Genomic DNA, 72089 nt, shown 5'->3' with positions numbered 1-72089 from the left:
TTTAGTCAATGTAGTTTTAGGATCGATGCCAACTTATTGGATGTCATCAAGAATACTACCAGCATAGGTCGTTAAAAAAATAGATTTAATAAGAAGAAGATCTTTGTGGAGAGGTCACAACAAATACAGTGCTGGTCATAGTTTAGTTAAATGAAAAAAGATATGTAGATCAAGAAAACATGGAGAATTGGGAGTAATAAATCTGGACATGATGAACAAGTGCTTAATATTAAAATGATGGTGGAGATACTTTTCAGATAGACAGAGAGCTATGGAGGAAAATAATACAAGAGCTATATTACAAAATAAATCCACCTAACACTAAAAAGGCAGCTAGTCAAGCTTCTCCATTCTAGAGAGATGTAATGAAAATACAAAGATAGTTCTTTCAGAGCGTACGATTCTGAATTAGTAATAAAAATCATATTAGCTTTTGGAATGATTACTAGCATGAACTAAGCCCACTATATTCAAATCTCTCTCTGAAATTTGTATTGAGCAATAAACTAGATGTATCTGTGGTAGAAGCGATCAATGAACCCAATAGAAATTTGAAAAGTATTGTAAGAATAAGCAAAAATCTGCAATCTTTGCTTGAAATACAACTAAATAGGAAAGATGACAAAGTAGACTGAAAGTGGTCATTAGACAGAACCTTCACTGTTAAAAAGGCATACCTGTTCTTCTCGAATGGGAGAATCAATTCACATTTGGCAAAGATAAACTGGAGGTTACCACTACCACTAAAAATCAAAATTTTCAATTGGTTGGCATATCAAGATAAAATACTAATGGTAGATAATCTAAACAAAAGAAAATGACTAGCTCCAACAGAGTGTATTTTGTGTGGATGTATAGAGGAAAATAGTGATGCACATTTTCCTCGAATGTATTTTCGCTAGGATGGATTGGGGATAGTTTAGCAATGTTGCTATTTCTCCATTGACAATGAACACATGGAAGAACTATGGACATACGAAAGACAGAGAATATAGAGTGCGGAAGGATGAATGGCATGGTATTGTTTTATATCTGCAGTAATATGGTCTATGGAATGAACAAAATAGAAGAGTTTTTTGAAAAAAAGCTAAAGTACCTATTAAACTAGGGGAAGATGTTACCACCTTACTGCAAACTTGGATATCACACGAGATATTAAAAGGCATGGAAGAAATTAGAAATGTCATCAATACAACGATAAGACAATGAACCAAATAATCAAGATAGAGTAGCATAATTGGCTAAACATATAAGTAAATAATTCATTGAAGAGTTGCACAACCAAAGAGATAGCTACAATGTTACACCGGTGAATGATAGAAGAAAGCAAGGAAAATTTAAAGTTCCAGACTCTCTACCAGAACCTCCAGTAGCTCTCATACTCTGTTTTGGATGCCCCTCCAGACTCAGTCAAGCATTGATAATAGATGCTTTACAGACTCCTTGTTGTCCTGTCTATGGCTAAAAGGTGTTCAGAGCTATCCACTGCTGAAAGGAGCTGTTCTATCTATCGCTTTACAGACTCCCTGTTGTCGTGTCCACCGCTGAAAGGTGTTTATGGTGTATCTTACTAACAATGCTCTAAAATTTGTATAAACTTAACTGAACTTTCTTACCTAAGCCAACTCAGCTACAAACAATTGTTGGATTTACAGGCAAACTCTGTAAACTACTTTCCTGTACGATTTCTTTATATATATTAATATATATCCTAGATGGTCCTTCTCTCTTTACATCAAAAAAATCACTTCTACAGAAAATAGTGAGATACCTTTAAGAAGGATATAATTAAAAAATCTCTTCTCCCTCCTCAATTATCTGGTGATGAGTTGTTGCAAAGAGTATAAAGTCTTCTTGATATCATATTGGCATCCAAAATTGTAAAATACAAACATAAATGTTTGTCTTACATAATATAGATTATTACTATTCATTAATTTATAATTTTTTATTAACATGATAATAGGCCACATATATATAGGCTCCAGAAATGCATGCATAGATTTTTGGAGCATGTCGTATGGCAACATCTGAAAAATTTAGAAGCATTCTCAATGAAGAATGAAAAAGGGTAAAAAATAAGATAAAGGAAGAGAAAGGCCAAGATTGCAAGGTTTTTATAGATGCGTGCAAAAGATTAGATCCTAAATGGATGAAACCTGACACATGAGAGAAGCTTAGTGATAATTATTGGGCCAAGAAAAAATAGCTAGAGAAGTCTGAAGTCGGCCATGCTAATCAAATGATGAAGAAGGAGGGATCTATTACCAAACATTCATACGATTTGATATTCTTCATGATGCATAAGAAAAGAATGGTAAGTTAATAAGTCATAAACATAATTTCAATTATTTTAGGTACTTGGTCTGAAATCTTTTTACTATTCAAGAATATCATGTATTGTTGAGTGTAGACACAAGAGTATAGTAGAGAATCAAAGCACATGGAGTTGTTCGGTCAAACTCATACTCTGAAGAAAAAGTTAGAATATGCCAATATCAAGTCAAACAAAGTCACTGTGAGTCATGAATTTATTTTATTTTAATATGCTACGTACTACTTAAAAATTATATTTAATTATACTTGTAGGAGTCTGATGCATTGACTATTTCGGTCAAGTATGGTGATGATATCTCATTGCAGTCTTTTTTTGATACTGATGCATGAGTGAAAGCAACTAGAGGCCCTAATAAGAATTGATTATATGACTTTGAGTCTATGGTGAAAGTAATATCTATACACTATTAGAAATAAGGACTTTACTGGTGAAATTTTTTGATGGACATGATCTATCACAAATTATTGACGGATCACTAATAGATTACTATCAAAAAAGAGTAATAAAACATAATTAATGTCTCAAAATCTTTGACAAATAATTATTTGTTAAAAACAACTTCGTTAGAAAATTCATTAGAAATTTTTTAAAAGTTATAAAAATATAAAAAATATTTGTGACCAATTTAGTAATAAATTATTTGTTCCATCAGAAATTAGCATTGAAAATAAAATCCAAAATATATTTTTTAATTTTTTATAAGATAAATCGATAATAGATGGATGGATTTGAATAAAATCTTTGGATAGCCTATCCAGTACCATAGCTATCAAGACCTAAGTAAGCCTTATTTATATCATGATTGATAAAATATTGATACCATTTAAACCCTTATATATAAATCCAACTTAAAACACTTACCCCATTAATTAAGCTTCCCTATTCGACCGCTCCAACTTCACCCGATTAAGGTGCCTGAGGATGGAAGAAATAGAGAAAAAATCAGTGAAAAACTCTATAAAAATTAGTGAAAATTTTTGAAAAAATCAGTGAAAGATAAGAAAAAGATAAAAAATTAAAAGGTAAGATCTTTTTGTAAAACTTTTTCTTTGCTTTTTTTTTTTAATGGGATTTTGATCCACTCAAAGTTCTCACGTTTGGGGGATTCGTCAATGGGAATCTCTGAAATTAGAGTTTGAATGCCCTTTTTTTGTGCTTTTTTTTGTCAAACCCTAAAGTAAAAAATCTTCAAATCCTATTAAAAATTTGGAAATGTTGTGAATCTCTAGGGTTTCCTTCTCTCCCATTCCCCCATCTTCAAACCCGCCATTTCAAGCTTTGAGTTTTGTATGAAAGCTCAGATTTTGATCCTCTTCATGCTTGTAGGGTTAGGATTTTGATCCAAATCTGATGGTCTTCTGAGAGTTAGGGTTTGGATTAACTGTGGTCTTTTGATAATTAAAAAATATTTTTTTGCTGACTTTCCTAAAAAATATGATCTCAAGAAAGGAAGGGAAGGAACCATGCTATTTCCCTCTTTCTCCTATTCCTTCCTCATCTTTGTATTAACTAGTGGTTCTTTTTCCTTCTAGTAGTTCTCTCCTCCAAAACATAATGATAACATATGCTTTTCTTCTTTTTATTCTCTATCCTTCTCCATGTAAATATTATAGAAAGGTGTACCTAAATTTATGTCAACCACTCTTTTCTTCATTTTTTCTTCAGATACCTTGCTATTCTACATCTCTCTCATCAATTATTATGTCAAAAAATTGTAAGAAAATAAAAGAAATTCTTACCCTTTTTTTGCTTTGTGATAGTGTGCTTTTATTAAGCAAAGCCTTATTTATTTATAATCTTTGGAAATTTGCATGCCAACTATATTACAAGTTTGTTTATTTAATCATCTATTATGAGCTTGATTCTCAAACCACTATCTCTATTTATCTTTTGGTATGTTCTTCTGATTGTTAGAACACCATTATGTGAAGAGAAAAACAGCTATCCTCAAGTATATTATTTCAACAATTGAATCAAGATTCATTTCAAGCTATCATACTTTTTCAAAAAAAATAGTATTGCAATTTTTCGACTATTTTCTTTTCTTATAATATTTAGTTTGTAATGAATATATTGTTGAAAAATATATCTCAAAAATCAATCGTCAACCTATTGACGGTTGAGCAACCTTGTATTGTAATTGATTTATTAATAAATAAAATATATTTTTGGTATTTTCATCATAAGTTTTCATCTTCTAATAAACTCCGTTGTTGCGATGAAGTCTTTAGAACTATTTAGGTTTGATAAAGAGAGAATTTATCGATTAGTCTTTAAAACTGTTCACGATCAAATGATAGGCTGTTAATAAAGACGACAGCTTCTATCGAGCATAGGTTGCTGTAGGCCATATGGATTGATTGTCTTCTTAACCAAGGAGTGTGAAAATACTGGTATGACATATAGGTGAGATGTAAGGGTACATCATCATTGAACGTGACCAACTCCAGAGCATTCTGCTGTCGAGAATATCTTTGATGAGATATAGGTATAAGTGTCCCTTAAACCTGAGATCGTCTCAGTGACTTGCAAGCAACTCACTGTACTTGGGTACTGGACAAACTAAATTTTTAATTCAGTAATGGAAGGCTTTTGGGCATAGTCAAGTACTTATGAAGTTGGAGTGTGATTAAGATGGGATTGAACCCTCCAAGAGTTGGAGAAGAATAAGTCGCTGTATTTCAATTTAGCAAAATCTTTGCCAGGATAATCCATCAAATGGATTTGATATTTTAAAATATAATGTGGACAACCAGATCAGAGTTGACAGTTGAATTTTGAGGTATCCTATGAGCATTTTGATCAAGGAGATGAATTATATGAAAACTATATCCGCATGGATTCTAAAGATGTTGTTCTACACATTCGACCTATCCGACCGTCGGGTATCATTACTAGATGATCACTTTGATTGGTACAAAAATTTATTTCTATACTACCGACTTAGGTTCGGACCTATGAGGTCACACACATTAGAGTTTATGATCCGATCGGATGGTTGATCAATGATTAAAAATCGTTCTAGGGTTAAACGGTCAATACGATTGACATTTAACCTAGTGCAAGTGTTGCAGAAGGATCGATTAGCAATTCGATTGCTAATTGATTTAATTTGATTAAGTAAATGGGCTGAGATTAAGTCTAATTAAATATAATTTAATTAAATTTAGTTTGGACTTGATTGCATCAAGTCTAATTGGTTTATTGGATAAGCCAAGTGCAAGAAAAAACTAGTCCTAGTTCAATTAGGACTTAGGTCAATCTAATTTTTAATTTGATTAAAAAATTAAATTAAATTTAAATTTAATTTAATTTGATTAAATTATATTCTTAATTAGGTTAAAATCTATTTTAATTGGGTTGATTTGGTTTTCGTTTAATTTGATTTGAGAAATCAAATTTGAATAAGTCATAGATTGAATCCTAGTAAAACTAGGATTCCACCTTGCGTCACCTTAGCCCCCCACGCCCACTCTCTCTTATTTTGTGTGACAAAACCTTCTCTCCCATGCCTTCATGTATGTCCAAATCTTTTCACTCTCTCTCTCTTACATGGAATGTGGTTGTGGACCAAGTCAAAGTAGGAATTAGTTTGGATTTCAAATTCTATGAGATAGAATTTTAGGAAATTAAAATTCTTTTCTTATGGTACTGATTTTATCCAAATTTTTTTTGAGATTTTTATGACTTTTATAGCACATATTATGCACCATTTTCGGGTAGTCTATGGCAAAAAAAGAAAGAGGGGGCACCCATGGGTTGGGCACCCCTTGTCTTGCCCTATTTGGATTTTCGTTGACTAGGTATGTGACCTAGATAAAGATTTTTCATATCTATTTATTTAATATAATTTTTTTTTTGAATTTTTTGTGGATTATAGAGCATTGAGAGACCTTTGAGGTGTATAAAAATCAGAAAGAAAGAGTGTTGGAGCGTGGAGATATAATAGACACAAAACTAAGTGTTTGTGTTAGAGCAAAGAGAAGAAGAAGAGGGTCTTCTTCTAGGGTTGCTGAGTTCACCTCTTTTCTTCCTCCATCTATGAGTTTTCTGAGAGTGTCTCACATCTAAAACTCCTTCTCCTACTTCTCATCTTTGAAAGAGTCCAAATCAAGAAGAAGGAGGCATCTGATTGACCATCGAAGAAGGATCAGCACAGTACTAGCATATTGTGTTGATTTTCTGGATCAGGACTTCTGATCGTGATTCGTGGGCTCGTGTGGATGACTCTTAGAGGTCGAACACATGTGCGGCTCACAACATCATTCTCAAGTCTGGATCAGCATAGTTAGAACGTCTAACTTGCAAGGTAATAGATCTGATCTATTATATTTTACATACATTAGATGTAGTGTAGAAACATGTTGATATGATCAACATATAGTTCTTGCTCTTTATATTTTAATTTTTAATTTAATACCACATAATAATCATGTAATAAGATCTTAGATCTAAAAATTTTCTAATTTTATAAAATAAATTTTGATTTATTTTAGTCTTTCACTGTCTGATCTTGAAAAGTTTCAAGATCTAACCCTGAAATCCTAGATCTGGTTCCTTCAATTGGTATCAGAGCCTAGGTTGTTTATTACATGATTATTTATATATGCTTAGATTATTTTTTAGATTAGATTTAATTTATAATCTGATTGTTAAATCTGAAATTAAAATTTTTAGATCAATCACGAACTGTAGGTTGTCCTGCTGTAAGGTTTATCCCTCACAGTACAAAGATTATCCTAGTTCGTGTAGATCTATCTTTAATCATAAATTTATTAGATATGATCTAAATTAAATTTATAATTTATTAAATTTAAAAGATATTTAAATCTAAAATAAAATCTCTTTATTAATAATTTTTGCATAAAGAACCATCATATATTTGTCTGAAAAATTTATGCAATTTAAAGTTAAAATTATTTCAATTACATGAAACTGTTTAGATTAGATCTAAAGTAGTTTCATGCTTATTTCACTTGTATTTTGATTATGAATCAAACATGCAACTTGGTTGGTAGAACTATGTTGTAAAAATATTTTACAAACATGAAAATTATTTTCAAAAAATCGAACCCCAATCCTCAGCCCAAAACTTAATTGAGAATTAAGAAGTTGTTTGATTAGGTTCTAGAATTGTGAATTGAAGAATCGAAGACACAAACCATAACACATTGGATTAATGGGTTAGTGAGAATTTGGTCCATTAATTGGGTTAGACCTAAGGTTAGATTAAAGATGGACTTAATTAGAGAATTAACTAAATCTAATCAATTATTGTCTTAGATTATGTTAAGAATTTTCTAGATCAATTACAATAATTGTAGTTGGTCAAGTCCATATCTTTAACGAGAACCAAATGGATTTGATTTTTGGCTAAGCGGTCTAGCATGAACTGTTAAGTTGATCTAATCAAAACTAATTAAATCAGTTGGTGACTAAGGTAAACCAGACCGATGGTTTTTAATTGGCAGTCCACTTACCAGGCCATTTCTGATGGTGTCTAAGGCAAGCTTTGGCAGACCCTCCCACCGATCGAACTTACCTGGCCTCTTGGTGAAATTATATTTTGATCGGATCACTTGACTATTCAAGCTGACTCATGTCAGCTAGGTAAATCAGTGTGACTGATTTAAGTGCTCCTAGACCAGCCCTTTTAATGGTCTCCCTTAAGCTGACTTGGTGAAGCCAGTGGGAGGATCATAATAAGCTGGTTCATTTGACCTCCTCCTCTAAATCAATTAAATCCTCTAAAATTATTAGGTTCTTAAAATAAAATAGTTATGATGATAACTAGATCATAGCCTCCCATTAAGTGGATGATAATGGGTCCATCAGTTGGATAATCATTGAAGGCCCAAAGACCTGGTGCTTATCAGCTGATGAAATTGTCATTCATAATATGATTTCTTGACTGCATCTTTCTAAATGGTTGTTAGGTTAGCCAACCAAAATTAGGCCTAATCATTCATTGACTAGATGGACCAAGTATGGTCATGTTAATGGTTAGATCTAACCAGACCTTTTCAGTGGAGGCCAAAGCCTACTGATTAGGGACTGGGGCAAAATTTAAATTACTAAAAATTATTTAGAGAAATAATTGGTTATGAATCTACCCTTAGATGTACATGGGCTGGCCAACAAAAGTTGGGCTTGTGTGCAGTCTAAGTAGATTCTAGTACCCACTAAAGAATTAGGGTAATTCCTCGAATTGGAGGTAGAGGCTACCAATTCGAATAAAATAATGGGAAAAACTTTTTGATTAAAGTCCAAATCTTTAGGTTTAATGAATCAATTACTAATTAGGTTATGATTTTTCTTTGTGCAGATATGGCCACTTTCTTATCGCTCCGATCATTGTTGGACAATAAAAATTTGGTGGGATCCAACTTCGGTAGCTAGTACCGAATGTTGAAGATTGTCCTGGAGTATGAACGGATCCTACACCTGAGGAGCCAGCTGTCAATGCACGTAGAATAGTCAGAGATACTTACCAAAAGTGACTCAGTGATCGGACCACGGTGCGCTGCATTATGCTGGCTGTCATGAGTAACGAGTTCAGTCGCAGATTTGAGACGGCTCAGCCAAAGGACATGCTTTAAGTGTTGGAGGATGTCTTTGGCATGCCCGATGATGTGGAGAGGTACAAGACTAGTTGTGCCATCTTCAACGCCAAAATATGGGATGGTGCCTCTATCACTGATCATGTATTGTACATGATCGAGCTGATGGAGCGTTTGAGCAAACTCGACTTTTCCTTGCATGAGCAGCTTGGAAAAGATGCAATACTGAACTCACTGCCCAAATCTTATCTTCCATTCCTCACTCATTATAGAATGACAAAACCTGAAGTAAACTACCATGGATTATTGGGGTTGCTTCAGGACTTTGAGAAGAATCACTAACTCCACAAGGAGTTGGTAAACTTAGTGGAAGGTTCGTCTTCTGGTTCTCGACCCTTTGAGAAAGGGAAGAAGAACAAGAAGAAGAAAGTGAAGAAGGTGCAAGTTCAGGCTGGGACATCAGTGGAGGGCCAGACTAGAAAGATCAAGCCCGATAAGAGTCAAGTTGAATGCTTCTTTTGTAAGAAATGGAGGCACTGGAAGAGAAACTGTCCTCAGTACATTGCCTCCCTGGATCCAAACAGGTAGAGAAAGAAGCAAGCTGTTGCTGGGAAAGATATTTATATGGTAACTCCTTGCAATTTTTCTATTTGTGATATAACTGACTGGGTATTGGATATCGGTAGCCCTTACATATTTGTAATTCATTGCAGGAGTTGCAGGTCAGTAGGAGATTCGAGCAAGATGAGAGGTTCCTAAATGTTGGAGATGGAAGATCAGTTTCAGTTCTAGCATTAGAAATCTTGAAACTTGTATTTGAGTCTCATACCGTTGTTCTTAATGATTGTCATTTCTATCCCAGTTTCTTTTTAAATATTATTTATGTAGGCCTTTTGGTCAAAAATAATTATGAAATTTTAATAAAGAAACAAGTTTGTAATATCATTATGAATGGTGTTACTGTTTTTTATGGATATTTGAATAATGCTGTGTATATGTTATCACAACCTGTTAACGTAGTCTATTCTACTAGCAAGCACCCTAGATTAGATAGTGTATCAGATATCTACTTATGGCATTGTAGGCTAGGTCATATAAACAAGAACAGGATAAACAGATTGACTCAAGAGAAAATCCTCGAAGTTAGTGATTGTGAATCACTTCCAACCTGTGAGTCCTGTCTTCTTGGTAAAATGATCAAGTCACCTTTTACTGAAAAAGGTGAGAGAGCTACTGAGCTCTTGGGCCTAGTACATACTGATGTATGCGGGCCCATGAGCACAAGTGCTAGAGATAGATATTTTTATTTTATCACTTTCATAGATGATCTATCCAGATATGGATATATCTATCTGATGAAACATAAGTCGGATTCATTTAAAATGTTCAAATGATTCTGACCGTCAAGTACCATTGCTAGATGGTCACTTCGATTGGTATAAAAATTTATTTCTGTACTACCGACTTAGGTTCGAACCTATGAGGTCATACACATTAGAGTTCATGATCTGATCGGATGGTTGATCAACGATTAAGAATCATTCTAGTGTTAAACGATCAATACGATTGATATTTGACCTAGTGCAAGTGTTGCAGGAGGATCGATTAGCAATTCGATTGCTAATTGACTTAATTTGATTAAACCAATGGGTTGAGATTAAGTCTAATTGAATATGATTTAATTAGATTTAATTTGGGCTTGATTGGATCAAGTTCAATTGGTTTATTGGATAAGCCAAGTGCAAGAAAAAACTAGTCCTAGTTCAATTAGGATTTGGATCAATCTAATTTCTAATTCGATTAAAAAATTAAATAGATTTAAATTTAATTTAATCTGATTAAATTAGGTTCTTAATTGGGTTAAGATCTATTTTAATTGGATTGATTTGGTTTTGGTTTGATTTGATTGGAGAAACCAAATTTGAACAAGTCATAGATTGAATCCTAGTAAGACTAGGATTTCACCTTGCGCCACCTTAGCCCCCACGTCCACTCTCTCTTATTTTGAGCGACAAAACCTTCTCTCCCAGGCCTTCACGCATGCCTAAAGCTTTCCACTCTCTCTCTTACATAGAATGTGGTTGTAGATCAAGTCAAAGTAGAAATTAGTTTTGATTTCAAATTCTATGAGATAGAATTTTAAGAAATCAAAACTCTTTCCTTATGGCATTGATTTTATCCAAATTTTTTTTAAAATTTTTATGAATTTTATGGCACATATTGTGTGCCCTTTGCTGGTGGTCCATGGTAGAAAAAGAAAGAGGGGGCGCCCATGAGTTGGGTACCCCTTGTCTTGCTCTGTTTGAATTTTTTTTGACTAGGTATTTGACCTAGACAAGGATTCTTTATATCTCTTTACTTAAGATAAATTTTTTTTTTGAAATTTTTTTAGATTACAGAGTATTGAGAGACCTTTGGGGCATATAAAAATCAAGAAGAAAGAGTGTTGGAGCATGGAGATATAATAGACACAAAACTAAGTGTCTGGGTTAGAGCAAAGAGAAGAAGAAGAGGGTCTTCTTCTAGGGTTGCTGAGTTTACCTCTTTTCTTCCTCCATCTGTGAGTTTTCTAAGAGTGTCTCACATCTAAAACTCTTTCTCCTACTTCTCATCTTTGGAAGAGTCTAAATCAAGAAGGAGGCATCTGATCAAGCATCGAAGAAGGATCAGCATAGTACTAGCATACTGTGCTGATTTTCTGAACCAGGACTTCTGATTGTGATTCATGGGCTTGGTGGATGACTCTTAGAGGCCGTACGCATGTGTGGCTCGCAACATCATCCTCAAGCCCAGATCAGCAAAGTTAGAATGTCTAACTTGCATGGTAATAGATCTGATCTATTATATTTTACATACATTAGATGTAGTATAGAAACATGTTGATATGATCAACATGTAGTTCTTGCTCTTTATATTTTAATTTTTGATTTAATGTCATGTAATAATCATGTAATAGAATCTTAGATCTAGAGATTCTCTAATTTTTTAAGATAAAATTTGATTTATTTTAGTCTTCCGCTGTCTGATCTTGAAAAAATTTCAAGATCTAACCCTGAAATTCTAGATCTGATTCCTTCATATATTTCACTCTTGAATATCACTAGATTCTCATTTCTTTTTCCATTGAAGAGAGAGATGCATAATAGATCATTTAGATATGTTCTTATTTAAGAAACTTTGGAATGTGTGAGTTTTGCTTTGCTTATAATCTATGAATTTTTCTTTTAGTTGGTTTTTAATATGATTATTCATTGGAAAATGGTTCATGCAGCATCTTGATGGAGTATATTATTAAATTGCTATCTCAATTTTCTTCTTTGCCTTTTAATCGAGTATGATGTAATATTTGTGAACAATATTATATAATCTTGCATTAGCTCTTACACGTACAAGATGTTGCTTTCAACTTTATCCTAAAGAGAAGAATTTAAAACACTCTGAGCCTCCTCTTTTCTGCCATGGGTGTTATTCAGTCCTCTTAGGTATCAGGGAATCCAAGCTCCTTGTGTATATTTAAAGCTAAGAAAATCTTGTCAAAGGCAAGCTAACTTACCAAAGTCATCCTATATGGATCTTCAGATTGGACTGTAATCTCTAAATATCTAGGTAATTAGGTTCACTTTTCTATTTTTCTATTGGAATGTTAGTGCCTATTGTTAATTATTGTATACGCAACATCTATAAGAACATGATATAATGAAACTCTTTGAAATATTTAATGATGTGTTAAGATTGTAACTTTATAAGGAATTGCGATTTAACAAGTTACATCATATTTTATTATTAATCATCTACTTATGGGACCTCTATATATATGTACTTTCATCTAAATGTTTGGTTAAAAAATGATCCTAGTTCACAATGATGAGTTCTAAATTATATTATAATTATAGTTTGATATGTTGATGTAGGTGCCAAATTAAAGGATCTTGATGTATGGATCCTTTGATGTGATATTTTGTTGATCTCATAAATCACTTGAGCACACAAGATTTGACCTTTGATGACAAAATGCACTTGGATATGTAGGAGCTATCCAAAAATACTTTATTGGTTCAGTTGATATACATGACTGTTTCTATAAGTGATCCATTGCTATCGCTTGATTACAGTGATAAAGGATCTTCAGAAATCATCATCATCATAACAGCTATGATTGATGATGTCTATCAAGAGGATAAGATGCCTATTCCAACTCCAATTGAAGCAATAGATGCATTTGATGGTGTTGAAATCCTTATAAATTTTAGTATGTATCAAGAATTTGATGGAGATGAGTTAAGACAGCTGCAACAACAGACAATAGAATTGGAATACGAGTATGATGAAGAAGATAGAGAGGAAGAAGAGGAAAAAAAATTTGTTGAAGAAAATAAGACTGAAGAGGAAGAAAATTAGTTTAAATTATCTGATAGTGATAATGATTAATTTATAAAAATGATGTGCGTAACTTTGGATATTCACAAAATATATTGATCTAAATTATTATCTTTGTTAGACGAATTTAACCTATGTCAAATATTGTAAAATTGTTTAGAAATATTTTTCAAATTTAGTCAAAATATTATCTTTGCCAGCTAATATATTCTATTATGATATTTATTGTCCTCATACAATTTCATCATATTTTAATTATATTTTATTAATAATTTTTTTTATCAAACAGTGTAGTAGTATGAGATGATGTAAGCAGGTTATTAAGAGATAGGAGTGGTGGCAGAGGATGGGTGTCGCACTATCATCATATTACTTATGCTGATGGGGTTGGCAGAAGGGCACCATTATACTCACAAGGCATTCAAGATACTTCTATATCCCATACATAAGATCTGTAGGGTACTTCTTCCCACCATTACTTACCCTACAAATACTTTAAATAGTGCTCCATCATTAGATCAAATACTAGAGATTAGTCTACCATCATTTGCATCATTCAGGATAAGAGGGCTAAATCAAGGGACTCTAAAGCCTGTGGATCCATCAATAAGGTAATGTAGCAGAGGATGGAAAGTATGCGATGGTTAAATTACTTTTAGTTGATAAAAATTATTAGTATTACATTTTGATGTTACATGAATACTTATGTAGATTTTTTGATCCTAAGGTTACCAGAGTGATCACAGCCACAATTAAGGAGTTGTACTCTGTTCCTTGGCTTGTATGAAGTTTGGTGCCAAAACGCACCAAACATGAGATTTGGCACCGATTTTAGAGGAGTTGTAAAATACAAACATAAATATTTGTATTACATAATACAGATGACTACTATTTATTAATATATAATTTTTTATTGACATGATAACCGACCACATATACATGGACTTTAGAAATGCATGCACAAATTCTTGGAGTGTATCATATGGCAATATCTAAAAAATTTATAAGCATTCTCAATGAAAAACAAAAACAACAAAAGATAAGGTAAAGAGAAGGGTCGGGCTTATAAGGTTTCTATAGAGGAGTGCAAAATAATAGATTCTAAATAGATGAAATTTGACATATGGGAGAAGCTCATTAACGATTATTAGGCCAAGAAAAAATAGCTAGAGAAGTCTGAAGTTGGCTATGCTAATCGGATGACGGAGAAGGAGGGATCTATTATCAAACATTCATATGGTTTGGTACCCATCGTGACACACAAGAAAAGAATGATAAGTTAATAAGTTATAAACATAATTTTAATTATTTTAGATACTTGGTTTTTAATCTTTTTACTATTCAACAATATTATGTGTTATTGAATATAGACACAAAAGTACGATAGAGAACCCAATCATATGGAGTGGTTCAGTTGCACTCATATACTGAAAAAAAAGTCAAAACATATCAATGTCAAGTTAAACAAAGTTACTATAAGTCGTTAATTTATTTTATTTTAATATGCTACTTACTACTTAAAAATTTATATATTATTATATTTATAGGAGTCTTATGCATCGATCAGTTTGGCTAAATGTGGTGATGAACTGATGATATCTTGTTGCAGTCTTTTTTTCATGCTAATGCATGGGTGGAAGCAACTGGAAGCCTCAATAAGGATTGATTATATGACTTTGGATTCACGACGAAAGCAATATCTATATTTGGAGGTTCTTCCGTATCCTACTTCTACATGCAGCTAAACAACTCCTCATTCTAGTCTAATTAGACACAGGAGTAATTTGGAAAAAATACTCAACAAATGGATGAGGAGCATTTGTAGACAGAGACTGTTAAGATTGAGGTACAAGTTGAGGCTCAAGTTGATGGCTTAGATTCCTCACTTATTTGAAGCTTGGGTATGTTCATGGAAATATCAGCTTTAGGCTAATTTTTGCCTCCCCCTTCTGATAGTAACGATCCTCTGACTGCTGATTGACTAGACATTTGATATTTTGGATTTATCATTTATATATATAATATACTTTTATAAGTATGTGGAGAGTATATTTGATATATTTTAATGCACTTAATGGTAAACTTTAGTTCTTAAATATGTAATTTATTGAATATTAACAGATGAATCTCAATATTTTATTTGTTAAATTTGATATTCATTTCAAGTTTGTAAATATTTAACAGATTTCTGAAGGATTTTTCATCTGTAAATTTTGTGATGGATTATCTATCGACGAATGGAAACAAATTCAAATACAATAATAACAGATTTCTAATAAATATTTTATCAGAAATTTTTTTGATGAAAAATTTGTGCGAAGTTGTAAAAAATTTTTTGATGGATAGTTTGTCAAAATAATTTTTGATGGACTATTTATCAAAAAATTCTATCATAATTATATTTTTAAATAAAAAATAATATTCATTAGCGAATGTGGAAAGCATATTTTTGATAGTTTATCCATCACAAATCTATTAGAAAATTTTTTGATGGATATGATCTGTCAGAAAAAGAATTATTAATATGATTTTTTTGATAGATAAGAATCCATCAAAAAATCTATCATAAACATATTTTTTAATGAATTTTATGGATTATTCTAATGAAATTATCTATCGGTGAAGTCTTTATTTTTAATAGTGAAATGTAGGGATATGCCCAAGCAGAGATACTTTTGGTTTGAATTTTTTGAACTAGATTTTAGTTTGAGTTTAATAACTAAGTTAATTAATTGGTCAGATATTTTGTTGGTTTGGTTATACTTGATTGACCTTGAACTTTTCCAAGTTGCATCCAAGTAAGAAGATGTACCCATTTGACTTTGAGAAATAATAGTTTCATCTTTTTTTGTTATTCATCAAGAATTTTGATGGCATGGTATACAGAAAGAATAAGTGAGGCTCAAGTCGAGAGAATTACCCTTTTTTTTGTTGGCTCATTTTTTAGCTTTTCTTTTAATTTTGAGAATGGTTCTCTTTCCTCTCTATTTAATGCATATAGAAAATGTGATAACCAATATATAGATCTTGGTTGATACAGTGGATCAAGCTTCTTGACCATGTTCTAAACTTGATTTTTAATGTTTATTGGGAAACTTATTTAAGATATCCAAAGAAATGTTTGCTTAATATTTTGATATCATGTCTCACAAAATTTCTAATTATAATAATTAAAGTCATTAGTAGTAAGAAGATGGAATTGCAGTGCATCCAATGTTAAATAAAGGTTTTCCTCAATTCAATCTAATTCTAGAGTTTACCATTATATCTGGCTTGGAACTAAGTAATCATTAGCGGGCAAATCCTTTTCAATCTATGTGTAGACTAAAAAAGACCCATTTTTGGTGCAAAGATCGGAGTTGTTTACTAATTACAGCCATATATATTTGGTAGGATGGCTAATATTGAATGAGCCCACTATAGAATATAAGTTGTGCCTGTTTGACCAATGTTTGGTACAAAGATAGGAGTTATTTACTAATTACAGCCATATATATCTAGTACGATGGCTAACACTGAATGAGCCCACTACAGGATATAAGTTGTGCCTGTTTAGACCTATTTCAATCATAGTCTTCGAGTCAAAGCAATTGTGATTGGCAGATGGGCCCTCTCAAGCCCAAGCACATATTGGAGAAGATCTGAATTCATGATTAATAGCCTACCATAAACTTTATGATCTAGCCATAATCAACTATTGTTATATTGCAAACTTAAGAAATTTTTGACTCCAAACATAATGCTCCTCCACTTTAAACAAATCCTCTGATCTTATTTTTCTTGTTTCCAATCAGTTTCTCTCCTCACAGACAACTCTCAAATGTGGCTTGTTTGTTGGTAAAAAAATGTGGCTTTTCATTGCATAACACATGAGAAGTTCTAGTTTTAGTATAATGTTTCTCATTCTTGGTGTCTTAGATCCAAAGCAGACACGACATTAAAAAGAAATTTCCCAATTTATTTGACATAAACTCAAGCCAAATAAAATTGAGTCATGAGATCTAAAGTTTTGGAACGCATCCAACTCAAACTAAAATTAGGGAACTTAACAGTGTCGGTCAAACAGGGTTCGGTGCATCTGGGTTACGACGCCGGGTCAAATTTTGCACGTTAAACTTCTCCGCGTGTGAGCACACACCCAAAGAGCACCTGACTCCTGAGGTATAAACCCTTCCACTCCAGGAAAAAACGAAAAATTCCAAGCCAGCGATCCAAGGGAGCTCGAGGAGGCCTGGAACGGCTGCGAGGCGAAAGACGTTGCCTTTACTCCACCCAGAGCCCTTTCCTTCGATCTTACTCCAAATACCCCATGGCGAACCATGGCGGAGGAGCGGCCGGAGAAGTCGGCAGCGGCGGCCGGCCCTTGCCCCTATCGTCGATACCCGCCGGAGACCACACCGTGTGGGCCGATGCCTCTCCCTTCATCGAGGCCGCTTGTAATGGTAATCCTCCTCATCCATAGCTTCTCCCCCTTCTCTCTCTCTCGTCCAAATTTTAGTCCGTGATGCCTTCTTCAACGTTAGTTGTAAAAAGGCATGGAAAACTATCGGCAATCGAGGAGAAATTTTGTTTCTGAGTCTGAGATTAGCTGGATTAGCTGCATTTTTAAGGGCTTGCCTGCGATGATAAGTCTCGCCATCCGCAGTTACTCCTCTTTTTGGACTGGACAGGTGTTTGATTTTGTGTCTGATACTTTCTTGGATGGTAGTGATGCCAAGATTTAATCTTTCTCAGACCGTCTTGGGGACACTTGTATCTTTAAAAGAATCAAGCTTCATGATATCAGACCGCCTTTAGGAGGAAATGCATTTTGTTTGGCATAAACTTCAAAGAGAAGTAGCAATATGAACAGGTGTAGAGCGTGTGACCTCAACCTTTTCCCTTTCTTTTTGGACTAGTTAGATGTTTTGACGTGGTGTCTGAATTCTGATGCTTTCTTAAATGGTAGCGACAGAAAGATACAGAAACCATGGGCAAGGTTGGGAAAACCTCTATAATCTATAGCTTCTTGATCGAATAGGCATTCAAATATCAGCCTCATGTTTTCTTGGGCAACAACGATAGGAAGACTTCATCTGTGTTGGACTTCATCATGCAGGCAGCTGCTCCTTAAGCAAACAAGGCATTGTTACATTAGATTGGTTTAAGTAGGCAGTATACCTTCTTTTTCCAACAATAGCATTTGGTGTCTGAATTTTGGTCTCCAATGCTTTCTTGAACTGTTGCATCAGAAAGATGTAGAAATTCATAGGGAGGGGCAATCTTGTTTCTTTGTTGGACTTCAATCTCGGGAGTTGCTGCAATTTTATGTGAATGAAGCTTCATTATATTATATTAGCTTATGAAGGAGATGCATTTTCCTTCTTGTAAACTGTAAGCAGAATGATGGACCAATGCAGACAGACAGTACAGCAGAATGGCAGAATGGCTATCTCAAATAAAATATTTACTGCCTACCTTCCCAAGCCGATTCCTAGTTAAGTACAAAATGTATAATATCAACAACTTTGCAGATTCTTTAAAATATAAATACCTAATTATTCCCAGCAATGAATGGCTATGCCAGGAAGCTTTGATTGCATGTTTAATTCAAAAGAATCGATGGCATTCATTTTAGTGACACAAAGAAATGAAAATAAATAAAAGAACATCTAGGCGTGCTTGGTAGCCCTGAATTAGATGAACATACAGGATAGACTTGAAATATCACACACACTCCAACGTTTGAAATATCATGGTATGTCTTTAACATACAGGATATTCAACACTTTGAACCTTATGTTCCTGTAACCTTTGGCTGACGAGTATCCTTATCTAGAAAAAGGAACCTGCTTGCAACAACTCTAAAGCAAACTAAGACTAATTTTCTTGGTTGAAAACTGAACCTGGCTGCCTTGGATTCTCTTGCTAAAGGTGGCATATGGTTGGCTTTTAACTGGGGCCAATGGTGCCATAGCTCATTATTTCAAAGTGGCAAAAAGTTGGGTTCTGGTGGCTCGTTGATATTCATGGTTTCTCTCTTTCTTTCCTTCATTTCTTTTCTTTTGTTTGCTCCTCTTGAAAATGACTTGTGCTTCCTAGTTCTGGATAAAACAATCTAAATATGCTTGACAACCAATCAGTCTAGGAATGTTAAGCATGAAGGTAACATGTTTATATTTTTATATTTTCTGGTCATCAAGAAAATGAATAGCATGAATGGTCAGAAAAAGGAATCCTCATCTGTCTATTATTCCTATTGAACTCCACTTTTATTGCTAGGGCTATCTTTTCCAATCCTTTCTCAGAACTATCTTACATGTTAGTTTTGTCCTTCTTCACACCTTCTGGCATAGATTGAAGCTCCTCTGCTTACAAGAGACATCTCAGATCTTTGTTCTTTAAGTTCATGCATCTTATTTGGTTCTTTGTGACTTTTCTTCAATTGGCCCTCTCTACCGCCCCTACTTTAACTGGAAAATTTGAGGCCTCATGCTGTTTTACAAACTTCTCCTTAAGTTACTCAAAAATATGTCCATCACATGGTCTCGTACTCATCCTCTGCACTCAAAACAATCTGTAAGTTAAAAAATGCGTCATCATCATTAAATCACTATATGGAGATTTATAAATTCAAACACTTAAAAAACCAGAAATAATATAAAGAGATTGAAAAATAGATCATTTATAATATGTTTAAGGAACAAGTGCATAATTCAAGATTAAGTGTGACACATATGTACTGGTAAAGATTTGAAAAGCCAAGTATGATCTTAACAAAAGTAGACGAAATTAACATATTATTCTATAATAGTGATGCACACTGATTTTTATTCAAGTAGTTCTTGTATGAAGGAGATGTATGATGAATCTCTTTGTTGATTATTATCTAAAGAAGGTTATCCATAGTTGAACTACATATTCTGTTGAAGCTTTCTAGTTATGGTTCTTGTTTCAATTCAATAATGTGTCAGTGAAGTTTGCCATTGCCATAAACAATTGGTCAACAAAGTGTTTCAATAATGCCTATGGAATTTTAAGTCTTTGTGATGATACACTTTGACCTGGACATATCTGGGTGAGTACCAATAGAGCCTACGCTATATTTAATAGTTCCTTTCCAAGTTATGGTTTCACTTATTGTTATCGTTGCCATGTGAGAGAAACTGATAGATGTATTGAAATAGTATTGATGCATCAAGTGGAACGTGAAATTCAGAACATTTTAAACATTTCAAGATCTAATGTCAAAGAGCTAGCTAGCTACTTGAAATTGGGCACTTTCATCTTCAAGACCTAGTTAACCAACCACTGGTACCTTTAACATGCTCCTTCTTTAATAGGAAACTAAATTTTAAAAAAATATCCATCTGAGAACACTTTAATAAAGCATCAAAAAAAAACCTTATGTGAACAGTCTTCTTACCCTTGGTAAGTGCAGTCCTTTTAATGTCTTATTATTTGTGAGCTAGAAATAGGTTATAGGCAAGAGATGTAGATGGTTGGATAAAGAAGGGCTCAGATAAACAGAAATGTGAAAGAGTATTTCTAACTACTAGGCTGAGAAACTAATGTTATGGATTTAGGTCCCAGCGGGATGTCCCACGGGACATTGGGATGGGGTACCATCTCATGTGTCGGGACAGAACCGTCCCGCTAGCATCCCAGCATTCCGATCGGAACGCCTTGGGACATCCTCTGTTCCAAATGTCGGGACAGGGCGGGATGGCAGCATGTCCTATTTTATGGAAAAATCGGGACAGCTCCGTCCCACGGGATTTAAAATCTTGAATCATGTTATAGAGAAAAGACAGCTAACATCCTTTTTCTTGTCAATATTTAGAGTTTGAGATGAATCACTGCATTTGAATGTTGGAATTGGAAGAAACTTCTTCCATTCTATCATATGTTGTCTTGGCTCTTGATATATGAGGCAACCTGTAGATGAAGAAGTTGTTGACTTTAACTGGTAATCATTGGTGATTATTTCCTATTCCTCCATAGATCCTTTTGAAAATTGAGAATAATGACTAGAAAACAATTTTAGAATCATATTAAATGCTTTAGAGATCTAAGGAGCCCTCTGCTGCTCAATTAGATTAATATTATATTTTTGTAAATTAAGAATTGTTGACTCTCCTATAATTAAGTTCTGTTTTTGTTATCAGCATTTTTAAAGATGTCTAACTTATATATAATGTATGTTACACTTTTGTAATACCTAGAGGTTGTTGCTCAACCATGTCATACTATCTGTTTTACCATGGTCAGTTGATACATATCACAAAAATGCACATGTCAGTATATCTTGTCTGGGGGATGTTGCCGGATATCATGCATGGATATGGATTATGTCTGCTTCTTTTTTGCTTTCCAACAAGAAGTATTTCTATGATGCTCTCTCTCTCTCTCTCTCTCTCTCTCTTTCTCTCTCTCTCTCTCTAACATTTCATACTTATAGATCTTCAGGATGGAGAACTTGTACATGGAGAGAACTTTAGTCTCTTTGCTGCCATGTCTGCATTGGAGGTACTGAGTGGTTACCCACATTTTTCTTCACTCCTTATCTTTGGTGTCTTATTGTACTCATGCTCGGAATGCATGTTTCTGAATTTGTTGTACTTTTATGGCTTAAGATTCGTTCACTAAATGTCGTAACAAAAAGCAAAATAATCCACCAGCACTTTGTTATTATCCATATGCATCTAGCTTAGGTACTTTGTTTCTATTCTAACAGTTCGAATAAGGATTTTCATTATTTTAAATCTCATGAACATAATTGAAACACCAAGTTGCAGTATTTTGAATACTTTAGGTCACACGAGCATCAAAAGCAAACCATTCAATATGCCAATAAATTGACATTTTAACATGTTATATCCAGATAGTATTGAATCAGCTTACATGCTTGATATGCTAAGATGTGCTCGCTGTGGCACATGATATACTAAAAAATTGCTAAGATGCATAAAACTGGATATACCTAGGAAAAAAATAAAATACTGAGAATGGCATTCTTAGCTGGCCCACAATCTTTACATAATATTTGCTATTATCACATGTCATGCACATTTGTATATTTTATTTTTGCTGTTGTATCATATGACAAGTCATTAACGGATGGTGTACATCATAATTATTTCACCTGTGACTTATTATTATTATTCTTAGTGATGGTTAATTTGAAATTAGTTGCTTTCTATTTTTTTCTCTAGATATGCTAGTAGACTGAGAATTTGTAAATGAATAGATCATCCATAAGTCTTTGATATATCCATCTACCATGCTTAAATATAGATATGAGCTTGATTTGGACACGGTTATTTTTCAATTTTAATTGCTTACAAAAACATCTCAAGAGCTTATCTATCATATGTTTTTGAGTAAAGAAATAAAGATGCTATCTTTTGCCAACCTATCACAAATTCCACTCTAGCTTGCCTATGTCCCAAAAGCATCTTATTTAGAACTTGCTTAGCTTTGTACTCATGTCTATCCTACAATGTGATGGTTTAATGAGATGTTCCTGATTGAACTGCTGTACTAAGAAAATCAAGGGGACAAAACATTGTATGCCATGTCCATTCTCTTGTCATTTTCTGGTATCAATACTAAACGGAAAGATTATGAGGCTATTAGTTTCTGGTTACATTTTGTTTCCCTCATGATCCTTTTGATGATTGAAGAATGCTTTGTGGTCCTTGAAGTCAGATCACTGTTGTTTGATACTAATTCCTAACCAAGGTCATTTTATATACCAATTCCTTGTTACAGCCAGTTGGTGGATTTCAACCACCGTTGTATATTAATAGTCATGCTTGTTTTCTTCCCTGCTTTTCATGAGCTCAAATCTCTATATCATCTTTTATGATCTTTGTTAGCTTCATTATAAGCATATACTTTTTTTTTTTCCCCAAGTCCGGGCCCTTTCTTGACAGTTAGTTGAGCCTGTATTTTTTTTAAAAAAAATTCTGATGTAGATAATGGATCCAAAGATGGATTCTGGAGTTGAGAACAGTGGATATTGCTCTGTTGAAGAAGCGATAGAAAATGGCGCTGCTCCAATTCCTCTCAGTTTGGACAGAACTATTGATGTGCAACGGACCATTGATGTCATGGATCATCTTTTAGCATGTGAGGTATTGTGAGTACTGAGTAGTATTGTACTATAAATTATTTGCTGGGAATTGCAAGATTCTATGTTTTCAACACCTTTTGTGTTGGCAGGCAACATGGCATAAGGGTCACTCACTGGCACAGACTGTCTTTTCATGCATATATCTTCTGAGGATCGAAAGAACATCTTCGCATGCCTTGTTGCATTCATATTGCAGAATAACACGTGCTACTTGTAATGCTATCATTTCAGCAGTCGCCGATGCACGTACTCATGAGGTATGTCTGTGCCAGTAGACTTCTCCTTTTTTTTCAAAGTTTAAACGATGGCCCTGTGCATGAGGCTCCTGCCACTATGGGGTCTGGAGAGGGTTTGATGTACACACCTTACCCCCACGTGCAGAGAGGCCGTTTCTGTGTTTGGAACCTGAAACACATGTGGTATAGTGGAGGCAACTTATCACTGTGCCAAGGCTCAACCTAGTCCAACTTGAGTGATGTAAATGATAAACTATTATTTCTCATCTAGAAACTAATACCTGCATAGAACTTGATATGTAGATTTTGATAATTGAACAAGGAGGGACAAAAGGCATTGTACCACACTCTTCCCTTATAATCATAATCATAACCAAAGAATCTAGGAGACACTTTAGCATCATACAGAATAATTTGTATCCTTTTTGTGCACATTCTTTTCCCATTCTTGGGTTGCAACTTCCAACCAGGTTTAAGTTGTTTGTTTCACTTTTTTGCCACAAATTCAACACCTTCTTCTAGTAATCTTCTTCGTCTTCTTGTATTTTTTATTTTTTCTTTTTTTAAACTCTTTGTTCTACAAGACATTGCCATCATATGTGTTTCTTTATCACTTTTCCTCTATTTTTGTAGCTTTTAAATATATCTTTTTTACCCGTTCTAGATGTATGCCATCCTAATTATACTACATAGACATCCATTTAAATTGTTATTTTTATTACATTGATATTGTGTGCATGTAGTGATCTAGGTACATTTAAATAATAATAGTTTCTTCCACTCACTGTATGCTGGAAATATCTTCATTAACACCCTTTGAATACTAATTTCAAATACATAATTTCTCATTTGTGTAGAATACTAACTTTGTATCTTTGACCTAAATTTCAATCTTTCTTCCTGTAAAATGTGTTCCATAATCTTGTTTGGTTCAACAATCGGATATATCTTCTAAAAATCTTGTTATTGTTGATAGGATTTCCTTCTCTTGGATGGACCTTAACAAACCTCAAAATGGGCATGTGGTTGACTGACACCAATCCTTGATCTAATGTATCACCCACATTCAACTGAAAAAGTCCTAGTTAGTTGCATAATTCCCTTTGAAAGACAATCATGAGCGGTTATTAAATGTTTTATTAGGTAGCTTATCCAGTGTGGTAGCTACTCTAAATTCAAAATAATATTTACTCTAAAATCTTATATGCAACATAATTTTGTGTAACATGGTACGAAGCTTTAATTTGAAAAATGGAACAACATTGTTTATGACATAGAAGGCTGGAATAGGGCCAGGCTAGGCCATGTCCCTACTCGAGCCTAGTGTGAAACTTTTTTGGGGCTTTAGCTTGGGCTTAGGCTTGCAGTTTTTTCCCCCTTAAATCTTGGCTTGAGCTTGACCTGAGCTTGAGCCTGAGCCTAGGCTGGGTCCTAACCCATTCGGCTTGACCTAAATTATCTTGATTGGGCCGACTTGGTTCTTGCCATTGATGCAATGGGAGTTGTCATTAGGGAAAGACAATTGAAGATTGACAGGTGTGGAAGTGGATTGTGGGAATTGGGGTAGCAACACAGGGTCAGGATCTTATTTTTGGGCCACAATCTAGAAGAGAGGTGCGGGGAGGTTGATATTGAAGATGGGTTTTCCTAGTCTTGTCCTCCTTTCTAGCCATTGCTGTCATCATCTTCTTCTCCTACACTCTCCTCCCATCACTTCCTAGTCAGGAACTCGGGTAGGTCAGATCCACTTGGCAAAGGCCATAGGAACATATTCCGGCCATTCGGTGGCATCAAGTAGGCTAATCTTCGTTGCTGCAAGCTCTAGTCATTCATTGGCGAGGTGCGGTTGTAGCGATGATGTTATCGGTGGAGTTGCCGAAGTTGTTCTTGGCCTGGGGCCCGTTGGAGGTTGTGGGTGGCCTCAATCATAGGTTCGGGCACCTTCCTCTCTTGTTGAATGTCTTTAGTCACATGTGGCCTCATGTTTGGATCGAACCTCCCACTCGTCCACCTTAGTGGTGGCGGTTGGAGATTCTGATCGAGATGAGTGCTGCCTTGGTGTTTGCTAGTGTTATGCCCTTTCTCCATGGTGGCATAATCTTCTATCGATGGTGATAGATCCTCTCTGCTACTCTTTCGAATTGAATTATTAGTTATGTTACAGGGAGATTAGATCATTCCAAACACTGTTGCCATTTTAGAATTCACCGGCAATGGCCATAAAACCTCAAAGATCTCTTCTCCTCCTAAGAGAGATGTATCTATCTAAATGAAAAAATGGATGGTGAAGAATAATTAGGTTGTGGGCTAAGTTTAGGCCTGGCTCCGGTCCAACTTCGAGTTTGATTTGGAGCTAGAGCTTTAGGCCTAGTTCAGGCTTGGACTTCGGGTTAGGCTTGAGTGAGACAAGCATCAACTGAAGCCTGGCCTAAAATTCCTTTAGGTCATATTTTTATGCCCAAGTCTGACCTGAACTACCTTAGACCTAGTCAATGGCTTGACTTGAAGTCAGCTTAGGCCCACTTCAATCCCTACTGACATGCATAGAGATGCTAAAGGACTATGCCTAGAATGAGGCCATTGCACTTAAAGGTTGGTCTCAAATACGTCATTTGCTCCATACATGTCCTAATGCTAGTTATATCGATAGGACCATGTGTGCATTGTTTTTCCATAGTTAGAGACTATTTTTTTGTAACAATCATTTAGGAAAACAATTTTTTTTATAAAATCTAAATTTATTATTTTTTGTCCATATATTTAATAAGATGGTGAATCGAATTTCAGAAAACAAGATATTATAAAGCCGTAAAATTGGTTTTATGAGATCCTATAAGGGTCCATGTTCTTCTTAAGATCGGTTTCTTATGTTCTGAATTGCCTTCGTAATAATTAAATCACTGTCACTGATCACATTCTTATCTTAAAAAGTTTGAATCTCGCTTGATCTCTTTCCTCCATTCCATTTTCTCCTTTTTGCATCCAGCTCCTCTCCTTCACTTCATCCATTCCCTCTTGTTTGATCATCTAGTCCATCTACCTGTCCTTTTTCTTTCCCACTACCTCCTCTCTACTACCCCATTCCTTCGCTTCTTAAAAGATGTGATGGCATCTCATATCAACATTTGGTGGACTTCATTGAAGTGCTTTTCTATAGTCGAGGTTTATGGGCATGCAGCATAGCATATAAACCTTGTTCCATTCTAGGGTGGCAATTGAAACCTGGAACATATGCCCCACGTGGCACAACCTAAACCAAACTTGTTGGTCTTCATGTTGGATATCAAGTCAGGCAAATTTGACCTGTTGGTGGGTCATGTTGGTTTGGGTTGATGGTATATGATCCATCATTTCATATCATTATGTGTAGAATAGATTATTTAAATTTTATATAATCATTCCATTTTGAATGAATACCATCCCTTGATCTAGTTTCTAGGCAGACAAGCAAAGTAGCACATAAAACATGATCGAAGTGCATATGCTTTGTATTGAAAGGAGAAAAGAGATCAGAATGTTGGGTCTCCAAAACCTTAATCTTATCTACCGACTCTAATTCCCATTCTCTTTCACATCTCATCCCCTTTTTGTTTAGCTCTTCCTTTATTTTCCAACTTCTCTCCTTCCTCTCCTCCTTCCTTCTTCTTCTGTCCTTTCCCCTCTCGCCACCTGTCTTCCTCTATTTATTTTTGTTCAGTTTCCAACAATTTCCACCATTATCCATTGATATTTTTGCCACATCATTTGGTCACTATCATAGAACTCGCTATTACCCTTGTCCTTCTCGGAACCCTGTCTTTGCCTCAAGATTGTTGCCAAGCTGCACCTTATTCATCATTGAACAACCATGCCATGTCAAGCCAGTTCCTTTGCTTTTCTCCTCTCAGTCTTTGCCCTTTTCCCTCCTCTTCTCCTCTGCATAGTGGATAGATGGGCCAATTCTATGTTGGGTGTGTCAACTTGCTAGTGTGTTTGGTTCAGCCTTGTCTGATCAGTTGGTGAGGTAGGCCAGGCTTGGACCAGAGTTTAAATGGCTTGATATGAAAAGTCAACTTGAGCTGACTCATTCCACCCTTATTCCATTCTTCTAACATGATGAGCAACATAAATGTCATGAACATAAAGACGGAAGGGCCTAGGTTTTGTTGAAAGGCAATCTCTTAATTCATAATTATGATTACACCTCTTGCTTGGTGGAAGTTGTGCTCTCATTAGATCATAACTTCAGGCTGGCTTTGTTGATGATATTTCTGTACATTTATGTACTTCTTAATGAGAAGGAACTAAAATTATGATGGCAAGGCTAGATCAACATTATCTATACATTTGTACTATAAAAAGGGCATAGTTTTTTGAGTTGAATGAGGCTTTATCTCCTCTCCTTCCATTAGATCATAACTTCAGGCTGGCTTTGTTGATGATATTTCTGTACATTTATGTACTTCTTAATGAGAAGGAACTAAAATTATGATGGCAAGGCTAAATCAACATTATCTATACATTTGTACCATAAAAAGGGCATAGTTTTTTGAGTTGAATGAGGCTTTATCTCCTCTCCTTCCATTATGAAAGCAATTTCAATATAATGTTGGTGTTTGAGTGGTAAAATCTTTTTCAATCATTGTCATTCCATTTGGTTCAACCCAAAAACTCTTTGCTAGAGAATTGCTGCTTCCGGCAGTTGCATTGGGAGAAATGCGGGGACAACCAGCTCTAGAGGCTTGTAGTGATAATTTATGCATACTTAGGTGCAATTTGCTGTGAAATCACTTCCATACAAACTAACATGAGTTCTAGTGGGGAGTAAGAGGTGGATACGGTGATACTATTTGTTTGTCCTCTTGGGCACCAAATATAAAAGATGATCATATTACTACTTACTAATCATATACATAAATAGGCATATCTTTTAATGGTCAATATTACATTGGTTTTATACATGTTCTTATCCATTGTTTATGAAGAAGACAAACTAATTGTAAATTATATTATAGACTTAAAGAAAAAACTTACATGATTTTCTATAATATTTTCTCAAGTAACTTATCCGGTTATTCAGCAAGGCAAAAAAAATCACTGAAGTCTGTTGATGTTTGAGAAAATTATCTTTGTGGTAGTGTAATAGTAAAATTGCAAGAATTTATTTTAACTTCACATATCTGCATAGTTGATTTTCTTATGGTCTATATACAGCCATTCATGATATGTCACTTATCCTGCTATTAATATTATGTTGCTTATTCTTGGGTTTACCATTCCAAAAATTTTTGTCCTCTTGTTTCTGTATTTCCCTGTTTAATTGGCTCATTAGTAAAAGAAGTTAAAGAATTAGAGTTCTTACATCTAAATTGTTGACAATTGAATCTACTTCTTTGTTTTTCCTTGTTCACTGGTTTTATGATATATAAGGTTTTATTTTTGCATGATAAATGGGAGGGAGAAGACCTTTTCACAATGGCTTATGGATATATAAGGTTTTATTTTTGCATGATAAATGGTAGGAAGAAGATCTTTTCACAATGGCTTATGGCTTGCCCTTGAAAGGAGAGGGGGATGAAAAATGCTTATCGATTCTAAATTCAGTTGAAGAAACAATTTCTCGTCAATTGCGTGCTTGTAAGGCTCCATCATCTAAGAAGAAGGCCTTAGAAGGTAGCCAACAATCTTACCCTTGGGTTGATTTGATGGATCCGTATTTACTATTATCCTCTTTTTTTTTTCAATTCAATCATATTTCTCTAACAAATGTAGAGTAGTATTTTAGTTACTCTTTTCATTCAAGTTATGTTGATTGATATAGGATAAACTATTAATCCTACAATAATTAGAAAGACATGTTAATACAAAAAGAACTTGTTCTGACAAAGTATACATGATTTCAGTTTTCTTGTGCTAGTATTAGACTAATAAATTATGGCACACTATTGTAGAAAACTTCCATTTTTATCTTTTCTGTTTTTAAGCTTACTGTTTGATTTTCTTTTGTCTTATTTGTCTTATTAATTGTAGTTTATCCCCACCTTGTTGAGTATTAGATTGTTATTCAAATGAATCTATTATTAAATCTGTGGTTTGAGATCTTTGTCCTTTTTGCATTCTCCATTTTTCCGAGAATGTTGCTTATATTTTTAATAGATTGTTTCTGTAGGATAGTTTTGCTAAATATATCTTTGTCTAAGCTGAAGATTCACTTTAGTGCTCATAATCATCAATGATCAATTTTTTCCCTTTTCTTCTTGCTTTGCAGGTTGTTTCTTTTTTTTTTTTCCCTTTTTCTTAATGAAAGTGTGCTGTGTCACCTATCTTTTCCCCAAAAAATGATAACGCCATCAAATGTTTCTGAGTAAACCTATCCTTTTCCGTGTAAAGTAAACTTTATAAAAAAATAGAAAACACCAGAAAACTAAAGGCCTATCCATATGACATATTAAAATGCAACTTTTGTCATGGTTTTTTTTAAAAAAATATATACTTAGGCACCTAGTTTTGTTTTTCCTGTCAAACTTTTAACCCCAGAACCGTCTCCCACCAAACTATAAACTAAACAAAACAAACAATAGCTATACATGTGTAAGAACTTCTTTTTATGGAAGCCGGCTTTTATGAGAATAGTTTTTCGTAAAACCAACAACTAAACGACCTCTAAGGGACCTCTTGTTGGTTCCTAGGAAGTTTCCTTTCACTGATTACTATACTTATAAAGTCCATGTGCTTATGACAACAGTAAATTGGGCAAAGTGACAATAATGAATGAACATTTACCATTTGTTCTCATTTAAGTGCCATTTTTGATACATATGCTCGTTAATTATTTTATGATTTTTTCTCTTTCCTATTCTTGTTGATATTAAACTGAGTGCAGATTTTCATATGCTCCATCAAAATTGTTAGACTTCAATTTGGAAGCCTATGAATAGCCCTATAGATATACAAATAGTGGGCCAATCACAACACTTCGTGGATGGTTTAATTCATAGTGGCATGCATGTATGACTTCGTAATCATAGTGGATATAAAAGGCCTTTTGACTCTTTGAGGAAACCAATTTTAATCCAATTTTAGATCTAGATAAGGAGAGGAAAGATAAGTAAGATATGAAGAACATTTGAGAACAAAAATAGTGGAGAATAACCTTTGTCTTGGATAAAGTTTCCATTAACTAAAAATGTTCAGGTATGTTTTTGTGTTTTATTATTATATCATTTGTAGGGGAAATTTACAGCCATGAATGTTTGGAATATGCAATATGACTATAAAAACTTTTGTGATTGTAGATTTGGAGTCTCTGCAAACCAATCCAGATTTGGAAGAGGGTTACTGCAGAGCTTTTCTATGCCGCTTACGTTTTCGTAAGGTCTTACCCCATGTTTCCTGATTAATGTTATTGAAATGATTTGATCTAATCTGGTGTAGATTATCTACTTGTTTGATGTAAAAATGTCTTTGGATTTAGTGGAAACAGTGGTGTTAAGAACTGCTTCATTAGCTATTACTTTAGGGCTTGTTTACTAATTATCTTGTTTGCAAGTTTCAGTTAGGAATATATATTGCACTGGAGTATTGATTTCATGTACGATGCATCTTCTTTAATTTCTGTCACATGCATAGAGTAGTCCCCTTTAGAATATTGTGGTATAATTTAAGTAGTTAGCTATACTAAGCACCTGGATGTATATTTTGAAGAAGAGATTGCTAATTGCTGTAGACCATGAGCCTATTCAAAGAAACTCAGACATAGCTACCATGTTTGTGGGTTTAGCCTTCCCATCCATGATATGGTTGACAAAGTAGTTGACATGAATGCGGGCGTCTGACATGGCTAAGTTACAGGCATATGGGGCTGTATGTTTAATTACATACAGACATGCATACAAACAATGTCTAACCAACTGTATCTTTAAATTGTTTTAGGAAGTCAATTTTTTTCATGGTCATTCATTGTTCGTGCCACTCTACATTTAAGTCATTGTTAGTGCTATTACAACTTTAGCTGCTACATACCCTGGTGAAGGTGCCCCCTAATATCTTGTAGACATAAACTCTGAAAATGGACTTGTATTATTTGATGCATAAATAATAAATAGCCAAAACATTAGACTTATGATTTTAATAATTTTAGATTTTGTATATCATTTTAAATGGCTTGAATTCTCTATTAAGTAAACTTAGCTTATCCAGCACTTATCTGTCTATAGAACTTCTAAGCTCGGCATACACAGACAGATCACACTGGCCATTAGGCACATACAGAAGAAGTGCACAACACATTCCATTTACAAATTTATACAAGTAATAAAAAAAAAATGCATTTGTGTGCATCACACTGAACAAGTATGCTATTATGTATATATAGTAGAATAGGGCCAATTTGCTGCTATATTAACCAACGATTTAAGTTATGACGGGATGGAGGCTGTTCTGTCTCGTTCCTTTGGGATTCTAGCACCAGGGACGAATGCAGGACCCCAAAACCCTCTTCCGACCTCGGTCCCGGCCGTCCCGTCTTCATCCCAGCTGGATTAGGTGCCAGCACAGCCATCTTGGTCGTGCCCTTTTTTTTTGGCCGAATGCCGATGCCCGATGATGCTTCGAATGGGTCGTTTGTTGCCGTGGAGAGAAGAATGAAGGAGAAGGGGTACTAACCTCTTTCTTTTTTCGTTGGCGAGTCTGTGTTGGCATCGTCGTCGGAGGGAGCACGGTCTTCTCCCTTCAATTCCGGCTTTCCGAGAGGAGATCATGCCAGGAGGGAGGACAACTTGAGAAGGAGAAGGGAGGAGAGAGGAGAGAAGAGGGAGGCCATCGGATTTTCCGACGAAGAGCCAAGCCAACCAAGAGGCCGGAGAGGGAGGAGAGAGGACCGGAGGCGGCGGTGGAGGGGAAGGAAATAGGGCTTGGAGCCTTCGGGCTCTTGTGAGGCCGTTCAGGATTTAGGGCAAATCCCGGAGCATATGCACGGTGGATAGTGCGCAATCAGGAGTCGATGAAAATTGTGGGATTTGATGGGCGTGGCATGTTAACGGGCATGGGATTTGACGTGGTCCAATTGCACCAAATGCATGCAACAGGGAGGCCACGCCAAAGGCCTTGTCCTCCTCTTACAAACAAAAAAAAAAAAGGCTTATCCTCGCTCCCGCGACTCCATTTCGCACCAACACACTTGACTAATTTTATCACGCCCGTGACTTTAGTTGATCTTCGCACCTATGCACTTGATTGTAACATTTTTATTGGCATATGAATAATTATATATATAAAAGGGTGTTTCAAGCATGTATTGTAACGCTCGATCAGGATGGCCATCGGGATAGGGTGGGATGCGGGGCATCCTGTTTCAGGCAAAAATCAGGACGCCCTCATCTCATGGAATTTAAAACCTTGATATTAACTCTCTTAAAAGAGTTTTGATGAAGACCAGATGACCAATTCTTACACTGCATGGAGCAATTGTTAGAAATCATAGAACAAGAATAGCATAGAATCGAGCTACGAAAGATTGATAGTTTTGCCTAGAGTTCATGAGTGAAAAGACATTTGCCACTCATTGCAAAATTATGCTAATTTGATCATTAAAAAAATTTACAAGCTAATGTTGTTAAAGTGCTTGCTTATTTGATCAATTTGGTATGGAGAATGCAAAGGGTTAAGACCAGCCCTATAGGTTGTCATATTTGCACAGGGTACAACTGGGTTGGGTTGGATTGGGATGGGCACAATCCAAATCCAATTCATATCTGAATCAGGTCAAAAAATTGAACTCGAACCTAATCCAATTCCATTCAGGTAGGATTCGATCGTGTAATATTAATTTCATCAATCCTCCAGATTTTCAGGTTAACAAAAATCCTGATACAAATCATCATAAACAAATATAAATTGATTACATAATTATAGCATGTTATGAAGTAAATTAATAAAATGCACGTGGAGACATTGTCAAACATTTTCTGTGTCAGATTTGATTGATAACCATATATAATTATGATTAACGGCACTAATTGTTGGCAAACTATGCTACAAACTGAATGCTAATTTCTTATTATATTCAAGGAGGAATCTGAAATATATACTCGTTTGGGATCTGTTTTGGGTTGGTTTGGTTTCCGATTAAGAATTTAGTTATCCATATCCAATCTGCACTCAAAATCGATCAAACTTTTGAATCCAAGCCTAATCCAAATAATTTTAGTTTTGGTTTGACTAGACTAATTTGGATAGGCTCCAGATCAGAAGCGGGTCAATCCAATCCTTCTGCAGCCCTATATTTGCACTTGCTTAGCTTAATAGTCTTCAAGACATGCCTAGGTGTGACCTTTGATGAATAAAAAGGATAAATTTGGCCTTTGCCTAGTTGCTTACTATACTACAATAGGTTGTCTCAAATATCTGTGTTTTCCTCAAGCACTAATGAACTTATTGCATCAAATATATAGTGACAGGCCTACTTATTGTATATTTTATGACATGGTTTATATTTTGGGTTGAATTAAATCAGGAGGCTAGTTATACATAGAAAAGGGATTGTGCCCAACAAGGTTAGCCATAATGGTGCATACTACCCAGTGTCAAGCATAGCATACCGTATTGGTACCAAAGTAGTACTCAATAGGGGGAAGTACTGAGTATTGGCAAGTCGAACTGATTCATACCGACACTTGTACCAATATGTACCAGTATGGGTATCGAAACTGGTATTGCAAACCCAGTGCCCAAGTTAAGGAGCTAAAGCAATGCTCCAGCCTTGTTCATGTTTGGTTTTGAGCCTGGTTATTCCAGTTTTGGCTTCAATTAGCTGAAGTGGCATTGTGTTTTGTTTAACCCTTTTTGGGCGGTTGCGGCCCAACCTCATCTCTCTCTTCCTCCAAACTCTGTGTATGCCTAGAGAAGGAATAGGGAAGATGTTTCTTGGTTGATGTGCTTGAATTTTGACCGGTAAGGTGGATCTGTTCAAAACACCATCTGGTTTAACCATCAATCTTAAAAAATATGTTAAATCCTTCTATGAAGCCTTCTTGACTTATGCTAAGGGTTTTTATCATGGCCAAGGTTTTAACCAAGATATTGCTTTTATTCTATTGGGTATTCACTGGTTAATCTTATGTTTACCTGGCTGAGATATTGATATATCAATTCCAATATTTTGGTGGAAATTTAGGAGCATCTAGGTTCTTTGCAAAATGTCTGTACCTTTCCATTTTGGCTGAATTAAATGGTATCTTGGTTCATCTCGATGTCAGTCACCTGCGGAGATAATTAATATCTTGATACTTAGAACCTTGGTTATGCTCCATTACTGGCCCACCTCAAATGGGTAAGTGATTGGATCATAAACATGACCATGGTCATCTGGACTGATTAGTAGATCACTTTCTTTTCTTTTGCCCATGGACAGTATTTTATTTGTATCTACTTTAATGACCAAATCTGTTGATTAGTTCTGCTATTGAATGCCATGTTTTTGCTTGTCCAACACCCCCCCCCACCCCACCAAACCCCCACCAAAAAAAAAAAAAGATCCGATACAAACTTTATGCAATGAAATGTCTGCATTTGATATCTTATTTATCTAGTCTATTGCTTGCTAATTTACTGACCATTTTTAATTGAATTCAGCACTTTTACCATGTTCTCATGTGCTTGAGGAAACCTCAAGGCAGAGGTTTGGAGCTGGCTCGAAAACATGTGGCATCATGTTTGTCTGAGCTAGCCTCTATGTATAAATCTCTGGAATTTCTCAGATCTGTTTCATATGGATCTGCTCAAGAAGATAGCACTACTGCCTCAGGTTGCCGACCTGTTGGTTTTGATGTTAGTTTAAATAGCAAACTATCTGCTCCAACTCCACCACGTGCAATCCGACTTCTTAGCTGGAAAAAGGTAAGTGCCCAAAATTGCCTTAAACAATGCACTGTCAATTATTCTGTCCGTATATGTCAGCTATCTCTCATTTGCAATATTCTAGGCTCTTGAGAACTTAGCAAGCCAAAGAGAATGTGGCTGATGTTCCATCATTTTAAGTAATCTATGTTTCAATCTGATCTTCCAGGCTGTTGGGTATTTTGAGAAGCTTTTGCATGACTTAAATGTCCTATGTGCCTTCACTTTGGATCCAATGCTTGAGGATACCTTGCGTTTTGTGGTCCAGTTCCAAAAATCACAACCTGATTTAGTTGCAAGAGCTCATCTACAGGTCTGCTTAAAGTGCTTAATTTTAGTATGATATATGCATTTGTGTGTGTGTGTCTGTTTTCTGCAATGCATGTGTATGCCTGGATGTATGCTTGTGTGTTCAAGCTGTGTTACAAATTATGAGCTATGTAGAAATTTTTATGCAGGCCTTCTGGACTTTTGCTTTGCCTCACTTGTCAGATTCTCATGTTGTGAAAATTATATGCATTATACAAGCTTATTTATGAGCAAAAAAATGCTGTTTATGGCATGGAATCATTATCAATATACTTTAAAATGAAATTCACCATATTTTTTTTTCTCATTATTTTTTCTCTCATCTTTGTTAATATCTCAATATCTGGCGAACAGCTTCTATTAGTACAAGATGGGAAGCTCTGTGGGCGGGATTTCTTTTGTGATGTAATCTCTAAGGCTTTAGCATTACCAGAACTTGCAAAAGATCAGGAATTTCAGAAAAATGAATTTGTTGTGCAGCTAGGTCAGGTCAGGGTTTTGTTTGTACTGATTTTATTGTTGTTCCATAGCTAAAGTCATCTCCTCTTAGTATAATTTATCTTACCATTTCTTAATTGTTTGCCATGCATTTACAAATCTGCAGCTGGTGATCAACTTGCTTAAAATTCTTTGTACAAACTCTGCATGGCAGCGACGCAAGCTTGGAAAGATCTTACAGGACTGGAGTGTTATTTCCATGCAGGTCAGTCCTGTGAGCTAGATAAAAGAAATTCTATGCATGCCTTATCCATATGTCTTATTTTCTATTTTGCAGAACTTTTGTTATGCTTATATATATAGTTTGTCTTGTAATTTTACTTAACCAGTTCGAAATGACTGTCCATATGATCTGATGTAATTCTATAACAAGTTAATCGAAGCTTATATGACAAATATTATCCATGCTGAATGGCTAACCATTACTCTGACTTTGTGTGCTTAAATTTAATTTCTGTGGTCATAATATCCCATCTTGTTGCTTCAGCTTGTGGCATTGCATGACCTTTTTTTTCTTTAACTTCTGTTCATCATTTTTTATTGGAATTTCTGGACAGATACTGGATGTAATTTTTGTAATAGCGTTTCATTGTGATATGGCTATTAGTGGTGTCCATGTTTATTTTATTCATTCGTGCAGAATACATGTTGTTCTTTTTACTGAAATTATGTTCCATTTCTTAAAGCTGATATCTTCAAAGAAGGATATATTTAAATATTATTGAATGCACAGTGTTATCTCTACTGCAATTATGAAATTTTATGTCAAGGAAGCCAAAAAACCAAGAAGCGCTTGCTTAAAATTACCTATTTCTTGAATTGCTTTTGTCAATCTTTAAATTCCTTAATGGTAGAGATTACCATTGATCAAATAAATGTTAATGCTACTGAATATATGAAAATTATGGGATACCATTGATAATACATGTTGTACAGCAGCAAAATGCAAGTTTAGACACTAGTATAGCATTTTTGCTATGCGCTACTATGATTCTATTCTTTCAAACTACACACTTATGATGCCACAATTTATAGGTGCAATCTCATTGGCTATTAGTTTTATGAAAATGAGATCTTAAGCCCTGTTTGGATACATAAGGATGAAGAGAAAGAGAATGAAAGGAAACAAGAGAAGAGAAGAGAGGAAAATAAAAGAATTTTGAACTTGAGAGAAAAGAAGAGAAAAGAAAAGAATTTGGAATACAAGGGAAAGGAAGAGAAGAGAAGGAGATTTTTTTTGCTCTCTGAACCTCTCCACTTTTCAAAAAAGGGGTTTGGAGAGAAATCATTTCTCTCTCTGTTTATCTTCTCTTCTCTCCTGACTTACTATCCAAATGAGGTATTTTGGTTTTCTTTTCTCTTCTCTTCTACTTGAATATCTAATCAAACAAGAGAGAATTACTTTTTCTTCTATTCTCTCCTAACAAAAGAGGGTATTTTATTTTCCCTCCTTGTTTTCTCGTCTCGTTGGTTCCCTCTATCCAATAAGTTTAAAATAGTTGTTCTATATTAATCCACATGATGCATAGATCAATTTCCTGGATAAGGTGAAAAATTTTTCTTCTTTTAAAATCACATTGATAGTGATGTTGATAACTTATAGAGTTAATGCCCTTGGTACGTATATGCACATTTCATATTTGATACTTGCATTATTTGTAAGCAGTAACTGTCTACTGCCTAAGTATATATACTGACTTATCACTTTCCATTTGTTATCTCATCCTTCTTCCTAACATTTTTTCTACAACTTTCATGGTACAACCACAGAGTATCCCTAACAAAATTTCCTCCTAAAACTTAACATATCTTCATCTGAAAGTTACTGTTTGCTATCTAATCATTAGTTCAGATCACCTCTAACCTGTTTAAGCAGTTGTATTGCTAGACTTTCCATGTAAATATCAATGCCACTTCTTGCAAGCCTATGCCATGATAATCACAGAAACAAACTTAGTACTCTTTTCATATCTATTATGATTTCTGGTGCTGGCTGTAGGAATTAATTATTTTCAGCCATACTTGGTGGCTGCAGGCAGTGACTGAAAAATGGATTTTGTTTATTTCTTCACATCGAGAGATCATTCTGCTTAATATATATAGCTTCAGCTTTATGGTCCTTTTTACACCTCTCCCATCCGAGCGGTCAAACATTGTGCTTTTCCTTTTTCTGCTGTGAGCGGCCTCTTCTTGACCATGCAAACCAATGATTCATCTTCTGGTTTTTGCTTTGAAATTACTCTTGTAACTTTGTGTGTTTTGACGTTCTCTTCCTTAGTTGATTAGTTTTGTTTGTTTTGTCTGGAGCTCTTCTATAGTCCCTATCAAATGTTCATGCCTTGGCATATCTGATTTATCACTCCATCCTCCATGCAACAAGTTGACTCTTATAGAGGTTTTTTTTCCGTCTGTTCTCTGATTACCGTTTGGCCTCCATGAGTCACTTTTACCCTTTTTGCAAAATTTGATTGATGATTTTTTTAATTTTTTTTCTTTGATTAGAGTTCTGCATTCATATTGTCAATTTTACTAATTACTATCCTTTGATTCCTGATCAAATACAGTGGTGCCTACATCTGATATATGCCATCTTTGCAAGCCTTTCATGCTTGCATTTTAACTTCACTACCAGTTGACCTGAGCATGATGATATTTCAATTGCAGAGACTTAACTTTTACAATGCTCACAACCTTTTAATCTCATCCTTATATAGCCTTCTCATGGGGCCTCATTAATATGATGCCTAGTCTTTATACAAATTGCTTTGGTGTCTTCTCTTAATCCTCTGTCAAGCTTACTCCACTCCAGATCTTTTATTAAAGTCAGAGGTTTCCATAGACTATTAGTTTGCACATAATCAATTACTAGTCCACTCATCAAAACATCACTATACTAGCTTCCCGCATTGCTATAAGAGGTTTTCCTATGCTTCCTCCTTAATAGCAAACCTACATTTTCCTCCATTTAAGATAAGTTTGTGATATCAGTGCAAATGTACGAAGTTGTGCATGAGCTTGCACTTAGCTCATTATGTGCTCATTTAAAGCTTGTTCAACTAGAAAAGAAGCCAAGCTCAAGCTTTTCGTAAGGCTTGGTTGATGATGAGCACAGAATGTGGACGTGGACGTAATGGTGCCAATTATCTTTGGTCTCAGGCATTTCGCTACATGGTGGGATCCTATGGAAAACTTCATCACCTAGATAAAGAACCTATTGATAGTGCTGATTTAGTGAAATTTTGCAAATAGCAAGAGGTTGATTATACTATTCTTATCTGGATGTTGAACAGTCTAGAGCCTCATATTGCTAACACTGTGATATTTCTATCCACTGCAAAAAAGATGTGGGATTTTTTGAAGATGACCTACTTTGAAGAGAATATTTCAAGGATCTACTCTCTCTACTCAGATATCTTTTCTTTACAGCAGGGGGATCTCTCAATTTAGTAGTACTACAGCATTCTTTAGGAAAAGAGGACTGAACTTGCCCAGTATCATCTTCTCACTGCTAATGTTTCTGTTCTTCAACAGCAGCGTGAAGAGTTCTATATAGCGAAGTTCTTTTCTGGGTTTAATCCCTCACTCTCTCATGTTCGAACTCAACTCATGGTTGATGATAGCATTCCTATCTTAAGCAACGCCATGAGTCGTGTTCTACGTGTTACTGAGTTACAACCCACATCTTCTCCATCTATGGAGAACATTGCTCCTGCTGTTGGTACTTGTAGCAGCCGAGGGGGTCGTGGATGTAGACGTAATTCTTTTCCATCATATCCATATTGTGGACGTTTAAATCATCCTGCTGAGCGTTGTTGGCAGAAATTTGGAAAGCCTTCTACCTCTCATCCTGCTCGTGTTGCTTCTTCTATAGCTTCGTCTGACGTTGGTGCCACTCCTGCCACTGATGGCTCAGTTTTGATTTCTCGGACTGATTATGAGCGATTTCTCCAATCCACCAGTGCCTCTATATCTTCTGCTCCAATTGTGTCTTCAACTCTTGGGATAGCTACTGCAGTCACTCCTGATATGTCCTGGTTATTAGATTCAGGTGCTTCTTTTCATGTCACAGATAACAGAGATCTTTTTCTTACATACACTCCATTATCTCATATGCAATCTATCACTATTGCGGAAGACATTTCAGTTTCTATTCTTGGATGCGGTACTATAAGGATTTCTCCTATACTCATTCTTACAGATGTCCTATATGCTCCTAAATGTCATTTAAATTTGTTATCTATTAGATGTCTTATTAAATCCTTAAACTGCTCAATTACGTTTTATCCTTCTCATTGCCACTTTCAGGATCTTAGCACAAGGAAGACGATTGGTGGCGGTGTTAAGATGGATGGAGTTTACTTTCTTGCTGATACAACATCTCCTGCTTGTGCCGTATTGTTATCCTCTAACTCACCTTATTAGTGGCATTGTCGTCTTGGTCATCCATCTACAGAAATTCTGAAGAATCTTGGTCTTCTTCCTAAATCTTCGGGTAGTTTTGAATGTGAAGCTTGCTAGTTAGGAAAACATCATAGAGTGTCCTTTCCTTCTGTTAGTAAGCGTTGTTCTTCTTCTTTTACGTTAATTCATTCGGATATTTGGGGTCCGAGTCCTGTCCTGACTCGATTAGGTTTTAGATATTATGTGATTTTTGTTGATGACTACACTAGGATGACGTTATTAGATCTCCTCAAAAATCGATCTAAAGTCTTTTTTATATTTCAAAACTTTTATAATGAAATAAGAACTAGTTTTTCACCTCTATCAAAGTTCTTTGCACTGATAATGCCTTTGAATACTTACAGTCCAGTTTTATAGATTTTTGTGCTTCTCATGGTATAATACATTAAACCTCGTGTCCTTACACCTATCAGCAAAATGGAGTAGCTGAAAAAAACATAGACATATTTTAGATATGGCACGGACTCTTATGTTTCATATGCAGATACCTAAATCTTATTGGGGTGATGCCATTCTTATAGCATGTTATCTTATAAATAGGGCTCCATCAAGTATATTGGATGGAAAAACTCCATTTCTATTCTCTATCCCTTTGAGGAACCCTTCTCTCTCACCCTACGAGTGTTTGGATGTCTATGTTTTGTTCATCTCTTAGGATCTGGTAGAGATAAGTTGTCTCCTCGATCTGTTCGGTGTATCTTTTTAGGATATTCTCGCACTCAGAAAGGATACCGATGTTATGATCCACTTTCTAAACGACACCTTGTCTTTGTTGATGTCTTCTTTGAAACCACTCCATTTTTTTTCTATATCTTCCAAGTCATCTAGTGTTACTCTACCGTCTATTACTCCCAAAATTTTCATGGCTCCATCTTCTAGTACTTCTACTTCACTATCTTTGCAGGTTTACAGTCATCGCGGGAAGAGAGCTCCTCCATCTTTACCATCACCAACTATGCCATCTCCGTCTGAGTTTCCTGCAGGCCATCTTTCAAGTTCAGAATTGCCTATTGCATTATGAAAGGATAAAAAATCTTGTACTTTGCATCCAATATCTGCCTCTATGATCTTTGATTATCTTCTACCTTCTTTTTGATCTTTTGTGGGATCTCTGTCTTTCATATCTATTCCCAGGACCTATCAGGAAGCTTAATTTGATCTCAGATGGAGACAGGCCATAGATGAAGAGATGGCTGCTCTAGTCAGTCGTGGCACTTGGGAGTTAGTTTTACCACCATCCGGTGTTCATCCTATTGCATGTCAATGGGTCTTTACAGTCAAGTACTAACCTGATAGCACAGTGGAGGATTTTAAAGCTCTTCTTGTCGCTAAAGGATATACCTAAATCTATGGTATTGACTGCTTTGAGACTTTTTCTCCAGTTGCTCATCTCAACTTAGTTCGCATTCTGTTCTTTATTGCAATTAATCAGGGCTGGAAACTATACCAGATGGATATAAGTAATATCTTTTTATACGGAGATTTGTTTGAGGTTGTTTGTATGGAGCAACCTCTCGATTATGTTGCTCAGGAGGAGAAAGTTTGCAAGCTAAAGAAGACTATCTATGGCCTCAAGTAGAGTCCAAGGGCCTGGTTTGATAAATTTTGTCAGGTTGTTAACAAAATTGGACTTCGTTGCAGCAAATCTGATCATTCAATTTTTGTGAAGCAAACATCTTTTGGATTGGTTGTTCTTGCTGTGTATGTAGATGATATTCTTCTAACTGATAGTGATCATGATGAGGTTGTTCGGATCAAAGAACACTTAGAGAATTATTTTGTAACCAAAAATTTAGACAAACCACGATATTTTCTGAGAATTGAAGTGGCATATGGGTCGCAAGGAGTATTTCTTTCTCAAAAGAAATATGCCACTGATTTATTGATGAAGACAGGCTTATTTGGTTGTAAATCAAGTTCTACTCCTATTGATTCTCAGTTACCATCAGAGATTGATGATTCAGGTGACGATTTTGAGGATGCCACTCGGTACCGTGACTAGTGGAGAAACTTATCTATTTGACAGTCACAAGACCTAATCTCTCATTCGCAGTAGAGGTAGTAAGTCAGTATATGCAGAAACCTAAGGTTTGTCATTGGAATGCTGTGTTAAAGATCTTGCATTACATTAAGAGAGCCTTAGGAAAAAGTCTTTTGTATAAAAGAAATGGACATTTACAAATGGAAGCCTATTCTGATGCTGATTATGCTGGCTCGGTGAGTGATAGGAGATCCACATCAGATTTTTGTATCTTTGTTGGAGAAAATCTTGTCACATGGAAAAGTGAAAAAGCAAACAGTAGTGGCCCGTTCAAGTGCTGAGGCTGAGTATAGAGCGATGGCTCACATAGCTTGTGAGATGATGTGGGTCAATTCTTTATTAAGAGAACTTGGCGTTTCTTATTCTAAACTTATGGTGATGCATGGTGACAATCAGTCTGCTATATACATTGCAAGCAATCCTATCTTTCATGAACGGACTAAGCACATTGAGGTCGACTGTCACTTCATTCAGGATGCTGTTCTATCAGGAAAGATTGTTACTCCTCACACAATGTCAGAGGATCAGTTGGCTGATATCTTTACTAAGGCTCTTGGGCCTACTCGCTTTTCTTCCTTATGTACCAAGCTGGGAATGTTTGATTTATATGCTCCAGCTTGAGGAGTGTTAGAAAATATAGTATGTAATATGGTTAACATAGTATGTAATATGGTTAACATAGTATGTAAGATGGTTATAACCATATATATGAGGATCTTACCATGTTTAATAGTTGTCCAAATACATTGTATCTAAATGCCTATAAAAGCCTTTTAAAGGCTAGATGAAATAGACAATCAATTTTTCCTCTATTATGTTTTTGAACAGATTTTTTCCTCTACTCTATTTCTCTTCTTCTCTGTTTTTGAACACTCTTAAACTATTTAACACTTAAATAAAATACATATGTATGTATAAATGTGTGCATATAAATACATGAATGGATGTATATATTCATGTATGCATGCACCTGTACTGCACTATCTAACTATATATTTTTTATGGAGTTAAATTTCCACCCTGATGTTTTTTATGATCACCAATTTTGTAATCTTGGCCATAATATGATGTAATTAACTTCCTACTACAAAACAAATATTCTCCTAATGACTGTCCAGTCACATCATGTTGGTAAAATGACAATAAATGGGTGGAAGTATTAATTTCGTAAAACAAATGATATTATTATGATTTTTTTAATAGTAGAGAAGTAGAAATGATTAAATGAATAAAGCAGCAGAAAAAGAAGATATGTGTTTGATGCATTTGCTATGTCTGTTCTTTTTTTCTTTTTGTGCCTGTATGTGTTACTTCAATGATTTCACGTTCAAGTTCTGTTTAATCTCTGTAAGTTATACAGTTCCTGTATCGTGTCTTCATCACCTCTTCTGTATCTTGTTACCTGCATCATTGCATTCTAGCAGATATGTTCCCAACAGAATATGTTCTATATTATCATCTTAGCAAATTACCCATTAATGCCCTGGCATCATATGTCATCAAACCATCAATTTGACTTGTCACATCTAATGCGATGCCATTATGACTTATGATTTTTTTTTACTTCATTTTCCTGCAGTATAATGACACATTAAGGAGCAAGGTTTCTATTAAAAAAAATCTCCGTAACCGTAACTGTCCGAAATGTGAATTTCTCCAATCATGCTTTAATGATCAATTCATTTTTCTTTACATGTTTAGCTTTTCTAGCTACATGTGGAAAATGTTTAGTGCACGGAGATAACAGTTGCTGTTTGTGCATTGGTGTTTTTGACTTGGCTGGAAATGAATTCATGGTGGATAGGAATATAGCTTCTATATTGTTGGAGGTCTGACAGTTTTCATAGAATGATCTCTTTAGGTTTTTAGTGATTGTCAACTCTAGTTTGGACTTGTTTTGTACATACCAATTTATCTTATTTGTTAAGATCTGGTAAAATACCAGGACAAGTTTTCTCTTCTGATATGAAATGATAATATTTTCTGCTTAGTCCCTTTGCAAATTTCCTTGAAACATTGTTCTTTTGTGTTGTTTTGTGGGGTTATTTTGCAGTAGTTTCTGTTGTATATACCGAGCACATTTTCTTGTTTTATAGATTGGCATCTTGTCTTCTAAGCACAAGTTTTGACATATAAGTTATAACTCAAGTAGCCTGCTAACATATTTGCGCTGCTAGCATGGTTACTAGGATAAAGATTCATGCTAGGAACAGCAACAGTTTATTTATCTAGACAGAAAAATGATGAACTAGGACTTGACAGATGTTGTTTTGCAGTTGGAGCTGGCCTTCAAAAGAGAGTTTGGGGAAATGTTAAATGTCTCAATTGACGAGGTAACTTGTGTTTTGAGCAGCATTCCATGCTTGGAGTCTTTATTTCTATCAGCATTGTGGCTTATTCATATTTCAACAGATATTTACCCGTTGTGTAGAATATATGCATGAAAGTATCCAAGCATCTCCTTATCTGGGCACAGGAGCAGACCTACTGGATTGCTTCTCGGTTTCTCACATTGGGATTTGAGCTTGAACTTTATTCTCCCACCGATTACTGCATGGTTTACTGGTATATGTATGTGGTCTTTGTAAAGCTCTTGGAAAAGATGCAAATGAGGATAGCTGCCAGCAGTGATAACTGTGAGTAATGTTCTCCATTTGCAAAATATATCATGTTTCATATGTTATATATGATTTTCAGAGCTTGCATATTATTTTCATGTCTAGGCTGGTATTGCCCTTCAACAGGATCAAGTTACTGAAGAGCTTAGAGCTTATGATTAATACAAATAAATTACTAGAAAATAAACATTTCTATGAATTATAGATGTTAACGCTCACAGTTTAGTATCCTTTTGACTATTCTGAGCTTTATCCTCTGAGTCTGTCACCTATGTACTTGGGATGACATAACTTCTTTTTTTAATCCAATATTTGTTTCCTTAATCATTTGATTATTGTCCATATTGCGTGAATTTGCATTTCTTCCTACTCATTATATGCATGAATAATTTGAAGATGCAAAGCAAAGATAGCCTGGGGAAAACATATGGTGGAAATGTCTGTTGGGCCTTTGATGTAAAGGATGACATTGCCAAGCATTGGCATGACAGACTGTTACTGCAGTTTGGTGAAGAGAGGTTAAAAGGCATGACCAACCCTCTAACAGAATCTATGTTATCTAAGGTCGCTAACTTGGATTCATTTAACTGTTGATCATTTAAGGAGTGGTTGTTAGGTACAAGTACTAACCAGTGACATGGACATGTGATATGGGCGTCAATTGTCCATGTGTCTAGAAGAATCTGACATGGGAATCTTCTAAAACCGGACATGGGGATGCATCTCTATGTAAATATGTATTAATATATGCATATAAGGAACAATGAGCTAGATTTATGCTCCTTGGTTAATAATATTTTGATAAAACGGTTATTAGTGATCATGTCAGATTTTAAAAAACATCATACAAATTGCCAAAAGTAGACATGCAATGATGATGGCATCATAATTTGAAGGTATTAAGTGTCAAGTAGAGTCCTAAAGTATCCCAAGTGTTCAGGTATCAACACATCAGAAAACCCGACATGCAGGAGTGTCCAGGTAACAATGGTGCTCACCATAGCTCTTTTGTCACTAATATAGTTTCCATCCTTTGCTTCACTCTTCTTCTTGCTAACCTTAATTCAAATTTTTCTAGCATAACCATAAATAAACATAATACCAAACCCCCATCCTTCCTACTTCCTTTGACTATTGCATCTGACCTGCATACACCTGTTACATGTGTGGTATCTAGTTTCTTTCAAATCAATAATCAAAATGATAGCATTATTATAGGCAGCCTAGAAGATTTTGAGTTGAAGTTCTTCTTGTTTCACCATCAGATCAGTGCATAATCTCGATTTTCTGATGGTTCTGTCAAAAAGTAAAACATGTTTGGCTGGACAACATGAGTAAATTCTAGTATGGATGAGAAGGAAATCTGAGAGATGTATGATGCAACAAAGAGAATAAGGACAGGCCATATTTGAAAGTCCTTCGAAGCTTGAATAGAATGTGGGTTTTTGATTATCTGATATATAAGTTTAAATGTTTATATCTCATGAAGCAATAAGCATATAACGTTTCTGATGCATATGTAATGCACTAAAGGGGACAACATAAATAGGTAATGGCCTAATAATGCGGAAAACTTGCATAAATGAGATATTGTACACTGAGTTTCCAATCGGTCATCAGTTAGTTTGGGAAACGTACTGCTTACTTTTCTGACATCCAAGTATAGTAGAAGCTTCAGATATTTTAATAGTAAATAAAGCATTGCTTCAATGAGCTCTTCAACCTTAGTGGGTTTTGGCCTGTGCTGATTAGTGATGGTAGCAATTATGCAAATGTTTGGTGAGATCTGGGTTGTCACATAGATTATTGGCATAAAGTTAATCTTGCCTCTTAAAGGAAGAATTCAAAAAAACTACTGAATTTCACATCTAATGCATAGTAATTTGCATGAGATGACTAGTAACAGTGCTAGGGGTAAAAAAAAACTTGAGCCAAAAAAAAAAAAAAAACATTAGGGCTTCTGTTTAAGCTTTTGAGGCTCCAATTCCAAGTTTGTGCAGAACCATATATGGATTTCCAGTTGAACTTCTTAGAGATTATACAGATAATGAGTATCCAGCAGCTGCACAACGAACAGTGCCTCCAAATATTTAAGCAAATGAAGCATGATACATTTTTTTGTCTTATCGTGCTACTTATCAAATCACACTGGAATTTGGTTGCAGTTTTATTTCAAACTGTTAGTTTAGTTCAATTGAGATTCTAGTGTGATGTTTGTTTATATTGATCAGCCCGAAGAAAAGGAAAGAAAAAAAGGGATCATACCAAGGATTCAGGAAGAGATGCTGGAGTTTCATCATCTTGTTTGCTACTGCAGTGCTATATATTTCTCTCTGAAGGACTGGCTATGGTAAGCTCATCTCATATAAATTCCAATTTAATGGCTCTTAGGAACATTATAGTTATGGTTTACTTCCGTTACAGATGCTGGCAGCTTTGTGCAATGATTGCAAAGTGTTCCAAATGACAAGCCCTTTCAATGGGGAAGAAGAGGTGATCAATTAGTACACTAACAGCTGACAAGTTTTCGCTGCTGGAAATTACACATAAACCACCTAAAACTTGCTTTCATTGTTTTTTCAGAGATTTGTTCAGCACTTCGAACTGTTACAGAAAGCTCAAGTTCCTGAGCACATTTCATACTACCTTTTCAAAGATTCCACACTCCATGCTCGCCTATTTGTGAGTGTTAGAAAGCATGTGTTGGTGTTGTTATTTTTCCTCTCTTGTTGTATTACTAATTTTAACCAATGCACATCTATTTCAGAACGTAGCAAAACACAATTACTTTAGAGAAGCCCAGAGGATTATAGCGTCTCTTAAGGGTAGTTTCTCAGGCGAACCAGACAAGTTGCTAGAGGTCCGGCAACTAGAACAGGTTGCAGAGCATAACAGGATAGCGTTGAATGTTGTCAACCAAGTTGGTGGCCAAGATTCATCACTCAAGGTGTCTCTCGAGTTTACTCACCATCCCTACTTTGCAGTTGCAGTGGTCAAAAGATCGTAGTCACTTTGTTGGTGAACCAATTTTGAACTCTCAATAAGACTCAGAAATGCTGAAGTCAAGCCATCAGTTGTAACATTACATTTCTTCAAAGTACATTTTGCCAGAAGCTTCATTTCTGAGGTATTAGTTGAATCTAGAGTAGCACCTTTCCCCTTTCTATTTTTTCTTTTTATCTAAATTTTGTTTGTGACATTCATTAAGATATTACTATTTGGTGTATCATTAGTTTTGCTTTTCCAAGGTCCTTGTATCATTATTTTTGTAATTATATTCTAATCGTAACCTGGCAATACAAGAGTTATTCAGATTTCAAATTTTATTTGACTAACTGCTTTAATTACACCGCACATTAGATGGCAACCAATTGGGTCCATGCTTGCTGGCAATAGAGGCCGGAAAGTGCATTATTAAGATCTCGTGCAGGTATTCTGGTGACCTCCAAAGTTTTACTACTGCTGTCAAAGTTGATGAAGGCTTGTAATATGAGAGAAGAGAAAAGTTGATAGGTCACAGTTTCTTTTAAGGTAACAAACATAGTTTCTTAAATTATTTTTAATCAAAAACTTTACTTTGAAGTGGCAGTTATATGGTTGCTCACTATAAGCCATTACTTTTGCTTGTGCTTTGAAGTGGGTGCTGTGTAAGCTGCGTTCTTTAAGACTTGTGTAAACTATCAATGCTATGACAGCTGATATGACGCTCATGGCCGTTCTTTTTTTTAAAAAAAATTGATCTGGAATTATTTTGTTCATTTTCTTCTCCTTTTTTTCCTTTTATTTTTTTAATCAACACTTCATGCCCACTATCATAAATGCACAAATACTCACCTATCAGAGCCATAAAATCAGATGAGGCGGGTCTTGTGAGTAGGTCAGTCCGCAGGGTTACATGTTTCTGTAACGGCAGATGGCACAATGGAAGCCCTTCTGGGCGAGCTTAGAAAGAGAGGGAACTAGGAAGTAAGAGGTATGAAAAAGAAATTGGCATCCTTTTTTCTCTTCTTTTTGCAATTCCTTCTTACCATTTATTATCTCACTGAAGAGTTTTAATGGGCCAGTCCCTTATTTTTTGAAAAAAAATTCTATCAAGTATCAACCACATCAAACATATTAAATACGTCAAACCATTCAAAGGAATTTATGAAGACCACCGCCGTGTTTATCTGGCGGATGTCGGGTACTAGAATATGGGAATTGGAGGTGATCAAACTCATTGCAGTGCAAATGAGTTTGGTTTCTTCCAAATTCCAAGCTCTCCCCTTTGTTTAGTTTCTCAATCTTGATGTGCCCTTGTCTCATGACTGGTATATAATAACAGATTTAAGGCTTTGATTGTGACAATTGGTGTGCGCTTCTGCTGGAGGCTTGAGTGCTGTTGCTAGTTGAAGGAAATAATTCCATCTTACAGTAGGTCTCTCTCTCTCTCTCTCTCTCTCTCTTCTTTGATACATATACACATACAAATAAAAACCATAAAGTTATATCATTCTTGGGAAAAAAAAAATCAACATGAATCAACAATAATATTTTAAAAATGAGAAATTACATTTATATATATACACATATATATATGTATGTATGTATGTATACATGTAAGTGGTAAATACACATCTAATTATATATATATATATATATATATATATATATATAGAGAGAGAGAGAGAGAGAGAGAGAGAGAGAGAGAGAGAGAGAGAGAGAGAGATTCTAGGCTCTGACTGATTGGATTTGATCCCAAATCCGGTCAGGTCCTAATCCATCCAATTGGCATAGATCTTAATTCCATATCTCTTCATATATATATATATATATATATATATATATATAGAGAGAGAGAGAGAGAGAGAGAGAGAGAGAGAAAGATTTTGGGCCCTGGTTGATCGGATTTGATCTCAAATCCAGTCAGGTCCTAATCCATCCAATTGGCATAGATTAGAATTCCATATCTCTTCATTAATGAAGGGAGTCCAAGGGTCATTTGGATGGTTTGATGAGGCAAAAAGAAAAAAAAATACACATCAATATGGATGGGACACTCATTCTCTGTCTTTCATCTCTGTTTGGATGACTTGGCGAGGGGAAAAGAATGCCCATCTTAATACGGATGGGATTAGGGGGCAAGCGAGTTGAGGTGTTTGCTACTCGAGCTGGACTTAGCTCAATTATTATTGAGCTCGAGTAGCTTGAATAGTTTTTCAAATCAAGCTTGAATAATAGGATACTTGACTTGAAAACTCATGAGTCTACTCGAATTCATATATATATTTTAATAATATTATTTTTATTTATAATATATATTAATATATATATATTATTAGTAGGTTAAGATTCGATTTCGAGCTCAAATATGACTTGGTTGTTACTCGAGTCAAGTTAGTCTCATGTTTTATCTATTTTTCATCGAGTTGAACTCGAGCTTAAGATATTAAGGCTCAAACGATCTCGAGCCAAGTTTTAAGTTCGAATATTTTGAATCGAGTCGAGCTTCTAGCTATTAGGGTCAGCTTGGCTTAGCTCGATTGCACCTCTAAATGGGACAATCATTCTTTCTTTATTTTAAATGGCTAATGGAGTACTCCCTGGCTCTCTCTCCCTCTCTCTCATTTCAAAAGCTCTCCCTTTGCCCGTCCACCCAAGCTCTCTCCTCTCTCTCTTTGGCTCGTCCTCTGATTCTCTCTCCCCTCTCTCTGCATCGATAAGTTAGTATTCTCTGCCACTCGCTAGAATATTTACCCAAGTTTTCTTCTTGTCCTATTGGCCCATCCTCTCATTTTCTCTCTCCCTCTCTCTCTATAATGAAAAGTAAGATCCTCCTTATCTCTATCTTTCATCGAAACCATACCCATGCTCTCTCTCTCTCCTCGTCGATGGATACCTTTTTCCTCTCCCTCCGTCTCACTATCCAAAAGCATCGTCACTTTAACTCTCTTGTCACTACCCTTTTTTTCCAACCCCACATAAACATGGTTGACCAATCTAACAATCTAATATTTTAATGTTATTACTTTGTCCAATTTAGAAATACCTTAGGAGATAATAATCATCCTAATAATTTCAAACTTAAGTAAAATTTTAAAATAAATTTTAATAAAATTTTATCTCTGAAAGCTAACATGTCTTGCGATATGTTACTTCCAGTGGATTGCATTTGGCAACTAGGAAAGTGGGCTCCGATGGTAGAGAAGCGAGGGGGATTGGGTTGGAGAAGAGAGGAGGGTTGGCAATAGGTAGGGTTGGGGAAGAGAGGAGGGCAGTGGATTGGGATTGGGAAGAGGGGAGGAGGGTTGGCGATGGGTGGGGGTTCGGGAAGAGAGTAGAAGGAAGGTCAGTGACGAATGGGGTTTGGGGAAGAAAGGAGAAGCAACTGTTAATGGAGAGAAAGAGAGAAGAAAAGGGATTATTTTTAATGGAAGAAGAGAGGGCATGGGATTGGAGAGCAATAGGTGGGGGTTGGAGAAGAGAAGAGGAGGCTGGCGACTCTAAACATAGAGAGAGAGAGAAGAGAGGAGGATTTTTTTTATAGAAGATGAGAAGAGAGGGGATGGGGGGGACAGGCGGGGGTTGGAGAAGAGAGAAAGAGGGCCAGTGCCTCTAAACATGCACACACATAGAGAGGAGAGGGGATTTTTTGATAGAAGAGAGAAGAGTAGATTGGGGGTATCGGCAAGACACAAAGGGAGAGAGGAAATATTTGAAATGAGAGAGAAAGAGAGAGGGAGTGATAAACTGCTGCACGTGGGCGCCCGTCCAGTCATTATTAAGGAGATTTTTTTATCTTTTTCTCTCATCAAAATCATCCAAACGGCCATTAGACTCTCTTGGTTAGCCAAAGATATAGCATTAAGATCCATGCCGATTGGATGGATTGGTATTTGATCGGATTTGGGCACAAATTCAGTCAACTTGAGCCGCCAATACACACACACACATATATATATATATGCGCGCGCGCACACACACACATATATGTGTGTGTGTATGTGTGTGTGTGCGTGCGCATATATATATATATATGTATATATGTATATATATATATATATATATGTATGTATATATATATATATGTATATATGTATATATGTATGTATATATGTATATATATATGTATATATATATATATATATGTATATATGTGTGTGTGTGTCTATATATATACACATATACATATGTATATGTATATATGTGTATATACATACATACATACATACATACATACATGCATGCATGCATACATATATATATATATATATATATATATATATATATATATATATATATATATATATATATATGTATGTATGTATGTATGTATGTATGTATGTATATGTATATATGTGTATATACATACATACATACATACATACATACATGCATGCATACATATATATATATATATATATATATATATATGTATGTATGTATGTATGTATGTATGTATATGTATATATGTGTATATACATACATACATACATACATACATACATACATACATACATATATACATACATACATATATATATATATATATATATATATATATATATATATATATATATATATATATATGTATGTATGTATGTATGTATGTATGTATGTATATATGTATATATGTATGTATGTATACACACACACACACACATATATATATGTATGTATGTATGTATGTATGTATGTATATATATATATATATATATATATATATATATATATATATATATATATATATATATATATATATATATATATATGTATGTATGTATGTATGTATGTATATGTATATGTATATGTATGTGTGTGTATGTGTATGAATGTATGTATGTATATATGTGTGTGTGTGTGTAAGTATGTATATATATATGTGTATGTGTGTGTTTATAAGTAGACTTGGATAAGGTTGATCAGATTTGGGCTCAGATTCGGTAAAGTTAAAATTGGACAATGGAGGTCCTATATTGATGACCCAAGCCATTGGATGTGATCTAATACCTCAAAACTGCTTACACACTAAAAATCATATAATTTGAATACCTTTGATCTATGTATCAAGGGATCAAAAAATATATCTAATTTAATTTTATTTAGGCTATCCAATTTTTGACTATTTAATATATAAGTTGGGGGTCTCCAAATCACATAATTTTATTTGTGCAAGTAGTTTTGAGATAATAGATTACATTCAACTACTTAGATCATTGATGTAGAACTTCTATTATAGAGTTTTAATTTGATCGGATCTGAATTCAAATTCAGTTGATTTGATTCTAGTCTAACTCTATAGATATATACATACAAAATGTGAAGAAAAATCCAGCTTGAGTAAACAATAATATTAAAAATATGAAAAAGTTGGGTTAAATCGATGAGTTATAAAATGCTCTTATTAGTATTTGTTTCTATCTTTTCTTTCCTTTTTTTTTGATATGAATGGGTAATCACACCATTCCAAAGATGAGTACAGTTCAGAGAATTAGAATACAAAATGTCATGTATATATTAATAAACTTTATATTAGTAATAAAAAAAGATTATTTTGGATTGTATTAGTATTATATATTAACTTGATTTGCACCCATGCGATGCACGGATTGTGTGCTCATTATATGAAGAATCAAGAAAAATTATAAAAGATAAATGTTCAATATCCAATCTCAAAAAAAAAAATCAAGTTTAGCAATTTTAACATAAAAGTCAACCTGATCACCTAATATATTTTACTTTATATATATATTTTGCAAAATGTAAAGCTATGGTATCACCAAAATTAAGATCTTTTAAAATCAAAATAAGATTAAAAATAGTTATCTCCAGAAATAAATAGATCTACTGTCATGCAAATATCTCAACACTCTAGGAAGCTGCTACAAAGTTAACAAAATTACTCACTGCTTTAGTCCGTCCTGTGAAAGACACTTACTCAACTTACTCAACTCTGATCGTAAAGTTAATTAAACTCAAAACTTACATATCACTATCTTAGAGCATAAGCAACCCTCTTTCCTATGAATTGTAATTTAGAAAGTATTAGTCAAGCTCTACTCTTACCACAGAAATAAGAGTTATACAATAAGAAAAAGTTTACCATTATAAACTATTGTCATTCAAGCAATTCTCATATTATTTAGTTATCCACATAGAAAACCACAATCGATCACGATATCAATAGAAAAACAAAAAATTGAGGGACAACCTCACTGGTTACCACAAATAGCAGGAGCAGCACCAGTTCAAATTTCAGTTCCAATGTTGAAAGGAACCAGTATTGAAGGCCAACAACATCAGCAACAAATACTGGACAATTACATCAATAATAGAGAATGATAAAACTAAAAAATCTGATATAAAATAAATGAAAATAATTTATTTTCAACAATCAAACATCCAAGATACATTAATCAACACCCATTTTTAGCAAATTGAAGCTAAGATTTAAAATCATATTTTATGGTATAGTTGACAGCCAAGAATTCTCACTCCAAACAATAATAATGCTAATATCAAAGTAGATGTAGGAATACTAATCTAACATGCATAATAAATAAAGAGTTATTCATAAATGATCACTTCTAGATTTACACTCATGCGATGCACGGATTGTGTGCTTATTATACGAAGAATCAAGAAAAAACTATAAAAGATAAATGTTTATTATCCAATCTCAAACAAAAAATTTCAAGTTTGACAACTTTAACATAAAAATCAACCTGATTTCAAATTTTTCTGCATATTCTTTACATAGGAATTACTTTATATATATATTTCTCATACTAAATACTTTTCAACTCTATACCTGGCCTGGCCAATGGTTCCAGTAATGTAGATCACCCTATTTCATTTCAGAAATGTTTGTTGCAAGTATCTGGTGTCAGTCATATTGCTTCAAAGGAAAAAAGTTTTGCTATTAGAACTAATAAGACAGAAAAAATCATATTTATATCTAATGATCTAAAAACCAGTTCAGTATCTGGACAATTTGTGCGAGGTTCAAGCCAATCCGTGCCATCTAAGGCAGCATCTGTATCTGGGGTATATGCTTCATCATCAGACCCCATGCTAATGCCATCTCTTCATTCCTATAATCCAGGTGAAGTGGGTATCATCAAACGTGTGGTTGGAAGTCAGCGGACTATTGTGGAAATAACAAATAAGCTGATTTTGGAGCTAAACCTTGATTATTTCCTAATTCTAGATTTGTAGGGCATATAAACATTTAACATCTAATATTATATAATTATTCAAGGAATCAACTTAGATCATGCCAGTTGTTGAAAATTGATATTCTCTAATTTTTACATTTAACAACTTATAATTAGTTTGTTTAAATATAGGTGAGCAGGGGGGTATCCATGCATGCGGTATTTTCAAAATACAACAATTGCATATCAGTGTCTAGCTGATTGGATTTAGTAATATTTATTTACATATTTTTTAATTTATTTAATCTCTTGCTTTCCATTATTTTTTTATTTTTTGTGGGCACTTAGAATCTTATCACCAGCATAAAGATGGCGCGTTTTCCTAGTAGGTCAAGTTTGCTGCTTTTGTCAAAACAGTCAACTTTGATCAAAGTACATAATGCATGACTTCTATAAGTTAAATTTGACAATCTGTATTGTTAGAAAAGAATTATTTTTGTTCAAATAATTTTGTGCTTATCAGGATATTAGATTTGCTTCAAGATTCATATTTCAGAATATGAAAGTTGCAAGTTTATTTTTTAAAATTATTTTTTAAATAAATATATTTTTCATAAAATTATTGAGCTTTTTGAATTATAAACTAAATGCATCTAACATTCTTTATTAACTTCTAAGATAAACTATATTATTACATTAAAATTTTTAGATTTAATGATTAACAACAACCCCTTACACTATTCATTGTATGGATGCCTTATCTTGAAATTTTTTACATTATGAAATAACAGCTGCAAGGTAATATTTAGGTGATATTGAGTTCTCTGTGTTATCTGAACTAATTTTAGAGGACTCAACATGTATTATCATTCTTGTATGGTGAGTTAGAGTAGTTTTTTAACTATTTAAGATCATTGAAAAGAAAAATGATAGATGAATAGGAACATCTGAATTCAGAATCAGAAAAATATATAATATAGCCAATGACCCTAGTTTATAATTGTGTCAAATGTAAGAGGTCAGTAACTCTATTAATACTACAAGGTAATGGCCTGCTTTGTTTTAACAAAGATGCGAGCATAAACATCACCATTGGTGCTATCACAGCTACTCATATCGATATTCTATTTTTGAAAAAGAGATAATGAAAGATTAGTGGCATCAAAAAAAAAGATTAGGTGATTGCCAAAGTAACTATCAATGAATTAGTTGTCCAAATATAAAACCACAATCATTTACCATATTAATCGAAAAAGAAAAAATTGAGGAACAACCTCACTGATTACCACAAATAGTAGGAGCAGAATCAGTTTAAATTACAGTTCCAATGTTGAAAGGGACCAGTATTGAAAGCTAACAACATCAGCAACAAACACCGGATAATTATATCAATAATAGATTATGATAAAACTAAAAAGTCTGACATAAAATAAATAGAAACAAATAGTTTGTTTTCAGCAATCAAACATCCAAGATACATTAATCAACACCCATTTTTAGCAAATTGAAGTTGAGATTCAAAAGTATATTTTATGGTATAGTTGACAGTCAAGAATTCTCTCATTCCAAACAATAATAATGCTAATATCAAAGTAGATGTAGAAATACTAATTTAACATAAATAATAAATAAAGAGTTATTCATAAATGATAACATAATTTATCAAATATTGAAAATATATTAGTAGAGGTGTTAGAAGGTACTTGCCTAACTTAAAGTTTGGAAGACTTCTTTGTATACTATATTAGTTGTATTACTTGAAAGCTTTCCTTCTTTATCATAGATTAATATTTTCAAATCACTTCGACTTTTAACTCGAAAAATCGTAATATAAAGCTACCCATGGCTAAAGATAGGACTTCTAAGATATTATCCAACATGAGAAAGAGATCGACCTTGACTCTTATTGATCGTCATAACAAATGAAATTATTAAGGGTTATTGTCTCCTTTGAAATTTGAAAGGTAGTTTTGAGTTCGATGGAGTCAAAATCATGCAAGGAATAAAGATTTTTTGTCCTATATTGCTGTTCGAAATAACTTTGGCCTCAACTACATGAGTGCCTAATTGAGTGATCATCAATTTGGTGTCATTACACAAACCAGCAGGTTGGTAAATATTTCTTAACAACATTACAGAAACTCCACATTTGAGCTTTAGACAATGAGTTGGAAGACCAGAACACTTAATACTATTCAAGAATTCTGGTGTATGAACATCATCAGGGGTATTCATATTTGTATCTATTTTGTAAGTGTTATCAGAACTTAAATAAGTTTTTGCCTCATCAAGAACCAAAAAAAGCATGTATTCATTAATCACGTCTACAACATCATGAGTGGGAGCAAGTATAGCTCTTTCTTGTAATATCTTGGATCCTTTATGCTCTCCAAAAAAGATGGATATGTACTATCTACGATGGCTGCAAGTGAATTATTTGATTCTTTTATCAAAATATCATTTGAAATTTCAACAATTGCTTCACCATCATTAATGCCCCCAACTGAACTATTTTCAATATCCAATATCCAATTTGTAATTTTTTTTACTTCATTTGAATCAGAATTAAAACAACTTATTTGGAGCTTCATGTTCTTTGTTAAAGTCAGCACCTTACAAAAAGATCAAAGATATGAAAAGTTGATGGTGGCAAGAACAATATCCTATCTGCTACAGGAAGAATCTATCTGAAATCACCTCCAAGCACAACAATTTTACCTCCAAAAGGCTGTTCCAAACTCATTAGATTAGTGAATCTGAAAATATCTCTTAAAGTCCTGTCTAAAGCTTCAAAATAATATTTATGAATCATAGGAGCTTCATCCCAAATAATAAGCTTAGTCTTAGCTATCCAGTCAGTCAATAGACTTCTCTGTCTAATATTGCCAGTTGAGTCTTCATTTATATTCAAAGAAATCCCAAATCTGGAGTGTGCTATTCTCCCTCCAAAAAGAAGTAGAGATACTATTCCACTCGAGGCTACTATTAGTACGATCTCACCTTTTAACTGCAAAACAACAGATAAAGTTTTTCAAATAAATATTTTTTCAGTGCCATCGTAACCATAAATAAAGAAAATACTACATTTATTTCTAGTAACAGTATTCATAATCGTGTAATAGATATTTTTTTGCTCATTTGTAAGATTGAAAATAAATCTTTTGTGCTCTTCAACTAAAGATAATCTATCATAATGAAGCTCATCATGAATAAGCCTATTCTGAGTAACTGAAAGGATCATCTCATCTGAAAAAGATATCAGAGGGTAGTCACGAAGACTTTTACCATTACTTTGAAGAAGATTTTTAATATCAGCAAGTGTATGATTTTATAATTCATCATTACTTAGATGCAAACCTGAAATATTCAAATAACATATTTTCTTTTAGACTATATATGTTGTTAAAGAATGCATAAACAATAATAATTAATTGGCAACAACATAAGTTCAATGTTAAAACCAACAATAAAATTAACCGACAACAATGTCTTCAGTTTTTGGATATGTAACCATATAATCTAGCAACAAAAAAATAAAAAGACTATTTTTATGAATTCAAATAATTTGAAGCAGTAATCCTTTTCAAAAGTATGCTAATGAGACATATAATGTGATAAAAAGATCAACCATTCAAAAATAGTAACAATTAAGATAAACGTATCACAGTAATATTTTAAATGATATTTATCTGAATTCTTGAAAGATGTAAAATATTTTATGATTCTTCATAATCAAAGCAACAAAAATACAAAATAAATTTTAAAAATAAATCAAAATAATTAATAAAATAACAGATAATGTCATACTATCATGATGTAGAAGAGTCCTTTGCCTCTGTAGAATATCCTCAGTTAAGTATTGCCAACTCTTTTGCCAAATGAATTCAAGTCTTGACATAGAATTTGACAATAATAACATTGCAAACAGTCTTCTTAAGTAATTTACAGTACCTCAAAAATTTGTCTCTGCTATACCATTAATATATTCTTTATCGTCATCAAGCAAGCCTAATACATAGCAAGCCTCTTTAAAGAAGGATATCTAACCCCATTGGCAGTTCTTATATCCTCTAAACATGTGGCACCTTTTACTATATTAAGTAAGATTTTCTCATAGTACATTTCTCCACTTTCAAGGAGTACATAAAATACTCTACCAATAGAGAACCCTCTATTTCTTGGACACCACTGAATCAAAAATTATTTCCATACAAACTTAATAGAAAATTTTGTATAAGTCAAATCTCTTGCTTCCGGATACTTCTTGTTGGTCTCCATCCATGCTAAGAACATTGATTGATTGGTCCCAGATTTGTTTAGAACAGAATCAATTGGATCATTATCACCAAATACAATCATTTGCTCATCTGGTAGATGGAAGGAGAGTCGTTCAATAGGAGGATCTCTATAATTAATATCAAAGCCAAAAATCCTCCAAACAGCCTCGCATGGAGCTATGTACCTACAATCGTAATACATGCTTATTTCATTGATATCTTCCTTTTCTTGATCTATAGGACTTCGATAAAAAGCTACAGTAACACGATCATATCCTTTGTTAATATATTTGAAAAGATATATTATTGATCTTGACTTATTGCACCATTCAACATTGATATGTGCATGATACTTCAAGAGAAGATCTGGGTTATATGAAACCACATATCTATTGTCAAGAATAACACCATTCTTTTCTATAGTTCTATTATTTTTCCTTCTTCTATAAAGAGGATATCCTTCTTCATTTACAGATGTCTGACTTCTGAACTATTTAGGAAAATATTTTGAACATCTTCCATCCTTCATACACGAAGAACGTGGATTGAAAACACCACAAGGACCATGGATCATAAAATTGGTCACAAGTTCATACAGCTTTGGATCATTCTCTTGATCAGATATTTCAGCTGATATGATTCTATTGATGTTTTCCTAAGCAGGATATTTATCTTCAAAATGCAGGAAGACTAAAATATTAGCATGGCAAATCACACTTTTGAAACTCAGTAGTATATATCACTGCAAATTAACACATAAATATTAAAATAAAACTAAATTATATAAAATAATTAATTAATCAATCATTTTTATTAAAAATAAGAGAATACAATATGAATATATATCAATAATTCCAAAACTCAATAAACAAATAGGTATGCTGGTGAAAAAGAATAGTTTAGATCACTACATCATCATATAGCAAAAAAAATATAATAAAAAAAAGAGTTTACATCACGTCACAATATGTAATGTGGTGGAAGGGAAGGCACAAATATCAACTAATTACTCTACATTTGCATTAAACTTTGGTTCTATAAATACTGATTGCATCATCAAACATTAAAAAATATAAAAAAAAGTTTATACAATGTCACAATAAATAGTTTAGAAGTATAATTCTTTGCAATTCATAATGCAATAAATTTAAAAAAAGGGTCAAGCTCTTCCATGAATAATTGATAACTTGGGAAGGTAGGAAGAGGTTAGACATACTAGCTTTAGCTCTTTCAAAAATATTTTTTTGTCTCAAATTTTTGATGAACTGATCAAGTTTAATCTTAAAGACCCTACAAAGAATATCTGGACGATTGGAAGGTTTAAGACTTTTTTCCTGAACAAATCTGAGAACCTCTGACTAGTTTGGATTACATATTGTTGGGTATAAAATACCCCCCCAGCCGAAGTTCGTGATGGGAGTGACCCTCCGGGGATCCAACTGACTTTCGACCTCCGACAACATCTCTTCAAACCTCCCGGGCGGCCGAGCCTCCGCCACACTCCCAAGTTTTGCCGACGGGCAGGACCCCGCCAGCGTCGACCGGATTCCTTGCAACGTCCGGACTCCTACGGGAGCCGGACCTCGCCCCTGATTCCAATTGCAGGCAGACTTTGTCCGAACTCCTACGGGAGCCAGACCCCGCCCACGACTTCTCCTGCAGACTCCGCCCGGGCTCCTACGGGAGCCGGACCTCGCCCCCGACTCCAATTGCAGGCAGACTTTGTCCGGACTCCTACGGGAGCCGGACCTCGCCCACGACTTCACCTGCAGACTCCGCCCGGGCTCCTACGGGAGCCGGACTCCGCCCACGACTCCAGCTACAGGTAAACCTCGTCCGGACTCCTACGGGAGCCGGACTTCGTCCCTGACGTTGATTGCAGGTAAACTCTGCCCGGGCTCCTACGGGAGCCGGACCTCGCCCACGACTTCACCTACAGACTCCGCCCGGGCTCCTACGGGAGCCGGACTCCGCCCATGACTCCAGCTGCAGGTAAACCTCGTTCGGACTCCTACGGGAGTCGGACTTCGTCCCTGACTCTGATTGCAGGTAAACTCCGCCCGGGCTCCTACGAGAGTCGGACCTCGCCCACGACTTCACCTGCAGACTCCGCCCGGGCTCCTACGGGAGCCAGACACCGCCCATAACTCCAGCTGCAGGTAAACCTCGTCCGGACTCCTACGGGAGCCGGACTTCATCCTCAACTTCGAGCGATGGTAAGTTAAGTCCGGACTCCTATAAGAGCCGGACTCCGTCTCCGACCCCGGCTACAGACAAACTTCGTCCGGACTCCTACGGGAGCTGGACTTCGTCCCCAACTTCGACTGCAGGAAGACCTCATCCGAGCTCCCACAGGAGCCGGACTTCATTTCTGACTCCAGCTACAGACTCCAACCGAACTTCAGCCGACCAATCTGGACTCCCTGGCAGGCCGTAGTAACGGCCACGATTCTGCTCCACTCCCTGCGGCGGATTCTATGCGGCTCCATTACTCCCTGACAGGCCGTAGTAACGGCCACAGCACTGCTCCACTTCCTGCGACGGATTTCACGTGGCTCCATCACTCCCGGGCAGGCCACAATAACGGCCACGATCCTGCTCCACTTCCCACGACGGATACTGCGCGATTCTTCCATCCTCTGGCAAGTCGCGACAACGGACGCCGCTCCACTCCCCGCGGCAGACTCCACGTGGCACGCCCTGGTGATAGCCACGGATCTACTCCACTACTCTTCGCAACAAACTCCACCTGATCCTGGACAGCCCACTGCCAGACGGTTACAGATATCGCTATCAGTCTGCTGCCCCCTCCGCCTATAAAAGGGGGGCCCCAGATACGTTATTCTTTAAGCTCTACTTTTCTATCCTAAAACTCTGCTAAAATTTTTGTTCGAGCACTCCATTCTTGTAGAGGCAGAGAACTGATTTGAGCGTCGGAGGATCTTGTCAGAGCAACCCCACCTCCGATTTAGACTTCTTTTGCAGGTTCCGACGACGACCGCGGCTCCCTCGACTCCAGCTTCTCCGACGCAGGCGAATTTTTGCACCAACAGGATTGGCGCTAGAGGAATGGACTCTGTGTCTTCGCAGTACCCTTGTTCTTAAAGGAGCGCTCAACGGAACCGCCTCTGGTCATCTTCTCCGACATCCGCTCCTCCTTCCCCCACTGGATCCTCACCCGACGACTTCTCGCGAAGCGTCCACACGGCGACCCACGGCCTCCGCAGCCAGATCTCAGGTTCTGGCCTCGCCTCTGATTTCCCAGGCCCCACATCCTCCGACAATGGTCGCCGGCATGGAGTGGTCGGACAATTGGCCTCCAACGGATTTCGCCAACACCATCTCGGGAGGATCCCGGCAAGAAGCAACCAACGTACTGGCCGTACCCCCCAAGCGACAAAAGATTGAGGAGCCCATAACCTTTACTGAAGAAGACGCTCAGGGAGTTCAATTCCCTCATAATGACGCGGTTGTAGTTTCTTTGAATATAGCAAATTACGACGTCCGCCGCATTCTCGTCGATAATGAAAGTTCGGCCAATATTTTATTCTACGATGCCTTTTCAAGAATGTCCATCCTTGACGGCCATTTGAGGCCGATTAGCTCCCCTCTGGTAGGGTTTACCGGCGACGCTGTTCCGATGGAGGGAATAATAACTTTGACTGTGGCCGCAGGTCGATATCCAAGGCAATCCAGGGCTCTGATGAATTTCCTGGTGGTGAAGGCACCGTCAGCTTACAACGCAATCCTCAGTCGATCTGGCCTCAATGCTCTCCGAGCCGTCGTGTCAACCTACCATTTGAAGTTAAAATTCTTCACCAACCAGGGGATCGGAGAGGTTCGAGGAGACCAAGCCCTGGCCAGACACTGCTACAACATAGCCTTGCAAAGAAGCGACCAATTCAACCCCTGTCCAGTTGATGGGCTGGATGCTCGCGACGACCTCACTGAAGAGAGGGGCGGCCCAATCGAAGATCTGGTACCGATCCCTCTGAACGACGGGAACGCAGAGCATGTGGCGATGATCGGCTCCAACCTGAGGGAGGAGGTGCGGATGCGTCTCATCGATTTTCTACAAAAGAATGCAGACATTTTTGCTTGGGTTCCAGCAGACATGTCGGGGATTGACACGGAAGTCATGGAGCACCGTCTGGCCGTCGATCCAAAGCATCGACCGACGAAAGAAAAATTCGAGGTCATGCACCAGAGAGGCAGAAGGCGATAGCCGAGGAAGTGGACAAGCTCCTTAAGGCCGGATTCATTAGGGAAGTCAATTATCCTGATTAGATTTCCAACGTTGTCCTAGTCAAAAAAGCAAACGGCAAGTAGAGGATGTGCATAGACTTCAAAAAGCTGAATAAGGTCTGCCCAAAGGACAGCTATCCCCTTCTCAGAATCGATCAACTGGTGGACGCGACCTCGGGCCATGAGCTCCTCACCTTCATGGATGCATTCTCCGGCTATAATCAAATCAGGATGGCACCGGAAGATGAAGAAAAGACCGCTTTCATTACTAACCATGGCCTTTACTGTTACAGGGTTATGCCTTTCGGCCTCAAAAATGCAGGCACAACCTACCAGCGGTTGATGAACAAAATCTTCAAGGAGCAGATCGGCCGCAACATGGAGGTCTACGTGGACGACATGCTCGTAAAAAGCAAATCTTCCATGGACCACGTCACCAACCTCGAGAAAACCTTCGACGCCCTCCGAAAATATAAAATGAAGCTGAACCCGACTAAATGCGCTTTCGGAGTGACCTCGGAAAAGTTCCTAAGCTTCATGGTGTCGGGACGCGGGATTGAGGCCAATCCAGAAAAAATTCACGCCATCCAGGAGATGACCGCCCCAAGGTCGATAAAAGAGGTTCAGCGCCTTACAGGGAGAGTAGCAGCCCTGAATCGCTTTGTCGTGAGGTCAGCCGAACGGTGCTTATCCTTTTTCCAAACTCTCAAGCAGTCGAAGAACTTCTGTTGGACCCCTGAGTGCCAACAGGCGTTCGAAGAACTAAGGAGCTACCTCGGCTCACCCCCACTGTTGGCAAAGCCAGAGCCTGGAGAGGAACTATTTTTATACCTGACGGTCTCTCCCATGGCCCTTGCGGCAGTCCTTGTCAAAAAAGAAGCAAAAGTCCAACGGTCGATCTACTATGTCAGTCGCGCGTTGAGAGAGGTCGAGACTAGGTATACCAAATTAGAAAAACTGACTTACGCCTTCTTGATTGCAGCCTAGAGGCTCCGACCCTACTTTTAAGGGCACACCGTAACGCTGCTCACCGACCAACCGATCAATGCGCTTCTGCACTGGGTGGATGCCTCCGGGAGAATGGCAAAATGGGCGATCGAGCTCACAGAATTCGACATCAACTATCGACCTAGGCCAGCAGTGAAGGCTCAGATGTTGACAGATTTCGTAGTGGAGTGTACTATCCCAGAGAAGGCCGAACCTGAACAAGGCGAAATTGACGGCCTGAAGCCCCCACCGAACTCCCCCAAAGAAGAAGCAGATCCCTCTGACTGCTTTTGGGCCCTCTACGTGGATGGGTCTTCCAACATGTCAGGCACAGGTGCGGGCCTGATCTTGACCAGTCCGGAAGGAATCATCGCGGAGTACGCTCTGCGCTTCGAGTTCCCCGCAATGAACAACAGAGCAGAATATGAAGCTCTGATCACAGGACTAAGGATCACCAAAGAGCTGGGAATAAATCGGCTCCGGGTCCACAGCGACTCTCAACTAGTAGTGGGACAAGTCAACGAAAACTACGAAGCACAGGAGGACAGCATGGCTAAATATCTTGAAAAGGTAAAGGAGCTCGTCTCCGCCTTCAGCAGCTTTGACATCAGACAGATTTTGAGGTTGGAAAATACCAGGGCCGACCTTCTCTCCAAGCTGGCAACGCTAGCTCCGATCGAATTACCCAAAGGTGTTCTTTTTGAAGTGCTCAAGTGTCCGAGTACGGAGGAATCACGGCCCGTGATGGAAATCGACCACGAGCCCAGCTGGATCGACCTACTGATAACATATCTCAGAGACGGGGTTCTCCCTCAGGATGCGAAAGAAGCTCAGAAGCTCCAAAATCAAGCCTTCCGATACATCCTTTATGAGGGCAAGTTGTACAAGAGATCATACTCTTTGCCCCTTTTAAAATGTCTCCGGCCTTCGGAAGCTGACTACGCCTTGTGGGAAGTGCATGAAGGAATCTGTGGAAGCCATCTGGGGGCTAGATCTTTATCCCACAAGTTGCTCCGCCAAGGATATTACTGGCCGACGATGCACCATGACTCGATTGAATACGTTAGAAAATGTGACCGATGCCAGAGATATGCCAACATCCAGAGACAGCCCGCCACCGAGCTTACACCCTTGAGTGCCCCATGGCCTTTTGCGCAATGGGGGATGGACATCCTTGGACCCTTTCCCGTGGCGTTGGGGCAGAGGAAGTTCCTCCTGGTAGCGATTGACTACTTCACCAAGTGGGTCGAAGCCGAACCACTGGCAAAAATCACAGAAGCTAAAGTGCAAGATTTCATCTGGAAGTTAATCATTTGCAGGTTCGGTCTGTCGAGAACCCTAATCACTGATAACGGACGGCAGTTCGCAGGAGCAAGATTCACTGAATTCTGTGAAGATCTAAATATCTCCTACAACTTCACATCAGTAACCTATCCTCAGGCGAACGACGAAGCTGAAGTGACCAATAGAACCCTGCTGCAAGGAATCAAGACAAGGCTTGAAAAGGCGAAGGGAACCTGGACAGATGAACTTTATCATGTGCTGTGGGCATATCGAACTACCCAAAGACTGTCCACGGGAGAGACCCCCTTTGCTTTAGCCTTCGGAACGGAGGTCGTTATTCCAATTGAGCTTAAACTCCCGTCGGCACGAGTCGTGGCATTCAACGAACATCAAAATTCGCAAGGTCTTAAAGCCAACCTTGACTTGCTGGAAGAAAAGCGGGAGGTAGCTCAAGTTCGGATGGCAGCCTACAGACAGAAGGTCGCCCGCTATTACAATTCTCGGGTCAAGAATAAAGTCTTTAGAGCAAGAGACCTAGTGCTTCGACGAGCCGCTGTCTCACAACCTCAAGATCGAGGGAAGCTCACCCCAAACTGGGAAGGCCCGTATGAGGTCAAAGAAGTAGTCCGACCTGGAACTTATTACCTCAAGGAGCTCGGAGGAGCAAACCTCCCGCGACCATGGAGCTCGAAAAACCTACGAATGTACTACCGATAACTTTATTTTAAACAAAAGTTGTATATCTATATGTCTCCTCCCTTGGCACAAGCTTATACCGACAGGGCAATCAAAACAAACCATGTCGGAAGCAGGAGGGGGACTTCGTCTCGACAAAGTCGAAGGCCCGGTTCTCTTTAGACCGGATGGGGGAGAGGCCCTGCAACGCCCATATGCGCCCCCACAGCCCTGTTAGGGATAGGAGGAGAACCTCGCCCTAACTTGAGCAAAGTCGAAGGCCCGGTTCTCTTTAGACCGGATGGGGGGAGAGGCCCTGCAACGCCCATATGCGCCCCCACAGTCCTGTTAGGGACCGGAGGAGAACCTTGCCCTAACTTGAGCAAAGTCGAAGGCTCGATTCTCTTTAGACCGGACGGGGGAGAGGCCCTGCAACGCCCATATGCGCCCCCACAGCCCTGTTAGGGACAGGAGGAGAACCTCGCCCTAACTTGAGCAAAGTCGAAGGTCCGATTCTCTTTAGACCAGATGGAGGGAGAGGTCCTGCAACGCCCATATGCGTCCCCATAGTCCTGTTAGGGACAGGAGGAGAACCTCACCCTAACTTGAGCAAAGTCGAAGGTCCGGTTCTCTTTAAACCAGATGGAGGGAGAGGCCCTGCAACGCCCATATGCGCCTCCACAGCCCTGTTAGGGACAGGAGGAGAACCTCACCCTAACTTGAGCAAAGTCGAAGGTCCGATTCTCTTTAGATCGGATGGGGGAGAGGCCATGCAAACGTCCATATGCGCCCCCACTGCCCTACTAGGGACAGGAGGGGAACCTCACCCTAACTGGAGCAAACTCGAAGGTCCGGTTCTCTTCAGACCGGATGGGGGGAGAAGGGCCCAGCAACGCCCATATGTGCCCCTACAACCATGTTAGAGACAGGAGGAGAACCTCGTCCTAACCAGAGCTGAAACCTGTTACGACAGAAGTATGGAAAGAACCTCGCCCCGACATCAATTAAGGTCTGGTCATGCAAGACCAGATGAGAAAAAGGGAGACCTTCCCAGCGGCCCCTTCGCAATAAGACTCTATCCGGACTCTCACGGGAGTCGGACTTCGCCCCGACTCCACCTACGGGAGTCGGACTCCCACAGCCCCACCAAGAGCGGAGGAAAAAATTTCACTCGGAAAAGAAAAAAGAGAGAGAAGTTAAAAAAGAAAGTGATGGACTTCGCCAGCGACGAATGAAAAACAAACAGCATCAAAGATGCAGAGGACCCCGTCTCAGCAAGGATTAGGGTTCTTATCAAGAACCCCAGCTTTCAAGGAAGCTTTCGATGCGAGCCCGAGATGAGACGACTTCCTCAGGGTGACGGAGGCTCAGACCTCCGAGCTCGAGCCCTGATGGGGGGCACCAAACCCGAGTGGTCCTAGACAAATCTGCGACCACGGATGAAAAAGACGGATCGATACGATGGCAATCGGATACCTCCGAACGACGCAAAGGCCGAAAAGAAGCTCGACAAGCGATAATTCAACACATGAGTAAAAGAGGTAGCAGAAAATTCTCTTCTCATATTATTCATCAAATATACATTATAGAGCCCTTAAGGTTGAGGGAGAAGGATAACTGAAAAGCGAGCCGAAGTGGCAACAACCGATAACTTACGGACGACGTCAAAAAAAAAAAAAAAAAAGAGAAGAGAAAAAGAGGAAGAAAAGAAGAGAAGTAGAGAGAAGGGAATACAACAACAACAATGGTAAAGGAAAGAAGTTCGGCAGACAACAATTCGATGCAAAGCACGAACGAAGTAACAAAATCTTCTTCTCATTTCTCGATTAACAAGATGTACGTTACAAGACCCGGAGGGCCAGAAAAAGAAAACATTATTACAAGACTCGAAAGGGACACACCGGAGGCCACTTCGAGCTGTAGACTTCTCTTCCCGGTTCTGTCCTTCCCAGCAGCATTTTTCGATACGTGTGACGGGCCTATCGGCTCTTGCCCCCCGCCTCGTTCTGCTCCATCTCCGAAATCCCAACCCCAGGAGAAAAAGGATGGGATAGAATCCAGGGGGCAGCAAAGGCAACGGCAGCGGCGACGACGACCTGTTTCAAGAAGAACCGGAGTTACCCCGGAGGCAGCGATGGTGCCGGAGATATGCGCCACCACCGTGTGCTCCACGACTACCTCCGTCCTAGGTGTTCCGGCAAGGTCGGCATGCGCTACTTCCACCGTCCCCGCAACAAGTTCTGCTGCCCTGCCATCGACGCCGACTGCTTCTGGTCCCTCGGCCCCGACGACATCAAGGATTTCGCCACGGCTTGTGACGAAAGCTCTGCCTCCTTGATCGGTGTCACCCCATCCGGCTACTTCGAAGTTCTCAGGCGGAACGCCTTCACCGGTTGTCCCCGTTATTAAATCCCTGTTGTTGAAGGAATTCTCCCTTGAGCCCCATTTAAGACGGCAGGAACCCTCAGCGGCAGTCTGACAATCAGAGAACTCGCAGACTGCTGTTCTCCTCCTTGCACTCTTCTTAGTCCGTGGCATCACCTTAAAATTGGCCTCCGGGGCGGAGGCCCCGGTAGGGGAATCCCTTGGAGAGACTCGGGGGACTGGAAACGGCGGAGAGCCGGCGGAAATGGCAAAGATCGATGTGAAGGACGCTCGGAGTCGGAGGGGGCACCGATGGAGTGGCTGAGTGGTTAAGCCCTCAGGCAAAAGAAAGATGTCGTGAAGCCCCTGGAGGAAAGGTGGGGGCTTAAATAGGCAACGGAGCCTGGCGCAGTTATGGTGGCAGGTGTCCCTAGGCCAACCAGTGCCCACCACGTGTCCCGCGTGTCCCACTCACCACGACCTAGGGTTGACCGTTCGCGGACTTTCATGGCACAACGCTTGGGATCACGTCCCGATGGGAGTTCTGAAAAGACTCTTCGGGTCGCCCTAATCAGAAAAAGGCTCCAGCATGCGCGCATTAAATGCCAAAATATCTGAGGACGATCGCGTGCGGACATCGAAGGAGGAAGTTCGGCTATGACAATCTTTCTGTACTTTCTTCATTCGAAATTCGAACTCGAAAGTAGGGAGACTGGTGTTGGGCATAAAATACCCCTCCAGCCGAAGTTCATGATGGGAGTGACCCTCCGGGGATCCAACTGACTTTCGACCTCCGACAACATCTCTTCAAACCTCCCGGGCGGCCGAGCCTCCGCCACACTCCCAAGTTTTGCCGACGGGCAGGACCCCGCCAGCGTCGACCGGATTCCTCGTGACGTTCGGACTCCTACAGGAGCCAGACCTCGCCCCCGATTCCAATTGCAGGCAGACTTTGTCCGGACTCCTACGGGAGCCGGACCCCGCCCACGACTTCGCCTGCAGACTCCGCCCGGGCTCCTACGGGAGCCGGACCTCGCCCCCGACTTCAATTGCAAGCAGACTTCGTCCGGACTCCTACGGGAGCCGGACCTCACCCACGACTTCACCTGCAGACTCCGTCCGGGCTCCTACGGGAGTCGGACTCCGCCCATGACTTCAGCTGCAGGTAAACCTCGTCCGGACTCCTACGGGAGTCGGACTTCGTCCCTGACTCTGATTGCAGGTAAACTCCACCCGGGCTCCTACTGGAGCCGGACCTCACCCACGACTTCACCTGCAGACTCCGCCCGGGCTCCTACGGGAGCCGGACTCCACCCACGACTTCAGCTGCAGGTAAACCTCGTCCAGACTCCTACGGGAGCCGGACTTCGTCCCTAACTCTGATTGCAGGTAAACTCCGCCCGGGCTCCTACGGGAGCCGGACCTCGCCCACAACTTCACCTGCAGACTCCGTCCGGGCCCCTACGGGAGCCGGACTCCATCCACAACTCCAACTGCAGGTAAACCTCGTCCGGACTCCTACGGGAGCCGGACTTCGTCCTCGACTTCGAACGATGGTAAGTTAAGTCCGGACTCCTACAAGAGCCGGACTCCATCTCCGACCCCGGCTACGGACAAATTTCGTCCGGACTCCTACGGGAGCTGGACTTCGTCCCCAACTTCGACTGCAGGAAGACCTCATCCGAGCTCCCACAGGAGCGAGACTTCGTTTCCGACTCCAGCTACAGACTCCAACCGAACTTCAGCCGACCAGTCTGGACTCCTTGGCAGGCTGTAGTAACGGCCACAATTCTGCTCCACTCCCTGCGACAGATTCTACGCGGCTCCATTACTCCCTGGCAGGCCGCAGTAATGGCCACAGCACTGCTCCACTTCCTGCGATGGATTTCACGCGGCTCCATCACTCCCGGGCAGGCCACAATAACGGCCACGATCCTGCTCCACTTCCCGCGATGGATACCGCGTAATTCTTCCATCCTCTGGCAAGTCGCGACAACGGACGCCGCTCCACTCCCCGCGGCAGACTCCACGTGGCACACCCCGGTGATAGCCACGGGTCTACTCCACTACTCTTTGCAACAAACTCCACCTGACCTTGGACAGCCCACTGCCAGACAGTTACAGATATCGCTATCAGTCTGCTGCCCCCTCCGTCTATAAAAGGGGGACCCAGATACGTTATTCTTTAAGCTCTACTTTTCTATCCTAAAACTCTACTAAAATTTCTGTTCGAGCACTCTATTCTTGTTGAGGCAGAGAACTGACTTGAGCGTTGGAGGATCTTACCGGAGCAACCCCACCTCCGATTTAGACTTCTTTTGCAGGTCCCGGCGGCGACCGCGGCTCCCTCAACTCCAGCTTCTCCGGCGCAGGTGGATTTTTGCACCAACACATATAAATATAATAAATAAATCAGGATAGCCAATCCACTTGCATATAACCATAGTATCTTGATAGTTTTGAATCATGTATCGGGCACCACCTGTAAATGATGAAGGAAGAATTACACATTTATCTCTTGAAGAAGGGTCTGTTTCTCCTCTTAAGATAGATTCTGTAAGTCCTTTGTACATCTCTGTTCTCAAATTTTTTTGATGCAGTCGAATGTACTACAATCTAGATGATTCAATCATTGTATATGCATTAACCAGAAATTGGTGAAATAATCGTCTTGAATAGAGTACGGTTGGAG

The 72089-nt window shown here is 37.3% G+C and overlaps 1 protein-coding gene across 3 annotated transcripts; it reads left to right on the top strand.

Annotated features, from left to right (window-relative positions):
* Positions 1–17461: 17461 nt before the first annotated feature.
* On the top strand, positions 17462–48750 carry LOC105033699 (uncharacterized). 3 transcript variants are annotated; one of them, XM_073251168.1, is made up of 16 exons: positions 17462–17717; positions 21724–21783; positions 23235–23393; positions 23482–23649; positions 29130–29280; positions 30903–30982; positions 35239–35502; positions 35672–35815; positions 36166–36300; positions 36416–36514; positions 45088–45144; positions 45243–45447; positions 47661–47779; positions 47854–47922; positions 48013–48111; positions 48197–48750. In XM_073251168.1, exons 1-16 carry the CDS (start codon positions 17595–17597, stop codon positions 48434–48436), a joined length of 2172 nt encoding a protein of 723 aa, XP_073107269.1. In that variant the 5' UTR covers positions 17462–17594; the 3' UTR covers positions 48437–48750. The 3 variants fall into 3 exon arrangements, with proteins under 3 accessions (XP_073107269.1, XP_029117223.1, XP_010906896.1); XM_029261390.2 differs by having other exon boundaries at positions 21716–21783; positions 45288–45447; XM_010908594.4 differs by having other exon boundaries at positions 21716–21783.
* The last annotated feature ends 23339 nt before the right edge of the window (positions 48751–72089 follow it).

Source organism: Elaeis guineensis, chromosome 1, assembly GCF_000442705.2.
Source record: "Elaeis guineensis isolate ETL-2024a chromosome 1, EG11, whole genome shotgun sequence".
Taxonomy (NCBI): Eukaryota; Viridiplantae; Streptophyta; class Magnoliopsida; order Arecales; family Arecaceae; genus Elaeis; species Elaeis guineensis.
The sequence above is the reverse complement of the archived record's forward strand: the minus strand, read 5'-3'. Positions and strand labels throughout refer to the sequence as shown.

Coding starts and splice junctions, on each gene's coding strand:
- LOC105033699 (XM_010908594.4), top strand. CDS start 17,585: ATGGCGAACCATGGCGGAGGAGCGGCCGGAGAAGTCGGCAGCGGCGGC. Junction 17,718..21,715: donor CATCGAGGCCGCTTGTAATG/GTAATCCTCCTC, acceptor TCATACTTATAG/ATCTTCAGGATGGAGAACTT. Junction 30,983..35,238: donor GCCGCTTACGTTTTCGTAAG/GTCTTACCCCAT, acceptor AATTGAATTCAG/CACTTTTACCATGTTCTCAT.